Consider the following 72,089-nt stretch of genomic DNA (forward strand, 5'->3'; position numbering starts at 1 on the left):
GTTGAGTTCTGGTAAGAGCCCTCTTCTGGGTTGCAAACTGCCAACATCTCATCATCATACCCTCACATGGAAGAAGGAGAGAGTCCTGTCTGGAGGGTCCTTTTCTAAGGACACTGATCCCATATATGAGAGCACCACCCCTCATGACCTAATTACTGCCTGGAGGCTCCACCCTCTAACATCCATCACATTGAGGGTCAGGATTCCAAAATATGAATTTGAGCGGAGAGGGGCACAAGCATGTCAGTCCTTTGCACACTACTTCTTTCCTCCCCTCTCACCTAAATTTTTAATAGGCTGTCGAATAAAACTCTGACTACAGTTACAGTATGCTTTGGGATTTGAAGTCCAAAAATAAAATCTCTGTATAAATGAAAGTAAAGAATACTTAATGATTTTTAATTAACTAAAAGAAATGAGTAATGCAGAGAACAGAAAGCTGATAGATAAAGATGCCCAATAGTTACCTAGATCATATAAAGAGCCACCGAGAGAAATCCTTTTTCCATCACAGCTGAGACGTACCTGTCTGTTTCTCCTCAGGAAGAACCAGCTGAGGACAAGACTGGGAAGTCCTCAAGGCAAGATATTTTATCTTTGTTTATTTGGTTATAGCTTCATCCCTCCCAAGACAGTGAGTAGAGTAAGATCTCAGCAGACACATTTCAGTATCACTCTCTCCTGTGGTGATTCTTGAAGATCTTACTGTTCAAATGGATGATTCTTTCCAAGTCCTGGCCTCTCATGCCATGACCTCCTCTTCCAACATTCTTACGTACCCCTCGCCTCCGATGCTCATTCCTTTGTTACTACCAATGACAGCCTGTCTCCATAATCTCACTTACAAGTGTCCGTCTCACATCTTTCTAATACATTCTTTCTAGTACCACAACTTCAACACGTCTTTACACTTTTTTGAGGGCTGTACTGCATTGCTCACAGGTTTCAGCTGTCTCTCCAGTAGGTCCTCACTTCCTTTATGCACAGCGTGAGTAACGTGTTCCACTGTAACCACTAACAATAGTGTACTTGCTTTCCCTTTTCTTCTTTTGACGACTTATCTAATCTAATCCTGGTTATGATGGATCTTCTACTAACCCTACCCACACATCTACCAGTAGAGAAAAACCACAACTGACTGGTCTCATTTGAAATTAATGGCGACCAACTCCAGGTGGGTCGTTACGGCTGCCCAGCAATCCCACTGCAGGTCCCTCTTTGCCTCTTTAGTCCACCTTCCCGAGTGACCAGTCCCTGCCTTTGACTTGCTGCACAACTGCCCTCCCTTCTCAACTGAGAAGATAAACACAATTCGAAGAAAATGGTCATGAGCTCCCACATTCAAATTACTGACTATATTTGCATTGACACCTGCATACCCTTCTGGTCCTTTCAAGAATATTTTCCCAGCAGTTCTCCATGCTTCTCTCTACATTATCAAAATCCCCCACTTTACCAGATCATTTCTGTCTGAATATGCTTTATATATCTTCCATAGAAAATACCGAAACAACAAAACAAATACAAAAAGACTTCTTTGACTCCACATACCTCTCCCACAACTACCTCATTTCCTTCCTCCATCTTATAACAAAGATCATTACGAAAGCTTTTATATTTACATCTCTGGTTCTTCTTTTGTTATTCTCTCTTGTAACCACTCCAGGTGGACCATGACATTAACACTCCAGTGAAACATCTCTCGCCAAGATCACCACTAATCTCTACTTTGCTAAACGCAATGGTACATTTTTAGTTCTTGTCTTACTTGCTCATCAGCAGCTTTAGAAATGATTGATCATTCTTTCCTTGATTTTTTTTTTTTTGGCTTCTGGGTCATTATTTGCTCTTGCTGCTCCTTTTGTTTGACTGGCCCTTATCTTTACACTCTTTGATCCTTTTCTTTTGCCTCATAAATTTCATTTACTTTAACTCTTCAGGTGACCTCATAGAGTGTCTATATGTTGTGGACTCAGATTTTTTTCCACCCCTAAACTTCGACATATGAATCTAACTAATGACTTGGCATCTCCACTTGAATTTCCTGACAATGACAAAAGTAAGAATACTTTACAAATCAATAATTGGTAACATTCAGCACTTAGTATGTTCCAGGCAATGTCACATATCATATATGTATCTGTGTGTAAGCATGTGGCACAGTGGTTTGAGACTTGTGTGAGATAATGTTTTGTCAGCCCTTAACATAAGGCTATAATAAAAAAAGAAATCAGCGTGGTTTAGACCAAGAGATATTTATTTCCTACTTATGTTAAATGCTGATATTTATAGGTCAGCTGTCGCTATGACACGAACAAAGCACTGCAAGTCACATGGCAAAGGGTAAGTATATTACTTTTCTATTGCTGCCACAAAAAAATCTGCTGTGAACTTAATGGCTTAAACAATACAAATTTATTCTTGAAAATGTTAGTTTTGCCTGAGCCCTGTGATCCTGGGAAAGCGTGAAAATAAAGAACTCCCTCTCCCTACTTTCGTGCTCTGGGAATGGATTTGCTGCAAGAAACCATCCTTCCCTATAAAACTTAGATAAGACTCAGGGATGTCTGCCCCTACCCCCATGCTTGTTTACCTATGACAAAGACTGATACAGACCCCGCAGATTTCCATTCTCTGCCCCGCACATGATTACACAAACTGTCCTCACGCATCAACTAGAATAAAATGCTTATTAAAGACTATTTAAGATTTGCTCCCTGAACTCTGACCCACCCTCAGCTTGAGCAGCATATGGCCCTCCTTAAATGGTCCTCTAAGAAAGACATCAAGGTAAAACATTCCAAATCTTCTATCCTCTCAGGTCATACTCTTTCATACACTTCCCCACATATCCACTTCTTTTAGCCTGGTTTATTCCTCCCCATAGAAGAAAACGCTTTTTGCCTGGCCCTCGAGAGGCTTGAAGTTTATGCTAAGGGTGGCCTCCCTATGACAATACCTTCTCTCTTGGCAATAGCTCCTTTCACCTCCTCTCCTCACCACCTCTCCTCAAAATCCTTTTGAATACAGTCTCTTCTTACTAAGTCCAGATTTTTTTTTTAATTTGACAGTGTTTATTTTTTAATTAATTAATTAATTAATTAATTTAAATGTTTTAATGGTTCTGGACATCAGAAGTTGGAAATGGCTCTTACTGAGCCAAAATCAAGGTGTTGTTAAAGGCTGTAATTCCTCCTGGGGTTTTAGCGAAGAATCAATATTCTTGTTTTTTGTTGTTGTTTTTCTTTTCTTTTTTCTTTCCTTTCAATTTCAAGATGCTACCTACACTTCTTAGCTCTTTGTATCCCTTCTCGACATTCAAAGCCAGTAAACTTGGGCCTCATCTTTCTTATCCTGCTCTCTCCCTGAATCTCCTTTTGGCTTGCCTTTTCCACTTTTAAGGACGCTTTGATTACAACGAGCCCACTTGGATAACCCAGGTTCATCTCCCCTATTTTAAAGTCAATTGATTTGCAACATCAATTCCATCTGAACCTTATTACTACTCCATCTGATAAGGAAGACTGTATTCCTTCCCATTCCATGCTCCATAGGCAGAACATCTTTCCACCCCCTATTATCAGGCCTGGGCATGTGACTTTGTTAGCCTATGAAGTGTGAGGAAGTATACAGAGCAGAGCAGAACATAATAAAGTGGAGAAAGTGGCCTGACCCACAGCCAGAGAAGTAATGTAAGAAAGAAATATGATGTTTGTGGTTTGTTTACAGCAACGCTGGTAAATACAGGTCCAGAGAGTGATTTTAAGGAAAAAAATAATACAATCTACCAGTCTCTCCCTTTAGCCACAAACATATTTCCTTCCTAAACACAAAATATTCCAAAACCTTCTTTATTCAGCCTTCAGAATGGTTCTCAATGACCCCCACTTTCTGCCATTTATTCCCTTGTATAGCACCTCCCACCATAGATAAATAGGGCTGAACTGTATGAACAATTAAGACGTTGCAGATTGGATGGTGTGTGCCATCTAAGCTGGGCTATGAGAGACACTGCAGATGTTTGCTCCTGGAGAACTGCTTCTAGAGGAAGCCAGCTGTAACATCATGAGAACATTAAGAAGCTCTTCAGAGAAGTCCATGTGATGAAAATGGAGACCTCCTGACAAAGCCAAGATCAGTTTGCTAGCTCTATGTATGAGCCGTCGTCGAGGTGGCTCTTCCAGCCAAACCTTCAGATGACTACGGGTCTAGCTGACTTCTTGACTGCAACCCTGAGGAAGACTGCAAGCCAGAACCACTCAGCTCAGTCACTCTCAAATACAAACTGTGTGAGATAATAAGTGTTTACTGTTGTCTAAGCTGCAAAATTTTAGTGGTGATGGACCCTTCCCAAGGAGGATATTTTACGATTTATACATGCTCATGTCATCAAGCTTAAAGTCCAGGTATCATGATCTACTGGGATTTATACATCATAGCTCTTGATCATGAGACTTTTCAAACAACAACAACAGAGTTATCGTTCCCTCATACTCAACATACAGAGTTTGAGTATTGACAGATTAGGCACAATGAAGACTCTTGGTTGGACAGAGGGAGAATGAAAGGCAGGCGGTGGTCCCTGGGCCACAATAGTTCTGAGCAATCTTACCAGGCAATTCTAGGAGAAGTACACTGCAAAGTTATGGAATATTTCTTGGATGAAAGAAAACATAAATCACAAGACTTGTCTTGAGTGTTTCTCTGTTTCCACATCTACACACTAACTATATTTCCTTTTTACTGACTCAAAGGCCATGAACCTTGTGCTAACTGCCCCAGCTCCCAGTATCCTAAGAATATAAACCAGTCACTGATAATGCGTCAATCAACTCTCTACATAGTCATCAAGAAACAACACTAAAACTGATACCTCAGGCCCTAAGAACAACACGCATAGGAGGAGATGGAAGGCATATTTATGAGTAGGGATGATGTTCAGTTTCATCCTTGATTCTCATTAGTCAGAATAAGCTACATGCTGTAACAAACATGCTCAAAATATCAGTGGCTTTACAGTGAAAACTTATACCCTGTTCACATAAACTATGCAATATTGGACACTGGAGTGAATGCTGTTTCTTCCTTGCAGGGTCCTTTTGGGACAAGGGTTCCTTCCACAGTGTTTGTGTCAGAGTCTACCACTGGCCAGGAAGTAAAGGACAAGAGAGAAGCTATATTGAAGGATTTTATTTGTTTGTTTTTAAGTGACCAAGCTTAAGAAAACTTCAGTTTTATCTACATTCCAATCAGCTACAATTCAGTGAAAAATTCCCATATAATTGTGAGAGAGATCAGGAAAATTAGTTTTCCTATGAAGGTAGGGTTTTAATGAACTCAGAGTCCCTATTCTGCTATAAAATACAACAAATACCAACACCTATATATAAAAGGAGCCCTGTGCTCAGGATGATCCCAGAAGATGATTCTTTGAAAAGATCTATTGACCTAATGGCTGCACAGAGCTTGCACTATGATATATCTGCCAGCGATGTGTCTACCCAACGCTATTTCTGTCATGCCGCAAATTCTCCTGCCCATGCCCTTCCCACTCTCTTATTGGAGGGGAGAAAAGAGAGGAGAAATTCAAGCAGTCACTGAACTATTTCCTTCCTTCCTTCACTTATTCAGTCAGTCATGCTATCATGAATATGAACATTCACACTGTCAGTGAGTCATTCACTGAGCATGAATTAAGCATCCATCATGTGCTATGCGCCATGCTAGTCATCGGTGTTAAAATTCTGGTCCTCCTGTTTTGCTCTGGAATCGAATCTAAGGGACAAAGACCACCCTTTAGCTCTTTTGTAAGGCAATCTGGCTCCTTAAAAGTGGAAAGACAACTGTATCCCCCATCTCAAATGCTAAATCCGGTCAGTCTTCTGCCTGTAGTAATTTAGCAGTAGCAGTGAAGCTTCCATTGGTTACATTAGAAAATTAAAGAGAAGGAAGCATTTGGAATCCAAAGTTGTCCAAAGGAGGTCAGAGAGAATCTGATAAAGACAGCAATTTTAGGATCAGAAGCAGTTTTAGGATTGTTATATCTAACAAAGAAATTATCACTTAATATTATAACATTTATATAATGTTTTAAAATAATTTATCAATTACTTGTATAGTATTTATATCATGTTAATGTTACATTATCTAACAACATTATCTAATCAAGAGCTTATAATTATCTAATAATATCTAAAGAATAATATCTATCCATAAGATCTAAATGGAGTCCCGCTATTCAGATAAGGAATATATTACCGGTTAAAACAACAAAAGTCACAACTAGCAATTTTTCCACTTTGGATAAACACTGGACATACTTCTTTTTTTATTATTATTTTATTTATTTATTCATGAGAGACACACAGAGAGAGAGAGAGAGAGAGAGAGAGAGGCAGAGACACAGGCAGAGGGAGAAGTAGGCTCCATGAAGGGAGCCCGACGTGGGACTCAATCCCGGGTCTCCAGGATCACGCCTTGGGCCGAAGATGGCACGAAACCACTGAGCTACCCGGGCTGCCCTGGACATACTTTTTAAAGCCAACAAAAAAGCATAGGGAATGGGAAAGGAAGGTGTATGAGCCTGGGCTCTCAGAGAAATAGACCCAATTGAATATTAAAAAGATAATTATCATGAAGAATTGGCTCATGTGATAACTACATGTTTGGACACTTCTCCCTCTAAGCCAAGTGAACAACTAGGGGCACTGTATGATGTTATGCCCATTAGGGGAATTTTCCTTCACTATCATCCTGCAGGGATGTCCCAGAAGGGGTCTGTAGTACTGTCCACTCTCAGGTGGTGCCTACACATCACGTAGAATCATCTGTAAATCAGGCCCAAGTCCTCTCCTTTCTCTGTCTCCTGATCATAGAAAATAAAACCCATAAAATCCCATGCCTATGAATACAGGCATAGGCTGGGAGAGAGAAGGCAGTTTGGCAGGAGTGGGGACCAGGGGCATGTAGGGCATTTTTTTCAGTAATTAACTTGTGCCTTCAGAGCCAGCTCTGGTCTAATCACGTCTATGCCACTTCTATCTCATGATAGTGTCTTGCTGTGAATGCTCAGGTTTATGGTTTGGTGAGACAGATAGAACCCCATTCATGAGAGGCCTGCTCAGGATGCATGGTAACTTTGTGGCCCACGGTAAGCATTCAGTCTCTATTAAAACCCAGCAGTGGGCCAAGAGTTGATTCTCAAAAGATTAGTTATCTCTGGGTGATGGCAGGGCCTTGCCCAAACTTCTAAAGAACTGTGCTGCAATTCATGGGTAAGAACCTGCCAAAGACTCCAAGCAGCATCTCTATCTTCCATTAACATTGAAGCACCATTGGATCTTCTAAAGAATGGAAAAGAAGGGAAAGGAAGGGAGGTAGAGGGAAAGGAAGAGAAGAGAAGGGAAGACATGGAGAGGAAGAAGAGAAGAATTTTATCTCATGGCTACTATGCTTCTGTTGTAGACTTTGTATTTCAGGCTGCATTCACTTCCTCAGGCTTCCAGTGGAACTACCCTAGGCCTAAGGTCTGCTAGACTCAGTGGTTAGATTATTCATTTTTATTCTTTAAATTGCACCACTCTAAAACAAAATGCACCCACCATTTTTCGTCATAAGGAATAAGGTGCAAGCATCCTGGCATTTTCCACTAGCAGTGAATCATCTTTCTCACAAGGGTCAATCTTAAATCCTGTGACACATGAGTATCACATTCTCCCTGTTTCATTCATGCTTTATAACACATGTGTTATATTATCTTACTAACATTGTGTTGCTGCCTATTTTCTTTTCAGAGAAGTATTTATTTTTTGGTTGTGTGCCTAACACAGTGATAAATCTTGGAGAGGGACATGATATACACAGCAAGAGCTCACGCTTCATGAGATCAGATATGAGGTTGAATCCACATGTATAGGTTGCTTTTCATTTAATCAGAATCATAATTTCTAAAGATCGAAAGAAACAAAATTCAGATGTTTTCTGTGTGCACAGATACAGTCTAAACAGCCTATAATTGTATTAAATGGAAAGGTTGATGTGAATCATCTGCAAAATAGACAACACATATTTTTGAGAGTGACTGACACATCTTTTCTAGAATAAATTAACATCCCCATTCCATCTGGCTTATTTGGATCGACTCATTTCACTGAGCAAGGCCACAGTTAAATGTGCTTAGAGAAAAAAAGATGTACAAGAAGAAGTCATTAGGACACGTAAGATATAATACCACACCTATGTGCAATTTTTTTTTTTCGGTAACAAGAGAACTAAAGCTTAGCAAGTATCTTTGGTGAGAGGAGGACCAGGATAAAAGTCTGACCGAGAAATATGGGTTATGTTAAATACATACTTTTATACTTGATTGGTTTTAACCATATACCTATACTATCATATATGTGCCATGTACACATGCATATGTATACATACTATGTCACTGATTTCTAACTGCATGTGTGCATGATACTATAGAAAAGAAGGTTGGAGGAATGGAGACTTTTTAGTGCACGGAAGTATTATCTTCCACAGGCACTTAGAAAGATCATGAAATGGTGATTATTTTTCACAAGTCAACTAAATATGAGGAGAAACCAGATGGGCATTTTGAGCATCTAAAATATTTCCGCTTAGATGATAGTGTCCATAAGTAAATGCCATTTTGGCTGGGATCAAAATGTTTTATTCATGCCAGATTCCAGGTACCCAACAGAGTATATAATATATAGTAGAATCTAAATAAATGTTAAAGGAATAAATGAATGAATATAAATGGGAATATGGTTTTGAGGATTAGATTTGACTCCTAGACAGAGTTTAAGTAAATATTTATTAAGTAAGTAAGCCCTTCTTCTTACTAACTGTGTAACCTTTGGCAAGTTATTTAAAACCATTATTGTTGTTCCATTTTTTTTTTTTTCTGTGAAGTAGACACAATAACGGTATTTATTGCAGAGGGTCTTCATGAAGACTAAAGGAGTTAATTTGTTTAAAGCATTCGAAAAAATGCCAGGTGTTTAGCAAGTTGTCAATAATTGTTTCCCCATGTTATTTTTACATTCTTCTTGTCCCCCTTCCCCCTTCATCTAAGATATTGGTGAAAAGAGAGAATGTGGCTAAGAAGGTAAGAAAAGCACAGCTTTATCTCCAAAAATGAGTACAGGATAACAGGCTGGCTCACACATTTGGTCAGGTGATTTATTCACTGATTAATACTTTGGTCTTTGGAGATAGCTTAGAAACAATTATAAGTTAATTCTTCTTTCTCAAGTTAATTAGGATTTTTTTTTTTTACTGGAAAATAAGTTGTCAATGTGTGTCTCTCCTCAAATCAAGAGTCCTTAGGTGCCAGAATAAAATGCTTTGTATATAAAATACCACTGTGAGAACCAACTAAGGCTGCCACAGAGGAGATGTTCTTCAGACTAGCACCAAGTGGGGCTACATTGGTACAGGAACAGACTCAGCCTTAGTTGAGAGGAATCACGAGAGCATGAAAACTGTTAGGACTGTTTCTTGTCAGGGGAGGGCAATCGGGTTTGTGATCTGATGTCCCCAGTGCCAGGATCTATGATTCACGGCCCCAATTCTTGCCCCTTATCTTGGAAGAAAACAAAGACCATCATGGTCTGAAATAACGGGAGGGGTCAGAGAGCTAACTGGCACACGAATAATGGCATGATCAAAATGTATTTCAAAGGCATGCACACACACACACCTTTTACTACAGAAAAAAATGAACAAGTGATTTTCAGATGTTGGTCCTCCTCTAAGATGGTAAGGTGAGCACTCAAATTGCATTGGATGGAGACAGGCATTATCTTAAAGGATGAGATGAATCAGCTTACCTCTGCCAGTTTTGCCCTCAATGCAGAAATATGCATATTTTTCCTTATTAAGAGATGGATGTCTTATAACATTTTATGCATGAGATCTAAAGGATTGGCAATGTTCAGAGGTAACGGTTTGCTTGAGAAGTACTTAGAATTATATGGATTCTGCCCAATTAAATTCTAAGACATTATGAATAAAGATCTGGAGCATACAACCACTGTTGTAGCCCGTGTATCATTTGTTCCTCGTTCATATGCTGATAGCCCCGAATGACCTTTTCAGAAGTATCAATCCATTTATTAGTTTGGAACATATTAGTGTCAGGCACTACTCTAGGTACGTGGATAAAATAAAAAACAAAACAAAACAAAAAAACCCTCCTAGTGGAGTTTACATTCCAGTGGCGTGTGTCGGAACATGGACAGACTAGGACATTTGAGGTATGCAGTGCACCCATGGTGACATGTGCTATGGAGAACAGAACAAGAAAGGTGGGGGAGACTGGTGTTGTAGGTTTACAGGGTTGGGGGAGCCCCTCCTGAACTCTTGGTGTTTGATTAAGGACCTGAAAGAGGTGAAGGAACAAAACACTGTCGTATATGACTCCAAGTTGTGCCAAAGATATTGTAAACCACATGAATTGTTCTCCCTGGCGTGGGGTCCAAATGGAGCAAAACTGCTGTCAATAATAAGGCATTTGCTAAAAGCGAGGGCATAAACTCGAACCCTTGGTTAAGTGTCTTGACTAACATTTTGGAAGAATGTACCTAAAAATGAAAACACGACAGGAAATCAGAATCAAGCTCAAGGCCCTGAACCCAGTCATGGCTTTAGAAATTTGTTGAAGTTCTTCCTTTTATTTTCCCTTTTTTCAGAGAGAGAGAGGAAACATGAGCAGAGGCATGGGCCAGGGGAGGGTCACCGGGAGAGGGAGGGAGAGAATCCCAAGCAGACTGTACTGAGCGTGGAGCCTGACACAGGGCTCAGTCCCATGGCCCTGAGATCATGACCTGAGCCGAAATCTAGAGTCTGACACTTAACTGAACCCCCCAGGTGCCCCTTAAACTTCTTTTCACACCAGTTTGAACTAAGTTTCTGTCACATACAAGTAGAAGAGTCACATCTTATATGTAGTACTACTAGCTAGATCTACTTATTAAAGGAAGTATAATATCATGATATATATCTATATCTAGATAGATGATAGATAGATGATAGATAGATAGATAGATAGAGACATCACATTTTCCTTTTCCATTTATTTGTCAATGGACACTTAGGTGTTGCTTCCATATTTTGGCTACTGTGAATTGGGCTACGGTGAATGTCAGAGTACAGATAGCTCTTCAAGATACTGATTTCATTTCTGTTGGGTATTTACCCAGAAGTGACATTGTCGGATCATATGTCAGCTCTATTTTTAATTTTTTGAGGAATTTCCATTCTGTTTTTCATAATGGCTGTACCAATTTCCATTCTCACCATTGGAAATTTGCTAAAAGAGTAGATCTTAAGTGCTCATACCGCACACACAGATAACTATAAAGAAAATGTAAAATAGAAGATGCTAATATTGCCTAATTTGAAGAACCTATAACTGCAGGCCTCTGATTCTTAAGAAGAGAACATAAATTCATTTGCGTAATTCTGAGTGAATTCCACTCTAACACATTGTATCTGATGGCTTCTACTATTTGACCCTATTATCTTGCTGCCACACTAATTTTCATGCCATTAATATCTTGTAGGAAGGAGTCTACACTCTCTACCATATAACACTGAAGCCAAGTAAATGGAAATCATGACTGGATGGTGGAAATAGCAAGGGGTGGATGAGCATGCTCCATCTCAGAGGCAGCCTGCTCCAACTCAAAAACACCCATTATTATCTGCAACACTCTACTCATTCTGAAGACAATCAATCTTAAAGCAGCTCAGGCTAGATGTCTGCAGGTGATAATGACTGAAAATGCCAGGTCTGGTGATGAGTGCAGGGGAGGGAGCTGACGTGCCTTTGGATAGGGGTCTTTACTGGAGAGAATGGATCACAGAATAGACAAACTGATGGAGGATAAGGACAGGGATGACTCAGAGCATGAAGCAACAGAACAGTTCTACACATGGGAGAAAAGTCCAATGGACTTATTTAAAGAAAGAAAATTAAATAAGAAAGGAGTGATACAGGAGGGGGATGGGGTGAAACTCACCAGTTTCTCCTACAATCAGTGTTGGATATGATTTAGTATTTAAAAAGAGTTAAAGGCATACTTAAAATTATCCTGACTACTGGAGATGTGAAGGATTTTCCACTTCCTTTTTGTTGTTGTAACTGAAATATTTCTCTTGAACATAAAACAGAAAAGGAGAAAAAAAAAAGAATCCTAAATAGAAAAAGAGAGAAGAGTCAAAATTTAGATATTACATTTTCCCTCTTAATTTATAGAACAGAAATCTAAGTTCCTTTTGCTTTAGCTCAGAGCACAGGCTGCTCTCCCTCAGCGGGGTTTGTATCTTCAGATCAGCAATTCCTCCTATTAAGTAATCATCCCATTAAATTTCATCAGAAAGTTGGTTGCTTTGCCCAGCTGCCTTGTCCATATTCAATTATAGCAGCTATCACTCTCTTATGGGGAGATGCATGTAACTTTTCAACCTGCCTTAAATTCTTCTCCTGTAATATTGACATAGTTTATGGGATTTTCCTAGGTTGCTGACAGTAGGTACTAAAGCTCTGCCTCTTTATTCTCTTTCTCATTTTAGAAATCAGGGTCATTTCCACCTATATCAACAGGAGATGTTAAGAAAGGAGGTCTCAGAGATGGCAGGTGGTTATAATTTTATTTCTATTTGTCAATCTGATATGTAATAAAGCATTTGATGACTGAATTAAATGTCAAACTTCCCAAACACACACATCAACCAACTGAAAGATTAGATGTTTCTTGTTTATAAGGGTAAAAACCTCTGAGGTTAAAAAAATAATAATTAAGCATCAATCAGCCTTAGTTTTTTAGTTAGGCTTTTAAAAATAATGGTTATAATAAAGATGGTAGGAAACTAAGAAATTTTAGTAAATTATTTAGTCTAATGTCTAATAAATGAAGAAGATGAAGTAGTTTGCCCAAAATGGTATAATTAGACCAGGAGTATAACTTGTTTTTCTTATATGTATTCATCACCCTATACTTTCTTTAAAAAGTTCATAGAGTCGCCAACTTCCCACATACATTCTTTTATTCCTATCTTTCTTTCTCTTGGCCTTAGCTGTTGATACATATATAAATGAGGTTTTTTGGGGGTGTAGATTTTTTAATTACATATATTTTTATAGAAACCTTTATTTAAAGAGCAATTTTCTCATTTGCATAAACAAAGATTTATCCATTTGTTTCTTCACTGAAATATAAGTTTCTTGAGAGTAGAAAGTCTGGATTTTATCTAGGTGGTTCCAGATCCTAGAGAAATGTGGGCAATAACAGGAATTTGATGAATAGTTGTTAAATGAATGGATCCATCTCGTTTCCACCTTTTCATGAGGCCTGAACATCATGGCAGCCATTCACTGCTTTTTCTTTGGCAAAACTCCATCAACTCCTTTCAATTTTCATTCTCCTTTATGGTTTTAATAATGAATTTCATTCACTTGAGCCTCTGGATATTACAAAAATACAAATCTTTTTCATCTCTTCTTCCTATTTATAAGTGGATCACATCAGATGATGGACAATTCAGAAAATACTACCTATTATACCCATTTTTCTAGATTCCTAAACCATGTTAGCATACTAAATTATTTGAGAATTGCCTTCTCTCATATTTGGTGTAACCCAGAATGTACTCATCCATTTAAACAACTATTTATTCACTACCTTCTATAAACTATGGGGAATTTTAGGAACTAGGAATAAACAGTAAACAGATCTGATATGACCTCTGACCTCATAGAACTTATATTCTAGAGAGGGGAGGAAGATAGAAAAAAATGGGGGAAAAAACCCACCTAAACAATAACAAAACTATTAAAAACTGAAAATTGAAATAATTGCTAAGGAAATAAAAACTTCTTTGTATCCACTTTTTCATTTTTTGGAACATGTCTCATAGCACGCTTTATATACATACTTTGGAAAATGTCAGATTACAAGCCTACTTATTAGTCAGTGATACACATCTATTCATCTTCCGTCCATGGATATCTGGAAAGTTTGTTCTAAATGCCTTTGTGAAAAAATAAAACTTAATAACATATGATCGAACTGGCAAATTTTTTTCAGAATACAAATGAATTCTATTTTGGCTTGATTTCTCTCATTTTATTAAAAATATTAGTAAGCGCTACCTATCACCAAGGCACTGCTAAGTAGTATGGTTTCAGTGGTAAACAAAAGGAACTGGGCTTTGATGTAGAAAATTTTTACCATGCATCCAAAATGCTGATGGTTTATGAGAATTTTTATAATTTATCATAGATTGCTGCCTAATATCTTCAAAAATTTGGAAGTTTATGGCCCGAAGTAGAAATTTATAACCAGGCCAATGCAGATGTATGTAACTGTGCATCATGAGGAATGCATTTTATGGTAAAAATATGGACTCTTGAGTACTGGTGTAGCCTCTAAGCCAAACAAATGGTGCAAAAGACAGTGAATCCAAGGCTCTGATGTCCTTAAGAAGCATTTTCCCCACTGCCCTGACCACTGATTTTCAGGTGCACCTCTGAGGACCCAAAGAGGCACTGGGGAACAACACATCTATTCCTATCCTTAACACATGGATTTCCTTTGTACCGTTTCTTATTTCAGTAATAAATTGAAGTCAAAGCAACCTTGAGCTGAATCCAAATCATCATTCTCATTTAGGAAGTATATTAGGTTTTCTGATCTAGCCAACACATCAGAATCTTCCATGTTTCTTTTTGTAAAACGTAAACAACATCTGCCTAATGGATTTCTCCATTTTAGGGATTCTAGCGCATGGATTCTTAGCATACTCAATGATGTCTCAGATGTAGCAATTTTTTCCCCAACACGAGGCATTGAAGGTTTAAAAGCATAAGAGGTTTAGGGTGCTAAAAGTATTCAACATGTAGGTAGCAAAATCATGCAGGAAGATGACGAGTCATAGTGAGGTGGGCTGAGGCAGCTCTCACTGTCTTACGTACGTGAGAAAGAGCAGGAATGAAAGGGAAATCAAGGGATGGCAATTCAAAGAGGAATAGAGGGAAATTCCCTAGAAAAATACCTGGGATTTAAATAACTCACGTATAAAAATCTAGCGACAGTTCAATCTTAGGACTTCAGAGGTGATCCCAAGGGCTGGGAAATGCCTTCTAGATGCATACCAATCTAGAAGCAAAATCTTGCATTGTTATGCCATAGTTACTAATTAAATCTGTCCAGACTGATGGGAAAAGGAAAAACACTCTGGACAGCTTTTTGAAATCAAGCTAAGTTGCCCTGCTAAATACTTTAGGAAAAAAAAAAATTACAGCCTATTTTGCATGAATTGTTAACTTCTAAAAAGAAATGGATGGCGATAAAAATAACTCAACAGGGATTGTTCTCTTTTAAAGAACTCAAGAGAAAAATAAAATGGGAAGGAGCGAACAGAGAATGGATGTAGGCAATAGAACTGTGTCTCTGACAAGAGTCTGTGTTATAACTATTTATTTATTGGCAGCCTGGGTGGGATCATAGCGGAATACAGCTTCAGATAGCACATAATTTATAACAGGATTTAATTTCTACCTCCCTCAAGACTGTGGGGTTTTTATCTCTGGAAAATCAGCAATAAGAAGATTCATATTAACTAGACCAGTAGCTACTGCTGGTCCCCGATTTCAAGGGCTCTAGACAACGCCTTATATGTCAAGCCTCTGGGTCCGCATGCCGACGTCCTAATATGATATTTGTCATTAGTTGTTTCCCATGAATTAAATATATGGGAGGTCACTACCCTTCCCCGTTTGGAGATGAAACTACATTTTATGCTACAAAATGCTATCTTCTGCAATGATTAAGGAAATCTGGATTAACCTGTCAGATCTTCAAGACTCAAAACTTGAGTTTGGTATGAATATATGCTTCACGTATATTCTCAACAAGCAGAGAGAAATGCAGAAGAAAGGGCAAGGAGTTCCTTTCGGATCGACCACCAGTGATGCAGTTCTTATGCACCTCAGTCTGTGAAGGGATATCTCGTCATGAAATCACTGGAGGACTATGCTCCTCTGTTTCAGGTCCTCTGGAGCATCTTCAGGTCCCACGGTCCTATTGGGTTCTAGGATCCAGTGCCTCCTTCCTCCCTCTGTGGCCAGCACTCTAGTCCACGTCATCCTAATTCCTTGCCCAGATGGAAGTGGTCATGCCTTGCTTAGTCCCACCGCTTTCTTTCTTGTTCTCCCTGTTTCTTTTCTTTATTTTTTATTATATATGTATTTTTTATTATATATATATATTTTTTATTGAAGTTCAATTTGCCAACATACAGTATAGCATTCCCCCTAATGTCCCTTTTCTATAGACAGCTAAGGTGGGTTCTTTTAAAGAGTAGAGCAGATCATATCACTCATCTGCTCAACCCTCTACGGTTTCACTTTGCATTCCTAATAAAATCCAGGATTTTGCCTGGTTCACAACATTCTATTCAACCTGGCCTTGGGTCACTCCTCTGGGGTCACTGTCCTACCTCAGTCACTGTAATCACTGTAATCAGTCAAACCGGGCTTCTGCCCACAAACGAGTTCTTGCTCAGAGTCACAGTGCTTACTCTTGACTCTGCCTAGCACGTTCGTTCTCAGAAACTCCAAGAGCTTCCTCTACGGCCTCCTTCAGATTTCTTCTCAGATGTCAACCTCTCAGACCAACTGGTCTAAAATAGAGACCTCCTGCTTGCCACCTGCCTGGTGTCTCTTCACAGCTCTTATCACTTGCTGCATCCAGGTAATAATCTATCTTCCCATCCCTTGAAAGGCAGCATATTGGTGCTGTATTTCTAGTGCTTAGAACACTTCCTGATGCTTAAAAGACATTTGGAAAAATACTTGATTAAAGAATCAAAGGGGAAGAAAGGGAGAGAAGGAGGGAAGAAAGGAGGGAGAGAGGAAGGAGAGAAAAAAAGGGAAGAAGATCTTAAATTCTAAAAAAAGCAATTCAGAGATTATCTTCTTTTATACATTTCTTTATAAGAAATTTTTTATAAATTTCTTCCTCATGTCCAAGAGGGAGACATGAAGAGCTTTAACGTATATCAAAAAAGCACAGATAAAACTCCGACTTCTGAAAAAGCTCAGACCAAAAGCCCCCTTCTTTTCCCCCAACGGAAGAAGCAAACATTTGTGGCTGTGTGGTAATGATGAGGAAAAGAAGTTCTAGGAGTTGTTTGCTTTTGTTTCATTTTAGGCGATTAACAATTTACTGACAAACAAGCAAACAACACACACACACACACACACACACACACACAGAATAAAGACCACCTCCCCCCAGACAAACAAACATACAAAGACAAAGAGAACTGCAAGTGTTCAATCGATACTTGAACTTGTTCAATTGAGTTGTCCCTCAAATCTTGTAATTTGACATCAGTTGCATCAACCCACATGGGTGTTCGGCTCCAGCCCACGGGGCTCACGCTGATTGTTAGGTGGCAGCTTCCCACCCCAACCCTCGTATCCACGCTGCTCATTTGCCTAATTTGCTCATCCAGTGTAAAAACCCACAAACAGCAATAAACACCTGAGCTTCGCTTTGTGGATGATTTCCTCCCAGTTTGGACATGGGAGAAAAAATACTAATTTGAGCAGATATTTTGCTTTACCTCAACTCCCCACCAAGAGGCACAGTGGGAAAGTGCAGGCTTCCCATCTGGAATACGTCGCCCAGTGCCCACAAGCCCGTGTTTCAGCGTTTCTGGGCCCTGCAGCAGCGGGAGAAGGGTCTGGGCCTCCAGCTGCGTCCTGGGTGCCGTGCTCCACGGTCTGCACGGAGGCCGTGGCCTGGTGCCCGTGTCTGCTGCCCGCGCCCCGGGGACTGCACTGAGATGACCGTCACCGCTCTGTGTGGCCCAAGGGACAGGAAGCAGCTTGACAGCAGCCGGGCACGGGGCCGAGGGCTGGGCTGAATGTGCCAGGCCTCGCCCCCCACATCACAGGCCTCGTAGCCAATCTACACCGAGGCAAGGATGGTTTTGCCTCCTGAGAAATCAGCCAGAGCTTTGAACAACCAACAGATAGTTATCACATCATCTTAGTGGGTTTCAAGTTCCAGAACGACAGCACCTGGGCCCACACAGTGCTAAGCCAGTGTAGCCCAGGGGTAGTTCTCGGGTGTGGGTCCACGGAGTGACCCCAACCATCAGATTGGCACCCCTCCAAGAACAGACACTTGGAAGAGCCAACAAGTAATGACCGAGTTCTGCTCTCCAAGGGAGCCACCTGTACTAAGCAAGGAATAGACGCCTAGGCCCCATGTGTGGGTTACAGTAACGGGACCCACGAGACGCTGAATGCCTGATGTAATCGGACATAAAGTCACATTGCAGACAATTGGGGACATTTGATGTGAGGATGGAATAACACGTGGAGAAAAGCTGAACTCAAGAGTATGAATTTGTTTGTGTGTTTTGGGAGACCTCAGGGCTGCTCATAATATTCCAATTCTCAATCTTTAGGGCATGGACCATGTTTGGCATATCCTGTGCTTTGACTCAGGTGTGACCGTGTGTCTTCCTTTAGTAAACAGAACCTGAAAGAAAGCTCTGGGCTTCACTTTTGAGAGGCAGGCAGGTAAGAGGTAGCGCCCAGCCTGCCCGACTGCCACGACCACCAGTGAGGCTCTTGACCAAGGTGGAGGCCCTCGGCCTGGGCCTGGGCCCGGGCCCCTGATGAGAACCACCATGGCCAACATGGACACCAGGTACTGGTGAGAAATCAACGTATGTTGTTTTGAACTACTGACGTTTGGAGATAGTTTGAACTTCATTGAAAACAGCCTTCCCTGAAAAAAAAAAAAAAAAAAAAAGTCAATCTAATCTGACACAATTTAAGGCAGAGAATCCTGAATGCGCCCATTTCAGGTCAACCCGAGGATTGGAAATAATTCCATCAGTAATCATTCGGTGCCGTGAGCCATTCACGTTGCCTCATGGACTCCTCTTTACCTGATTATCCCCTCCGACGTAGCTGCCAGTGAGGACGTTTCCTACCGTGTAGCCTGCAGGGACGTGATACACTAATTGGCTGTTAGGAAACATCTGCGTTGCCTGTCAGTTCTACTCCTTCATTGTCAAACTAACTCCTTGGCACCCCAAATTATCCATCAGATTTCTGTTAGTTCGGTCAATGGAGCGCTGGCCAAGAGACTGACCACATGAGCATAGGCCCCATGGGCTAAAGCAGGGTTGGGGAGTCACACTACTGTTTCTGAGATGAGGAGACAAGGAGGTGGGGAGGCGGTGAGGGAGACATGACGGGGACAGGGAGGGAAAGGTCGGGCTATTTTGAACAAGATTCTTGTTTAAATTCTGCTCTCACGACGTGACCAACCGCCCCTTAGTCCTTCCAACTCAGATGAAGTTGAACTATGTTTACACTTTTCTAACCAGTGCTCTTCAGACCTTTAATTCTGGGTGAGAGGGCAGGTGGGGAAAAGTGAAAACAGGGGTGCCCCTGCTATCCCTATTGGACTTCCAGATTGCCTCATGTGCTTGGATATTTGTTGAGCAAATAACCTCCTCCATCAAACTGACAGGTCTTTTTGGTTAACTTGTTTCCATAATAAATGTTCCATCACCTACATCTATTTGTATTAAACAAGGTGTGGTGAGGCCGGAGGGAAGATTTTATAGTCAGTGGGCACTTCTATCTCCAGCAGCTATTGTATTTTTAATTTACGTTTTTACATCACATTAGAACAACATGTCCCAGATTATGGATGTCAGGCTTGTAATAAGATTGTGTCCTTTGGTCGCCAGGTTTCGTAGGAATTCACGGACGGGTTACACCACTTGAGACCAACAAGTACTTGACAGCACCTGACTTATAAATTACTCAAGTTTCTTCAGCTGTTGATTGATTTCTAGACATAAATAACAAAGGAAATGCCAGAGTAATAATTCATCCATCCTTCTTGGTCCTGACTGTGTTTCAGAAACATTGCTTATTTTGCTTGGTTTCTGGCTGGACTTTCAATGTATTTCCTCTCTCTCACGTTGCCTTTGCTTTTGCTCTTTCAGATTATCATCCCGAGGAAAGAACAGCAAAAGTCTTAAATCCGTGTGACGAAAGCCAAACTTTTACACACCCACAACCACCGATTCTGAACTGAGTTTGCTAGAAAGAGGCCGACGCACAACCTTGAAAAGAAAACGACATTCATTACACCCGTCTGCCTATTGAATTGACGTTAGAGCTGCAGCCTGGTATTTGAGACTGTTCACGGTGTTGCTCTCACTTGTTCATTGCTTCCCTCCTTCCCTTCCATCATTCTTTCCTCCTTCCCTGTCACTCACTCCTCCCTTCCCTACTTTCTCTCCTCAATAAAATATTTATTAGTGTCTAAAACGTGCTTCTTAAGCTCAACTGGACTAGTTATCATACCCCGGTCATATTTCATTTGTTTCAACCTCTGTGCCCTTGCTCACATTGTCTTTACCCAAAACACTCTCTAATTCTAAAGCCATCTGATGTATTTACTCTCCCACCGAGCCCTTGGCAAACACTTGAGTCTGTATGCGACCTTTGTACCTCTTTCTTACGGCATTTACCTAAGTCTTTATTATTTTAGAATTCTTTGTATTTAGAATTCTTTGTATTTTGGAATTCTTACCTTTTTAATCCTTCTAGACTGTTAACATGCTGTTCATGGGAGGAGACTTTGTCTAATTTTGTCTGATGCACCTGCAATGCCTCGCATAGAATCTATGAAAAAAAAAAAACCCTAAACAAAACTGAAATAATGACAATAAATATTAACAGAAAGAACACAACACTAGAGGGCAAACACATCGGAGTTCGAGACTTCTCTCTAATTTACAGAGTTGAAATTGTGAAGAACCCTTTGCATCTCAATTGCCTTGTGCATAAAGTGTAAATAACTACAGCCTTTTCTTTTTCCCTCCCCTTGGAACATTTACAACTTCAAAATTTATGACTCCAATACAGGCCTTCTGTTAAATGATTCAACATCAGATAAATCAGAGGATCTCCCTCTCATAGGCAGAGGCTCTAAAACATGCAAAGACAATTTTACAGACTCTCTGGATGAAAGATTTAACATATCAAACCTCTTTGATGTAATAATAGCGATATTGAGCTCTTTTTTATTGAGCTCTCATGAGCAGCATGTACTGGGCCAGGTATTTTAGATGATGTGCTCTATTCCTCCCCAGAACAAATAAACAAAATCACGAGATGGTGGATTCTTATTGTACCCACGTTACTCATGAGGAAACTGGAGCATAGTTAGGTTAAGGCATTTGATCCACCCAGAGTCAGAATATCAATCATGTCTGATGGTAAAGCCCATGACGTTTCTACCAAATAAATTAAAACCTTTACATATTCTATCTACATACATTCATTGATCTCAATAGATACCATATTACTGTGCATTTGTCTATTGGGTTCCCCGTGTTTTTCTTTTAATAAGTTCTTAGTATATTCTAGATATAAATGTTTATAAGTTTATTTCATCTCCTCCCCCATCTATTACCTTTTAACTTTCTTCACATTTCCCTAACATAACAAAATTCTTAATTTGGGGTTTAATCAAATCAATACAGTATTTTGCCACAGTTTGCTCTTTTGTACCATTATTTTTATTGTCAAAAGCCTTTCCCAGAGTTAGATCATGAACTCATGCGCGTTTTCTAATAGATAAAACAAAACAAAGCAGGATTTAATCTTGGGTTAAATATGACTTGGTTAAATTTGCCTTAATAGTCTTTACTCAGTAAAATTCTAATCATTTTGGTTATCTATATTCTTCCAAAAGTGGCTGTGCTACTTTGCATTCCTAGCAGCCATGAGTGAGGGCTCTTGTTCCACATCCTAATCAGCATTTGCTGTTTCCAGTGTTTCCGGTTCTGGCCGCCCTAAGAGCTGCACAGTGGTATCTCACTGTTGTTTTAGTTTGCAGCCCCCTAATGACATAGGACATTGAACATCTTTGCATATACTTATTTGCCATCTGTATATATATTTTTGATGAGATGTCTGTTCAGGTCTTCTACCCACTTATATATATATTTTTAACCAGGTTGCTGGTTTTCTTCTTGTTGAGTTTTAAGAGTTCTTTGGATATTTTGGATGATACTCGTTTATCAGTTTTCCTTCGCAAATACGTCTTCCCCATCTGTGGCTTGTCTTTCCACTGTCTTGACTTTTGCAGAGTAGAGGCATTTAATTTTAACAAAGTTCAGCTTGTCAATTATCTCTCTCAGATTTATCACATTTGAAGAGTCATCATGACACCCAAGGCCACCCAGGTTTTCTTCTGTTATCGTCTAAGAATTTAAAGTTTTGCGTTCCATGTTTAGGTTTGTGTGATCCAGCCTGAGCTGATTTTTGTGATCAGAATAATGTCTGTGTCTAGATTTGTGTGTGTGTGTAGATGTTCAGTTGTTCTAGCACCATTTGTTGGGAAGACTATCTTGTAAACGGTATTGTGTTTTAAGATGCAAATTCCAATCATTCATTGAAAATACATCGAAAAATGACCGACTTTTTAATTTTAAACTTCTATTCTGCAACCTTGTTGTTTTCTGAGCTTTGCAGGGAAGCTTGGAGGTTTTCACCTTTTGAGTACGATGTGTGCTGTAGGGCTTTTGGAATGTTCCTTATCAGGTTGAGGAAGTCCCCTCTCTTCCTAGTTTACTGGGAATTTTTTTAGGAATGGGTGTAGACCTAACTCTGGGAAACTGAACTAGGGGTGGTAGAAAGGGAGGTGGGCGGGGGGTGGGGGTTACTGGGTGATGGGCACTGAGGGGGGCACTTGGTGGGATGAGCACTGGGTGTTGTGCTATAGCTGGCAAATTGAACTCCAATAAAAATATTTAAAAAAAGAAAATAAAAGAAAAATGAAAAAAAAAGGAATGGGTGTTGATTTCTGTCGAATATTGTTTTCTTTATCTTGTGATAAGATCCTGTGATTTTCTTCTTTAGTCTGTTGATGTGATGGACTAACTTTAATTGATTTTCAAATGTTGAACCAGCTTTGCATACTTGGGATAAATTCCACTTGATTGTGGTTTATAATTATTTTTATTGATTTCTGGGTTTTATTTGCTAGTAATTTGTTGAAGTTTTTTTTTTTTTCTTTGTCTACATTCATGAAAGATATTGGTCTGTAGTTGTTTTTTAGATTTTATTTATTTATTTAGGAGGCAGAGAGGGAGAAGCAGACCCCCCTACTGAGCTGAGAGCCTGACGTGGGGCTCAATCCCAGGACCCCGAGATCATGACCTGAGCTGAAGGCAGACACTTAACTGAGCCCCGCAGGCACCTCAGTCTAAAGATTTTTTATGTCTTCCTCTAGTTTTGGTGGTGAGTAATGTTGGCTTCGTAGGATGAGTTACAAAGTATTCCTTTTCCTTCCAGTCTGTGAAAAAGATTTTAAAGAATTAGCGTAATTTTTTCCTTCAATGTTTGGTAGAATTCACCAGTGAATGCGTCTGGGTCTCCTACTTTCTGTTTTGGAAGATTATTATTATTTTTAAAGATTTTATTTATTCATTCATGAGACACAGAGAGGCAGAGACACAGGCAGAGGGAGAAGCAGGCTCCATGCAGGGAGCCCAATGCGGAACTCGATCCCAGGACCCCCGGGGTCACGACCTGGGCTGAAGGCAGATGCTCAACTGCTGAGCCACCCAGGTGTCCCGGAAGATTATTAATTATTGATTCAAATTTTAAAATAGATATAAACCTATTCAAATTGCCTACTACTTGTGTGAGTTTTGCCAGATTATGTTTTTCAGAGAAATGACCCATTTCATCTAGGTTATAACATTTATGGGCATAGATAGATTCATAATATAACTTTATCATCCTTTCAATGGATATGTAATGATTTATTCTCTTTTTTTTCCCCCTGTTATTAGTAATCCAGATGCTCTCTTTTTTCTTTAGATAGCCTGGCTCGAGGTTTATCAATTTCATTGATCTAAAAAAACAAAACAAAACAAAACAAAACAAAAATGCAACCAGGGCACCTGTTTGGCTCAGTTGGTTGGATAGTCAACTCTTGGTTCTGGCTCAGGTCATGATCTCGGGGTCCTAAGATCAGACCCCACACCACGCTCCTCATTCAGTGGGGAGTCTGCCTAAGATTCTCTCTCCCTCTCTCTCTGACTCTCTGCCCCTCCTTCCACTTGCACATGCTCTCTCTCTCTAAAAAAAAAATAACAATAATAAATAAATCTTAAAAAAAAGAAACTCTGCTTTTGGTTTTATTGATTCAGACTGATTTCCTATTTTCAGTTATATTGGTTTCTGCTCTAGTATTTCTTCTGTGTACTTTGGATTTAATTTGTTCTTTTTTTTCTAGTTTCCTAAGGTGAGAGATTATATTACTGATTGTGGATGTTTTTCCTTACCAATATAGTCATTCAATGCTATGAATTTCCCTCTAAGCACTGTCTTTGCTTCATGCCACACGATTTGCTTCAATATTTAGTTAGTTCCAAATCTTTTCTTATATTTCTCTTGTGATTTCTCCTTGAACCCCTTCTGTTATTTAGAAATGTGTTATTTAATCTCCAACTATTTTGGAGTCTTCCAGATATCTTTTTGTTAATGATTTCTAGTTTAATCCCATGGTGATCTAACAGCAGACATTGTATGAGCTCTATGCTCTTATGTTTGTTAAGGTGTGTCGTGGCGCCTCGAATATAACCTTTGTTGATGGTTATTCCACATGAGCTTGAGAAGAACATGCATCCTGTTCTTGTTGGATGACGCAGTTTATAGATGTTCATGACAAACGATGGACTGATGGTGTGTTACAGAGCTTCAGCTATGTTCTTACCTTGTTCTGCCATTTTTTACAGAGGAGCGTTGAATTCTCCAGTTATAATGGTGGATTCATGTATCTCTCCTTGCAGTTCAATCAGTTTATGTCTTACGTTTTATGACACCCTGATGTTAGGCCAGACACATCAGTAATTGTTGTAGCTTCTTGGAGAACTGACTCCATCATTACGGAATGCCCCTCTTTATTCCGGATGACTTTCATCGTTCTGCACCAACATTAATACAGCTTCCCCCACTTCCTTTTTTTTTTTTTTTTAATTATTTTATTTTATTTATTTATGATAGGCACACAGTGAGAGAGAGAGGCAGAGACATAGGCAGAGGGAGAAGCAGGCTCCATACACTGGGAGCCCGACGTGGGATTCGATCCCGGGTCTCCAGGATCACGCCCTGGGCCAAAGGCAGGCGCTAAACCGCTGCGCCACCCAGGGATCCCCCCCACTTCCTTTTGATTAGTGTTAGTTCACAGTCACCCTGTCACATTTAATCTTATGTGTATTTACATCCAAAGGGGATTTCTTGTAGACAGCATATGCTTGGGTCTTGTTTTTGATTCCCTCTGACAACCTCTGGGTTTTAAAGGTATAATTAGACCACTGACCTTTAAAGTGATTATTGGTATAGCTGAATATCTACCATGTTTATTAATGATTTCTATTTGTTGCCCTGTTCTTTGTTCCTATTTTTGTTTCCCACTCCCCTTCTGCCTTTTTTGTCTTAACTGAGCATTTTATATGATTGCATTTGCTCCCCTTTCTTAGTATGTCAGTTATACTTCTTTATTCAGTGGTTGCTCTAAATTTTGCGATATACCTTTACAACTAATCTGAATCCAATTTCAGATTTTTAAATTAATTAATTTTTAAAATATTTTATTTAAATTCAATTTGCCAACATATAGTGTAACACCCAGTGCTCATCCCATCAAGTGCCTTCCTCAGTCCTGTCACCCAGTCACCCCATTCCCCTGCCCACCTCCCCTTCTGCAAGCCTTGGTTTCCAAAAGTTACAAGTCTCTTATGGTTTGCCTTCCTAATTTTTCCCCATTCAGTTTCCCTCCTTTCCCTTATGGTCCCTTTCACTACTTTTTATATTCCACATATGAGTGAAACCATATGATGGTTGTCCTTCTCTGACTGATTTATTTCACTCAGTATAATACCCTCCAGTTCCATCCATGTCAAAGTAAATGGTATGTACTGAATCCAATTTCAAATAACATTATACCACTTCACGAGTAGTGCAATTATCTTATAATAATAAAATAAACCTGATTCCTCCTTCTTTTCCATTATTGTTGTCATTTACTTCACTAATAAATAAGCATACCTGAGCTTATATAAACACATATGTATGTATACATATATATGTGTGTGCGTGTGTATAATTGAATATATCATTGCTATTATTATTTTGATTAAGAATAAGAAAAATAAAATATTTTTTAAAAATATTTTTTATTTACTCCTTCTTTGATGCTCTTTTTTATGTATATTTGAGTTTCTGACCTATATCACTTTCCTTCTCTCTGAAGAACTTAGTTAACATTTCTTGCAGGAATGTCTACTGGCAACAAAATCCCTCAATTTTTGTTTGTCAGAGAAAGCTTTTATTTTGCCTGTATTTTGTAAGGATAATATCACAGGGTACAGAGTTCTACGTTGTTGGATTTTTTTCTCAACATTTTAAATATTTCATTCCACTCTCCCTGCTTACATAGATTTCTGAGGAGAAAAAAAAACAAAAACAAAAACAACAACAACAAAAAGCAAAAACAAAAACAAAACAAAACAAAAACAAAACAAAAAGAAAGATTTCTGAGGAGAGGTCAGCAGTAATTCTTTCCTTTGTCTATATATAGGTAAGGTGTTATTTTCCTCTGTCTTATTTCAGGATATTTTTTTTTTATTTCAGGATATTTATCTTTTATTTACTGCAGTTTGAATAAGATATGCCTGGGTGTAGATTTTTGGGACACTTATCCTGCTTGATATTCTCTGAACTTCTTGGATCTATATTTGACAGTAATTTGGGAAAATTCTCAGTAATTTCAAATATGTCTTCTGTTAATTTATCATTTTTCTTTTCCTCTAGTATTCCTATCACATACATGTCCCACAGTTTTTGAACATTGTCTTCCTTTTTTGTCTTTGCTATTTTGTTCTGGAAGTTTCTGTTGACCTATCCTCAACTTACAGATTCTTTTCTCAGCCACTTCTCGTGTAATGAGCCCATTGAAGGTATTCTTCATATCTGATGCAGTGGGTTTGTTTTTTATCTCTAGTATTTTTTATTCTTAGAATTTTGATATCTTTGCTTGCATTGCCCATCTTTACCTACATGCTGCCTACTTACCTATTAGAACCTTTAGCATATTAATCATAGCTGTTTTAAATTAATGGTCTGATAATTTCAACCTCCTTGCCATATCTGAGTCTGGTTCTTATGCTTGTTTTATCTCTTCAAACTGTGATTTTTGGCTTTAGAAAGCTTTGTAATATTTTCTTGATAGCTTGATATTATATACTGGGTTAAAGACTGCTGTAAATAGGCCCTTAGTAATATGGCAGTAAGGTATAGGGGGAATGGATGCATTCTATTGTCTATGATTAGGTCTTAGTTTTTAAGACCTACTTTGCCCTTGGGCTGTGAACTTGACAAGAACTTTTCAGCCCCTCTCTCCCTTCAACGGGACAAAATAGCTGGAGTGGGGCATAAGTTGGATATTCCCCTTCCCCCAGATTGGTTAGGCTCTGATAAAACTCCAATAGTTTAAGCTATGATAAAATTGTTTCTTCTGAGACTAAGCCTTTAAACAAGCAAACACACACAGAATGATCTGGTGCATTTATAAATGATTACTTTCCTCCTCTCTATGAAAAAGGCACAAAGGGATTTTTTTTTCTCTAGTATTTGCTATAATAATCTGATCCAGCTCCTGGAGATAAAATTCAAAAAAGTGTGGAGGCCCTCCTATAACTGGGATGCTCTGGAATTTTTTACTCCCAGACTTGTCCACATTGAGCCTCAAGAAATGCGCCACTTATAGTTGATGTGTTCCTGTCCTGCCCCTGGTTCTCACAGAGATGTCTGCTCCTGAGTTTCTGCTCCAGTAAATTGTGATTATCTGTATTTTTCTCTGTCTCTCCAATTCTGAAGCCATTGGTTTGCCATGTAATCTCACTTTTTCTAAAAGATCTAAATAGAGTTGTTGATTTTTCACTTTGTTCAGCTTTTTACTTACTATTAGGATAGATGCTACTGAGCTCCTTGCATAATGGACTTAAAACCATAAATTCTGATGTATTTTTAATAAACATCTTAGTTTAGGATAGATTTAGATTTAAAGAATTGTCACAAAAATAGTACGTAGAATTCTCATACCCTTCATGTCCAGTTTCCCCTTTCACTAACATCTTACATTAATATGGTAGGTTAGTCCAAAGTAATGAGTCAATATTGACACATTATTATTAAATGAAGTCCATACTTTATTCAGATTCCCTTAGTTTTTACCTAATTTCCTTTTTCTGATCCAGGATCCTATCCAGAATACCACATCACATTTAATCATCAAGTCTCTTTAGTTCTCTTGGCTGTGATAATAACTACCATACTTTTTACGACTGATTTGTCCATTTTTGCTTAATTTATGAATATTCTCCCTTATGTCCCTGCATATACTTTTTAAAATTAATTTAAATCATTGCTTTCTTTTTTAAAAAATTCATGTAATAGATAATGCTCTCTCTAATGTTTTCTTTTAATGTTGTATTTCCCAAGCATCTAGTTATTTTGGTGAAGGTCTCTAAAAATTCTGGGTGGATTGGGTACAGAGAAGTAGCTGAAGCAAAGGTTCAAGTAGTCTGGGTTCTTCCTGTGAATTTAGAGTTGAGAGGGGATGTACCTCAGAGTTGCTGTCATCCACCTCCTTTGCTGCCTTTCCACTAGACAGATAATATGATCATGGGATCTCATTTAAATCCTTTGAACATCAAGCTAGCTAAAGGAAGAAATATTCTCTTTAGATGGGGAGGGGATTTGGAAGGGGGAGGAGTGTTAGGGTGAGTAAAACTGTCCATATAATCCCATCAGGTTGAGCTTGGCTTCAGCATCACTGACACCAAGTAGCCCAAGCAACAGCTCCTGACTATTGACTCTCTGAGGGATCAGGAAAGCCAGAAATCCTTCAAGCTGGGGAGGAGGGGAGCAAAAAGACCTTTAATAATCTCCACAACCTCTCTGTTCTTGGTACATCATCCCTAGTGCTGCAAGGTTGCCACTTGCCACACATCAGTTCATATAAATGCTTGGTATCCTCAGGGATTTTGCACAAAAACTCTTAGATCCAAACTTTCTTCCCTGACCTGTTGTTTCTCTGACATTGTTTGGAAGAAGGAATCCATAGTCTGTGCTAGTTTTCTGTATTTTCAGGAAGCAATGGAGGCTCAGAAATTCTAAGGTCCTGAAGCTAGTGAGAAACAGATATAGGATACAGACTAATATCAAAGGATGCAAAAGCCTATATGTTTTCCACTTTCCAAACAGCTTTTTATGCCTACAGGCCCAGGATGTCAAACATAACACAGATCCCTGGAGTACAGAGACTACGGTGAAAACCAATAAAGTCTTGTGGGTGCACCATGTATCTGAAACGGAATTTTGATGGACAACCCTCCTGGCAGGGTATCTCCCAAATTTAACAGCAATTTAAAGAGGATAAAGAGGAATAACTATTGTACCTCTTTTTGTTATCACCCATGTATTCACTCATTAACTTAGTCATTTATTATAAACTTACTAAGAACTCTACATATTAAATATAAAAGAATGAGAAAAAACAGACAAATTACTTACTTTTATGGATAATTTTCTATTTTCTAGTAGGAGTAGTCAGATATAATTTTCACATTAAACATACCCATCCATTAAAAGTATATGGTTGATACTCAGTTGTACCTATGAGAGCTACAGATCTAGGTAGTCTAATACAAGAAGTGTGTAATGATGATCTCCAGTATTCTCCAGAACTCTCTCCTCTGTTTCTACCAATAATTGATCCATGCTCTTTTCTTACTCCTATTGATTGCACGTTGCTCTGCAAAATTGTTATTAAGTCAAGACAGACAATCTGGATTTGATTAATTTTCAAAAAAACATTTGCCAAAGAAATAAATCTCTAAGTTGAACATTAGAAGAATATTGGGGGTAAGATGAGGTCAAAGCTTTTGCAGTTCCCAGAAATTATGTACATCAAAGACCAAGCCAGCAAGCTTATCTTGCAAAGAAATAGAAGTAGATCCAAACAAACGGACAAAAATCTTCCTGATTTTTCTTCGCTATGGAATTATAAACTATTGACTAAAGGGAACAAACTCCTTAGAAATGGATGCCAGCAGATAAGAAAATAAAATCACTCCTAACAATGGGCTCTAGGATTATGTGCTTAAAAGATTTCTCTCTCACTAGCTTATCAGGCAACCAAAAAATTAAAAGCAATTTGCACTGGAAACAGAGAGACACTCTGATGGTTACACTCCACGCAGCACTCCAGAAAAGCCAATAAAACCAATTACTGGGCAGTTGTGTTGCTCATTAGATGATCAGCATAAGCAAATAACATGGTCCAGAATCAATCACCTCCTTCTCCTAGAAGTACAGGGAGGGTGGTACAAGGATGAGGAGGGGCCACCCCAGGGTAGGCCTGGCTCTTCTGGGTCAGCTTTTGAAAGCAGCTGCTATTTGGGACACCTGAGTGGCTCAGTGGTTGAGCGTTTGCCTTTGGCTCAGGGTGTGATCCTGAGATCTGGGATCGAGTCCCACATCAGGCTCCCTGCATGGAGCCTGCCTCTCCCTCTGCCTGTCTCTGCCTCTCTCTCTGTGTCTCTCATGAATAAATAAAAAAATATTTTAAAAAATGAAAGCAACTGCTATTTGACACGATGCATGCACAAAAATGTGTTCCTGTGAGAGGCCATCAAGTTCCCTCACTAACACACTGAGAGGTACAAGGAGGGAAAAGAGAAGAGCCCCACCTACAAACCTGTCATAACAACTTCCACAATACAGTAAGCACAGGCAACTGATGGTTCTAAGAGCCGAAAAAAGTTAGAAGAAATAAAGGAATTCTTATTCTTGAAAAAGAGTGGAAAAAAAAGGAACAAGAGGCTTAGCTCTCCAGTTTAGATGCTTATTGTGGTCAGCCAAAGCACCCTCGATGAGGGGCTCGGAAATTATGTCACCCCAATCACATTTGAAAATTCTGGGTGTATTGGGTGCACGTGCATGCACACACGTTATCAAAGCTTCTCCTTCCCAGCATAATATCCAAGAGCCTTCAAGGGGAAAATGACGTAACGGTCTTAAATATGATCTAATCCATTCTATCAGTATTTCTCCACTGGTGTGATTTTTGTCGACCACCTCATGGGACCATGTCACAATATCTGGAGATCTTACTGGCTATCACAGCCGAGGAGGATGTTATTGGCATCTAGTGGGTAAAAGCCGAGGATGTTGGTGAACATTGTACGATGCACAGAACAGTTCTCCTCTAATAAAAAATTATCTAGTCCAAGATATTACCAGGGCCAAAGTTGAGAATACATGCAATATATGACAGTAGACAAAACCCAGTTATTTGTGAAATATGGGTCACTGTTTTATTTCATCACACTATATTTATTTCAAACTTTCATTAATAGGTATTAGAAATAAATCTTAAGATGTCATAGCTCGGGTAAAGATCCAACACTGGCAAAGGGGCCTGGTTAGATTGTGTCCCCTCTCAACTTCACAGAATAATGCTGTCCCACAATCACGAACATCTCTATTTTAACAAAGGAAAAGAAAACTATTCCTTTTCATCCAGTTGGGGAATATGCTGCAGAGAAGTCAAATTTATCTTACCATTGAGATCTTTGCCCTTCTTCCTCTGGAGCTGAACACTTTAATACTTCAATAATCAGGAGTATAACATTGTTGGTGCAAGTTAAAGGCACCCATACACACTTCTTTCTTTTCTTTTCTTTTTTTTTTTTATGATAGTCACATAAAAAAAAGAGAGAGAGAGAGAGAAGCAGAGACACAGGGAGAGGGAGAAGCAGGCTCCATGCACCGGGAGCCCGACGTGGGATTCGATCCCGGGTCTCCAGGATCGTGCCCTGGAGGCAGGCACTAAACCGCTGCACTACCCAGGGATCCCTACACTTCTTTCTTTTCTATAAAGTAAGTGATGTCTTCCATCAAGATAGTTGGTACAGAACTAAAATGGTCCATAGACCTTCTGATTCAGTCTCTCAGGATAGAAACTCACCTACTACATACCAGACACTTTGCTAGGAACTGAAGCATTGATATGAAGACAAATACCATTCTCTTCCTCCCCAAACTTACACTTATGTGATCTGCATGAGAGACAGTGTTCATGGATAAGTAAACACAATTATTGCGGTAGGAAGAATATTCTCCCCTCCTCTAATAAAAGTTCACTCCCTAATCCCCAGAACCTATGAGTATTTTTCTTACATGGTAAAATAGAATTTAAATGGCAGGAAGAATTAAAGTTGCTAATCAGCTGACCTCACAATAGGATTAGATTGTCCACATAGGCCTACATGTAATCAGGAGGATCTTAACTGGAAGAGAGAAGTAGAAGAGGAAGAAACAAGAGTAAGAAGATGTGAGAAGGATCTGACCTGCCATCACTGGGCCCAAGGAACGAAGGCAGACTCTAGAAGTTGGAAAGGGCAAGGAAATGGATTCTCTCCTGGAATCTCAAGAAGGAATACAATCCGGCCAACACCTTGGTTTTAGTCCAATGAGAGCCATGTTAGAATCTTGCCCTCCAGAAATGAAGGATAATCAGCATCTGCTATATTGAACCAGCACATGTGCCGTGATCTGTACCAAGAGGAAGCTAATGCAAATGCCAGTTGCTTTGAGGTAGAAATACAGAGATGCACCCAAGCAAGCAGACATAGGAGGCATGTATGTGTGCGTGTGTGTGTGTGTGTGTGTGTGTGTGTGTGGTGGGGCCTGGGTGGGGGTATCATTCAGAAAAAAACCTTCCCAACTAATTAAATTTTGAGTTGGATCCTCAAGGATACATGTATGTTACCTTTGGTGAAGAGTAGAATTGTGTTCTAGGCAGAAGGAATAGAAGTAAAGGCTTAGGAGTAAATGAGGTTGTGCTTCTGGTGAACCCTGTCAAGTCGCTCATGTGCTAGAGAAAAAAGAAATGCAAATGATGAGAGAGAAAGCAGGAAAGATGCTCAGATGGCTGAGCACTGTAGATCAAGTTTGCTTCAAAGAAAAACAGTCAATAATGAATTTTAAATAAATATCATAGTCTAATATTGGGCGGGGAGAGGGAGGTATGTGCTCTGGCTGCAGAATGAAGAATGAATTGAAGAGAAACAAAAATAGAAGTGCGGAGACCAGTGTGAGGTAATTACAGCAATCCCGGGACAAGGCCAGGGCATTGGAAATAGACAGATATAGATATGTTACGAAAGGTAGAATCATTAGGAATTGGTTAAAACATCTAGAGAAACAACTAGGTATTGATGAGGATGGGGGGGCGGGGGCAAGGGTGAGACCTAGGTGTCTAGCTCAAAAACTGAGTGGATGGGAGGATTTTTCTCAGAACAGAAGAACATGAATTTTGGGGGATTTTATGCAGAAAATAAGAAACATTGGTTTTAATTATGTTTGTGTTGTAAGGTCTGAAGACTATATGGGGAGACTGTATGGGGCTCTATAATTCTTCATTTCCGATTCCTATGGGACACTGTGCTAGTGGGCAGAGCTCCATTAGTACCAGGAAGGTGGTCAAGGTCACATGAGTTCCTTGATGACTCACCTCTGAGCCTGGCAGTAGGTTTCTTGTAATCTTGAAATTGGCCTTAGGAGCATAAGAAACGTTATTAATATAACACAGAAATAAGAAGGGAAACGGAATCCATCGTTTAATGATATTCTGAATCAAAAACTTCTCTAAAAATCACAAGCTGTAGAATCATTATACTAATTTTGGCCATCTTACTCACATACAGAAATGGGTATCAAAGTTTGATTAAGACTTGTGTGAAAATAAGATATGGGGCCAGGGGGAGGGGGGGAGAGGGAATCCTTTCTCCTAAGACAGTTGAATAGAGAAAAAGATTCATTTTCCTAAAAATTACTTAATTAAAGCATACCCTTACAATGGCTCTGAATAGTCTGGGTTCTGATGCACGAGGCACACATTTCCAACTTCTTAGTGATTTGCACACATTGCCCACCTGCGGCTAGATTTATGAGCCACAGAAAACATTTATACACGAATCATTTGCGAATACCAGCAGACCCCGGCGAGCCACAGGACCAGCCCCACCTCTTTGCATCCTTCCAGGGTGGGCTGCAGATGTTCTGCTTCATTTTTCGTAACACATATTCATAAATACATACCTATGCAGGGACTTGAAAATTTGAAACCCGTTTTATCATTCAAAACTTATTCAATGTTCCTCTAACCCTTGTCTCTACCCAACATCCCTCTTTTTACTCCTGCCTTTTCTTCACATCCATGTCATCAGCCTGCCTCCATCCTTTCCCCACCTGATCTTGTCTATATCGAGCCGAGGAAAGTTTAACCTGTACGGACTCCACAATCTTGCTCGTTCTCCTTTTTTTTCCACCTAATTTGTATGCTGACACGGTATTTATTTCTTATCAAACTTTAGGAGGATGGGAAGAACATATCAGATGTAAATGCAGTTTCCTTCACTTCCTACCCACGTGCCATTGGCAAAGTCATATAACTCCTGGAACCTCGGTGTCTTGATTTGCACCGCGGGGGTAACCCAACCCACCCCGTAGGTTTGTTGTGCAGGTTTACAACATACCCTTTCTTGTTTTACAAAGGATTGAAGCAAAGAGTTAGTTCTCCTCCTTTTATTCTTAGTTCTGGAGTGATTTTGCTTCTGAGAATATAGCTGAATATGGAAATGTGTGCCATGGAGCAGACTATCCAGCGTGGATGCGCTCCACGATGATAACCGCTGCACAGATACGAGAAGTATACAGAGAAGAAAAAAAAAAAACACATAGTTTTGCTTCACATCTTTTCCTTTTTATATAATTCCAGATATGCAAATGCAAGAACCTGCTCCTTACAGGCCAAAAATCTTCTACTGATTGTCCTGATGCTCTTAGAAACTCAAGCAAACACCAAAACCCATTTCCGCAGAAAGTCTTAATGGAAATAACTTGGATTTCGCCCGTGTGTTTATGTGGGGGGTGCTATCACCTCTGGGATATATTCCTGACACGGTCTTTTAAAATCGCTAACAGGGAGGACATCTGTCCCATCAAATTTCATTAGCTCGCATCCTCATCTGTGTTAACCTGAAAACTCGGTAGGGGAGACGACCTAATGCGGCCTGTCCTCTGAGCTTCCTCTCACACCTTCCCAGGTTCATGTGCAACTCTGGGATCTGGGGGCTGCCTTCTTTCTCAACCCCTTCCTGAAACTCAGCAGAGTCCCAAAGTTCTTCCGGGCTAGCCCTTCAGGAAAATAAGAATTTGGGGTACCTAGTGAATAATTTCTCTTCCAAGACTCAATCACTCTCCATGGAAACTTTTACCGTAAAGGCCTGGTTAGCACATGTCTCAGGGTTAGAAGGCTGCACAGTCCTTGTAGCATCTACTCGTCTCTGCTGTCGTAGCACAAAAGCATCTACAAATAAAATGAAAACAAACGGCCGTGGTTGTGTTCAAATAAGATTCATTCCCAAAACAGAGAGCCAGGTTTAGACTGTGGGCCATGGTTTTCCAACCCCTACTCTCGACTACATGGAGTGAATTTCTATGTTCTGACAGTTTTCCTTCTAGCAGGTTGTGATTAAGACGCAATATAGCAACATGTCAAGCTCCAAATGCAGTTAAGGAAGATGTCCAGTGAGATGAGGGAAATTAGGAACCAGAGTGGGGGGGGACGATACGCAAAATTCTGGCTGCAACTGTAAAATGAATGTCTATAGGCTAAGCACCCTGTATGGGAAACCCTGGGGTCTTGCTCAGATTACCTCTGGTGGAGAATCAATCCTTTTTCAATCCATTATGTATTAGAATACACAAAATCATGTACTTCATAGCAAACTGTTTTGTTTTTGTTTTTGTTTTTGTTTTTGTTTTATTTTGTTTTTTGTTTTTTTTTCTTTTGTTTTGTTTTTGTTTTTTAAATCTTAAGGATTTCATTTCATTTCCTGCATCTGTCTCAGTAGGAACCAGTAGGGAACAGAACTGGCAAAGGTCCACCGACCACACTCTCAGGATGGAAGATGCTGGGCACGAAGGAAAGTTTCTGCCTGGATACGTTTCTGCTGCAAAGTCTTCATTGCACTTGTTCACAGGTGATCTCTGCACGCCTTGGCATGGAGACACATGTTACCCTCGCACCCAGGGTCTGCGGCGATCTGGCCCCACTGACCGTCTTGGCTGTGCCCTGCTCTGCAGCCACACGGGATGACCTCTTGTGCCCAGAGCACCCGTGTGCCCGTGCTTGGGCAGGCTCCCTCAGAACTCCTCCACGATGCCACGATTCCCCTCCCCGGGCTGCAGCCTGGCCTCCACAGGACAGCCAGAAAACACCGCCTGCTTTTCCTCAAACTAGTCCTGCTTTAGATGATGCTGGAATACTCCCTGGGAGCGCTGTTATCCTAAGGCTGGATAGCGAGTTTTTAGAACTTGAGCTATATTTTATATAGAGGACTCAGAGTACCCAACCCGGTATCTTTTATAAAAAAAAAAAAAAAAAAAATAAGGGTTCCTTACAAATTAGTCCAGAAATGAATGCCACTGAACTGACACCCAAAATATCTTCTCTTATGGATCCCTCTCTGAGTGTTTTTTTTAGAATCTCTCCTCCGTACGTCTGTCCTTTCTGTCTTCCACTGAGGACAAGGAGGCTTATCAGCAAGAGATATTGGGCATCTAAAACCACAGGACGCAGCAATCTAGGCCATCAAAAGCAAACTAAATAGATGCATGACTCATTTACAGAATTTTCAGAATGGAGCCTAGAGAATGAAAATGTAATTTATGGCTCATTTATACTATTCTGAATGTCACTGGAAGACAACATTTCATGGATAAGGAAGCCAGCCATGATTAGCATTCAGTTCATCCACAGCCCATGACAACTGTTTGTTTCCACTGTGATCTAGAAGACTTTGCTTTAGGATGAAAACTTAATTGGATCTATTGAGGGAGAGAGCTGCCATTGGTAAGCGAGTAAAATTTTATCATCTCCATCAAAGTTACATACTTGCAGAATTATGAAGCCAAGTTGGTATTTACCCTGCAAATAAATATAATTCTGGATGAAAAGAAAAACTGACAAATGTAAGCTGTGTTAGTGACATATGGGGAAAAAAATATAGCCAAGGATTCACTTGCATGTTATTATTATTATTATTATTATTATTATTATTATTACATATGAAACAAATTAAGAGTTTTATGACCGCGCTGCATTTTATTGGCTTGCCTTTATATTTAATATTTCTCACGAATGTATTTTTTGTGTATGTTTCAAATTGATTTCATCAATATGAAACTATTTTGGGCAAGGATGTTGATCATAAAAGCCAGAAACTGTGACTACGCCTTGTCTCTCCTAGTCTGCCCCCCTGACGTCCACGATATTAAGGAAAAAGCCGAGGAAAGGCAGACATTCTAGAAGACAGGCTTCTTGCTAGCCATGCACGCTGCTTCTTCTAACGAGCCCGCCCATGACAGCATCTAGAAGGAGCAGACCGACGTGCTGCTTTCTTGGCCTCTTTCATGTCACCACGGATTACGCGATTAGTTTCTAGAAATTAAAATAATCCTTTCTTTTGATTATTTTAGCTATAAGAATGGGACTGTCTAGGGGCATCTGGGAGCCTCAGCGCTTGAGGGTCTGCTTTCAGCTCAGGGCGTCGACCCCAGGGTCCTGGGGTCGAGTCCCGCGTCGGGCTCCCCACAGGGAGGCTGCTTCTCCCTCTGCCTGTGTCTCTGCCTCACTCTGTGTGTCTTTCATGAATAAATAAATAAAATCTTTCAAAAAAAAAAAAAAAAAAGACTGTCTACATGTGGGAAGCTAAGCAAAGGGTCCAGCTAGTTAAGAGCCAGGAGTCATGTAACTGTGCTCTTTATATCTCAACTTGGCTCTAAGCTACAGGCCAAATTACTCCACCAAAGTGATCTAGTTGGTGCTAGAAAGGTATTTAGTAGATGTGATTAAAGTCCCAAATCAGTAGACCTTAAATAAGGGAGTTATCCTGGATGATCTGGGCGGGCCTGATTCAATCCACTGAGAGGCCTTCAGAGCCAAACTGCGGACTGCAGCCTCGGCCCACCCCTCCGCAGCGACCGCGCTATACATTGCTGACTTGCCCACCCAGGCCCCACCACCACGTCGGCTGGTTCCAGGCAGTACATGTCTCCATACGTTATCGCTTAGTGCTTCTATTTCTCTGGGTGAAGGCTGACCCGTAGAGACAAACCAAAGGACTGAGGATTGCATTGCAACACGTGGAGCAGACACCTGGCGAGCAGGAGAAACCAGTGTCTAGAGAGCAGCGCCAGCAGCCCCAGCAGCAGCAGCAAGCAGAGCATTTGTTGAGCCCAACAGAAACCCCACTCACATCCTACTCACTCTCACAGTGCCTGTGCATCCCAGTCCCATTCCATCCCCTTGAGATTATGGCTGTGTCCTTGAATTCTTTTTTTTTTTTTTAAGATTCTATTTTATTCATTCATGAGAGACAGAGAGGCAAAGACACAGGCAGAGGGAAAAACAGGCTTCCCACATGGAGCTCGATGTGGGAGCTCGATCCCAGGACCTCGGGATCACACTCTGAGCCGAAGGCAGATGCTCAGCCTCTGAGCCCCTCAGGTGCCCCTCCTTGAATTCTTCATTGTGTTGCTTGCATGTGTTTGTTGTAACCAAATGGGCTCTATAAAAGCAATTTTTATGTGCTTGGTACATTGTAGAAATGGGCAAAATTGATGTGTTTCTGGAGACATTTATATTTTTTTTCTATTAAGTCAACACATTTATTATCTATAATTCATAAGATACACTGCCATGGGTATAGTGAAGACGCAAAGATGAATCTGTATGTACAGCTCACTTTCACAAGTTTATGACCTGCCATGGAAATGTCTGTCAATAATTACCCCCATTTGACTAGTACAGGTGGCCCCTGGAGGGGGCAGGGCCAATACCTAGAGACATGGGAGTTCTGGGGTGGCTGAGAAGATCAAGAAAAGGCCATTGGGGAGCAGGGCATTTTATCCCTCCCACCCTAACATTGTCAGGCCGGGGGCAAGAATACAAAAGGAGAGCCACGTAGGTCTACATCTCGTTAACAAATGGAATTAAACCACCTTGTCCTTACTTTTTGTCCCTATACTTTTGCCACAACATGCAAAGTAACCAAATGATTGACTCCTGGGGCTTCATGCTCCTTTTCTTCTTATCCGTAATTCTGACTTGCAGCAAGAAGGGCCCCGCATGTACGCGTGTGGACACCCCCACCTGCCCATCCACGCCCATCCTGCCTCCTGCAAACAGCAGTCTCATGGCCACCCCTTGAACACAGGGTGCCCACGTCGGCAGTGAAACCCACCCTGGGAGATCCCTGGGTGGCGCAGCGGTTTGGCGCCTGCCTTTGGCCCAGGGCGCGATCCTGGAGACCCGGGATCGAATCCCACATCAGGCTCCCGGTGCATGGAGCCTGCTTCTCCCTCTGCCTGTGTCTCTGCCTCTCTCTCTCTCTCTGTGACTATCATAAATAAATAAAAATTAAAAAAAAATTAAAAAAAGAAACCCACCCTGGGGAGGTCCCGCTTGGGAAAAGGGCCACTGAGGTGGTGAGTGTAGGGCACTTTGGAATCAGACCTGGGTGACTCTCTTCCTCACCCCAACTGGCTCTGCCTCTCTCACCTACCAAAGGAGGTGTCAGAATGGGGCTCCCTAAGCTTAGGGAGGCCCCACAAATCAGAGGCCCCACTTCCTGAACTCTCAGTGTTGAACTCTTTAGGGCAGTTATTTCAAATCCCCCCTCAATTATTAAGTACTTTCTTCAAAAAGTATGTGGTTTACAGTGAAAGGATGCTTTCACTTTGCTTCAAGCATATATTCTGGAGAAGAGAAAATAACTCATTATCCTTTCTGTGCATCCAGCCTACAGCTGCTTTGTGACTATCTGACTATTTGTGCAGTCCTAGCCTACTGTTTTAAATGCATAAGATCCATCCAGGGGGTGCTAGGGGCAGGGGGAGGAGTCCACGAAGAGGGGGCATTAGTAACAAAACAAAGGAATAGGAAGTAGTTCAGCATGGAAAGAGGGGCAACTCTAGGAGAAGGGGAAATGGGTAATAATTTTGAAAAGCAGGCAGAGGCAATACTACAGGGGACTTGGAAACACTGAAGAGGATTAGCCTACATCCTCTGTTCTATTTTTTCCTCAAATGAAAGAAGGACAGAGGGAGGAAGGGAGGGAGGGAAGGAAGGAGGGAGGAAGGGAAAAAAAACCTGTTTCCACCTTGTACCTACCAAATGGTATTTGGCAAAGACAACTTTTGAAGTTTGCTCTGTGTGTCCAATTACATTTTCCGTTGGGAAAGTGATTAACCCACTGTTAGAGAAAAGAAAAATCTGGCCTTCAATTGCTATGTGAAATACAAGAGCACTTTGTTTCCTTTCAAGCAGGGTCTTCATTTAACATTTACACACACACACACACACACACACACACAGGGTCAAGAGTGAGGCACAATAAATGGAAATGCTGTCTAACCTCCTGGGCAGCAGCAAAAATCCACAGCACCCATTAACTGCTCTACAGACTCATAAAGCGAAGGCAGGACTGTCCCACGGGACAGCTGAGCAGACTTAAGGATCTGAGACCTTTCCTCTAACCTCCGTGCTGTGTGTGTGTGTGTGTGTGTGTGTGTGTACATGTCCACTTGTGAGCATATGGGTGAAAACCTGTGTTTTCTCAGAAAGAAATTAAAACTGATAATAGATGCTGAGTTCAGAAACTTAAAAGTTAACACTCATGTTAATGTGGTTCATTTATCCATGAGAAGTGCTGAAACAAATGCTTTGGGTCACCCTGCTGTCTCTGTCCAGAGAGAAAGTGACTTAACTGTAGATTAAAAAATAATAATAATAAAATAAAAATAAAAAATAAATAAAAATAAAAAATTTAAAATTTTAAAAATAAAAATTAAAATTAAAAATATTTTTTTTTAAAAGGTAGATCCTCACTATCTAAAAAAAAATAGTTTGCTCAAATCCAGGCAGCACAGTGTGTGTTTACGAGAGGGAGAATCAATCTGCATGAGCGTGGTGCAGAGAGCTTGCAAACTGCATTAAAACACATGCTATTTTATAAGGATGAGTAAGAGTAAAATACAGCAGCTCTGCTTTGTTGAGCAGTTACTAGGTGCCATAAATTGTGCTGAGAATGTTATATGCCTTATCATTTTGAATACTAAGAACAAGTCTATGTAGGAGGTTGTATCGTTATCTTAGTATCACCCAGTAAGGAAACTGGGGTTGGTAAAATTGTAATAACTCGCCCAAGGTCACAGGGCACATAAGTGAGGGAGTTACGATAAAGACAAAACTAAGTGTAACAGGTGTGCCTGTTTCTAGATGTCCAGTCTTGAAATTCCCTCATATGTAATCCCATGCAGTTATGGGGAAGTTCATGCGCTGGGTAGAAAGATGCATGACATGGGAGGAGGAACACCTAGGTTCTAGATTAACATTTCTCCTAATGAGGTATTTGAGTTCTTTCAGTCATGTACAGCCTAGGAGAGGATCTCCAATTTTCTTTAAAGCAGGTCAGCTCACTCTTTCCAGGAAATTTTAATTTTTCTTTAAATTTATGTTATTGTTATACCTGGAATATTTGCATTCCATACTCTTTCTAGATACCAGCTGCCCACTTTTGGCTTTTAATCAAATGTTAAGTTATGAGAAACACTATTGATGTATCAATGAATGTTAAGGATTTTCTATCTGTCTTCTATGTATTCCAGACATTTTTCCTAGATTAAGCAAGGCTACCTGAAGTGTTTGAATTCAAGCACTTTTTTCACCTCAAAGAATTATGCCTTAGCTTGCATTTAGAAAGGCTTTTTAGGTTGCAATAACACAGTGATTATGGGAATTTTACTGAAGATGCTCGGTTCATCACCGAAGTTCCATTTTGCATAGCCAATGGAGAAATTTGTCTCTAACATTAACCCAGGAAAAGCTTTAATATTGTTAAGCAACCGATGCTTACTGATCATATAGGTGGGGAACCCATCAACTGTAGCCCTCAAGCCAAATGGAAACACCATCATTTCCATTCATTTATCTCTTGTCCATGGCTGCTCTCACTCTACAACAGTAGAGGCGAAGAGTTAATGACAGAGAAGACTGGCACACACAGCTGAAAAAAAGAAAAAAACAAAAAAACCCCCAAAAAACTACTTTCTGGGCTTTTACAGAAAAAGTTTGCCAATCCCTAAAGACAATGTAAATCTTAAAATGATTACATATTCCTTGTGCTTTAGTTGCAGGAAAACTCAGTCAAATATTCTTGTCAATGTTAGTTGTAGAGAGGCTTGTAATACATATTCCTCTCTTCTATTTTCAATTTCCCTTTATTCTTTGTTTTTAATTTCCTTCTTTATATTTTATTTTATTTTATTTAGGTGTAGGAACTCTAGTGTGGTATTATTATAGCTGTTCTAGTTTGGACATCCAGAAAAATTTATGGCCCCACACCCCACAAACTCATCTGTGGATCTGTGGCCATATTGCTAATGCTGGCTAACCAAACGTGAACAGAGATTATGGGTTCATGGGGGAGCCAATTACATGATTCCCTATTCTTTCTGTCCTCCCAACCTGTGATAGCCCAGATAGCAGTCTCAATCACTCTGGCTCATTGAATACAGGCCACCCAGAAGCTATCACCTTCCCCACATGGTCATGGAGACTGAGTATGAAATGAACCTTTGTTATTTGAAGTTACTGGCATATGGGAGGCACTGTCCAGCCCAGCCTAACTGATGCATACAGGAAATGTATCCAAATTATTTTTGCAATTAGGTAGATTGTTAATAATGGTATTAAGAATTATAATAATATGAATGAATGTTCAAGGGTCTTGAATATTGTACAGGTCATGAACCCTGATGAAAAATTGATCAAAGCTAAAAACTCTTCTCTCCAGTGAGAATGTAAAATAAATAAATAAATAAATATATCTCCTAAATAATATATACATTTATATATATATGTGTATATATATATATAAAGAGCATGGGTTTTGGAGATCAAATAAATAGATAACCTAAACATGCACACCTTCAAACCCTGGCTCTGCTTCCAACAAAGTAGGTTTGCTCATTCAACTGACATGAACTTTGAATCTCAATTCCCTCATCTGTAAATGGTGATATTAATATCTACTTTGCTTTGAAATTGTGAGGTACAAACGTGATGACATGCAGTTGCCCGTCGCAGTAGTTAACATAGTACGTGGTCAATAAGTGCTCATTCCCTTCATCCTATAATAACAGTGACAGCAGTGTAGTAAGACAATCTCAAGTTAAACCAAATCCAAGCTGGCACAGGATAAAAGGAGATAAGAATGCTCCCATTTGTGAAATAATGGTTTCAATCTGATGAAGTCTATTACTCTTTTCAGCTATACAATTCTATCATTAGACAAAGGCCCTCTTAAAAGCAAATAGGTATTATTGGAATAACTCAATAAAGGCAGCTTTGCCTCATTGATTTTTAGGCTTAGAAGTTCAGCTGCCACAGAAATATAGCTTCTATAATGGATGTGTATGTAGTGTTAAACTTAGAAAAGCAGGTTAACTCAAAGTTCTTCCCCTTGGGAAATTTTAAGATTGATATCATCATGTAAATCAAGGCCTTCATGGCAAAAATACATTAGGAAGACATGGTGTATGAATCTGTAGGTTTCTGCCTATCTTAAATATTTTCTAAAATATGTGTCTCTGGTACATATAAGGCCAGTTTAGAGGTTATTGAAACAGAATCATGCAATCACGAATGGTTGGAAGAGGAGGGATCTAACTGTCCATCCAGACTTAAACCTCATTATTTTACAGACGAGAAAAATAACACCCCAGCAATACTAAGTGACTTAACCAAACACAGTGACCTGTGCATAAAGAGTAGGAATAGAAATAGTACCTTGAAATGTAGGCATTCCGCTACTCCTTTTCAGTGCTCCTCTATTATAATATATTAATTAATCAGACCCATGATAGTTGAGTATAATCTACATTCTGTGACATTGCTGAGCTATCTTCTGTGAGCCCCCTGGGTTCCATTAGGCACCAATGGCACGGAAATGTCAGAGACACACCAGAAACCCCTGCTATAGTGATCCCCTTTCTTAGGCTCAAAATGGAATGGCAGCCTTGAGGTGATTACATGGATGCCTTGTCCCATGCAGATCACCACCATGTTTGGTAGAGACCTCTTGGGGAGGCCTTAGCAAGGACACACTCAGATGGATAAGACCATGCAATCCATCATTAACTAACAGCAGTGAAAAACCTGGTCAGTGCTATTCTGTTTACCTGAAGCAAACTCAGTGAGAAAGCAAGAGTGACACCAAAATAGAGAGAGAGAGAAAGAAAGAAAGAGAGAGAGAAAAAAAAAAAAATCCCAAGGCTCAGGAGAACTTGGACCTATGCAGGAATTTCACTCTGACCATCAGAACTGCCACACTGCTCTACCATCACCATTTGTTGAGCATTAATATGTAAAAAAAAAATTAATAATTTAGCACTATACTAAATATATTACGTGCACTATGTATTTTAATATTTTATGACACTTCGAAGCTTTTAATTATACATTTATTTAATTATTATGAATATTTGGCTTTATGAATATTGTCTAGCTCACCAGGCAATATACTCCACGAGACAAGCAATTTTCTCTCTCTCTCTTTTATTTCATTTTTTTATGTATTATTCCTCATTGTACCTTCCACACAGTGACTAGTGAATCAATAAGTATTAATGCTTAATAAATATTTGTAAAATGAATAAGAAACCCTTCCATAAAGTAGACATTGTAATTATTTGCATTTTCTGGATGAAGAATTTTAAGCCTAGAGTACCTTAACCATTTCCCCTAAAATGTCTGCACTAATACTTGTCTCCAAATTCTTCCTGTTCTGAATGTCTACCCACTAGATGAAATTAATGCTCACACTTATTGCACAGTGAAGATCTCTTTGCTCTCTTTCTCTGAGACTTCACTTAGGGAGACACAGATTTACATACTGTTTCCGGTTTCTAAGTCAAACTTTTCTACCTTCTAGTTCATGAAGTACATCATACTCCAGAAATAAGCTATTATATCAGCATGTTAGAGGACATCATTCTCATGACTGACTTCACCAAATTTTGATTTCTGATAGATTAACTAAAAATGAAGATATGATCACCTGGACAATCTTTCATATTGGTCATTGCATCAGTTAGCTTTTGCCATGTAACATAGAACCATGGAATCTCAATAATATACAAGAATAAGCATTTACTTCTTGCTCATGTATCTAGAGGTCATGGTTGTGTTACTTTTAGGGGGAGGTTTTTTAAATTTATTTTTTTAAGTTTTTATGTATTTATTTGAGAGAGAGAGAGAGAGAGAGAATATGAGTATGAGTAGAGGGGAGGAGGCAGAGAGGAAGGGAGAGCAAACAGGACCCTGAGATCATGAACTGAACTGAAGGCAGACACTTAACCGAGGGAGCCACCCAGATGCCCCTAGGGTGAAGATTAATCCAGGCTCAGTTTAGCGTAGAGATTGGTTCATTCTGCTTTTGTTCATCCTGGGACCAGCTCAAGGGGTAGTGGTTACCCTGGATGTAGGAGGGGGCAGTTTCTTCTCAGGGAAAAATCACTGAAATCTAAGATAGTAGAACCCACGCTGCAAGCTTGCAGCATGACTGCTTATATCCCATGGGCTTAAGAAAGACAAATGATGGAGCCAGACATCAGTGGACCAATAGACACGGAAATGTACTCCTTTCATGAACATGGGAGAAAGAAAGAGAATCGCTTGCTGATGATGATTTGATCTTCCCTAGTCCTATCATCACATTATGTAATCTTGGTCCCTTTCTTTCAACAGTTAGGCTAAAAATCAAGTGTGAAGTGAATTAAAATCCTTCTTTTACTTTCATTATTAAACTGCTCTAGAGTTTAATCACGCTCCTGCCCCTTCTAGCAGTCCACTGAGATTTGTTCTCGATATGCTTATCTCTGTTTTACTGCATACCCCCCAGGTTCACATGTATTTTGCAGATACAACCAGGACAACTATGGTACAGTAAAGATGGTGTTGTCCATATTGAAATCATTAGTCGGGAAGGAAAATCATTAGGCTATGGCAAGTGGCAAATGTGGCCACCATAAGGGCATGTGGCATCGGTATAATGTTAGGCAGGTTACTGAGCCTTAGATTCCACCTTCATAAAATGGAATTAATAAATAAAAGTATCTATTCTATAGACTTGTGGAAAATAAATGAGGGGATGTTTATAAAATACTTAATATAGGGATAACAGGTGGTCATACACTTAAAAGTGATCAATAAGAATGTAATTAGGGCTATTTTTAAAGCAGCGTGAGTTTATATACTCAGATATGCAAAGCATACAAATACATTTTTTTTCTTTTTTATACCAAAAAATATAATACAATGGAATTTTATTTTCTAGATTTCACTTGCAGGGTTGAAGCTGACTTTGTGTTCACAATCCTCTTCCATGGTTGAACCACAGCTCTAAACAGGTAGTTGAGGTGATTTGGTCCCGGTCATTGGTTACTCATTTATCACTGAGACATGTGCTATGACTCTTTAGTCTGCTCTCTGCAAAGTCCAGATCATTCTTGAGTGTATTGAACTCTTTTCAAGGCTGTTGCTTTTCCCACAACCTACATATCCTAAGTGGCCATTGACTCTCTGAGGTCTCACTGACAACCCCACCACCCCCACTACCACCATCACTACCCTGAAGCAGGGGCTCTCTGCTTTCCCTCTTCTTCCTCTTTCTGAATAAAATGGGGCATTTTCTTGTCCCCCATTTCTATCTAAAACATTTTTTTTAATCTGTATCTAAGAGTCTTCTCTCCTCTCTGGTTCTTGGTTTTTAAAACGAAAGGTGCAAATATTGCTATTTTCAGCACATTAGGTAAAAGCACAGGAGGTGCTCCCTGATGGAATAGGGGTAAAGGAAAGAAATTCAAGAAGAGTAAAACTAACACATCATAGTATTTTTGCTATCTCAGAACATTATGCTACCATCATTGTGCTTATCGTTACCCTCATCCTCTTATCCTCATCCTTACAGTTATTATTGATACAATCATTGGAATCTTTGAGTCCTTGTTAACACTTCTTCTCAGAATCCTCAGCCTGAAGCAATACTTTATAAATGTTGTCAGTTTGTTAAAAACCAATTGCACAGCTTTGGAACTCAAACAGATAGGGGTTCAAGTCCCCACTCCACTGTTCACTAGCCTTGGGTAAATATCCTTACCATCTCCGCTAGGTCTGAGTTTCCTCATCTCTAAAATGGGGATGAGAATGATTCGGTTCCAGTTTTGTGATGAGGGGCAAAGACCATTTATGCAAAGCACCTAACACAATTCCAGCAATTATTTAATAAATTCTGGGTAGCTACTGTCAAAGAAGAAAAGATTCCTCCCAGATTTCCCTACAGGCCTCTAATTTCCACATGCTCTCTCTTCAGAAGACTCTGGTTCGGGAAGCTGGAGCGCCTTGCTGATCTGGGTTATTCTTCGTGCGCAGTCCCTTAAAGCAGCTGTAGTCAATGCCCCCTGGCCTTATAGCTTTATTTAATATAATATATCTCTCACAGAGAACCGCATGCATAGTAAACGCCAGAGGCTCCAGGGTCAAGAATTAATTATAGGAACAGCAAACCCAGGAAACTAGTTGGCAGGAGGTGCCCCTGTAAAATGGCAATTTGTCGGCCACTGTTGGGGAAATGAAGACGGTAAGCCCAACAGCCACTTCCTTTCCCTTTGGCTTGGAGCACCTGGCTTTAATTTATGAGGCCGTCGGGTTCAATTAAGCCTCTGCATAACAAGTTGTCAGTCACCATCAAGGCACCTCCTGGATACATGTCAGAACAGCCTCCTCCTTGTCACTTCAATCTCGTTCTGGAAACCGGCGAGCAGGATTTCAAGGAGTTGAGTTGGTGCAGATTGTATAATGCTCTGTTTTCCTCCCTTCTTCTCCCCACCCCTGCTGTTTTTCCAGAGGCTTCTGCCATTGCAGCTCAGACTTGGGGGGAGCCAAGGGGTTGAAGGCTTAGGAGTCTTCAGGGAGTGCCCATCCTGCTGAGCTTTGACAAGGACATCATTCTGGTAGACCCAGCAGCAGCTTGACCAGAGTGAGCAGCCCAGAGCCACGGCTTTGCTGAGGGCAAAGATGAAAGGCAGGGACGCTAATCCCAAAAAAGCAAAGAGAAGTAGTAAAAAAGACTTGTTGGGTGTAGGCTGAGTGCTGAGAGGTTGACTCCACTAGCCACCGTTTAGATCCGGAGTGCTTCATTCTTTTTCTCCATCAGACACACCTGACAGATGATGCCTGTATCGGGGGCGCTCATTTGCAATTTCCCAAATTAGCTCAAACATCACCCTTTGCAACTACTCAAGAAAGTATAACTGAATGCAGATGAGGGAGGGAGAGGCTTTCAGGTAGATAACCTTGAATCTGCTTCCTTTAAAATAATGCATGACAGTCATAAATTTTACTACTTCAACTGTCAGCAGGAAGGAGTTGTCTGGACACACTTCCCAAGAGTTCAAGGCAAGTAAAGAGGTTCTTCTTTCCATCTAATTTAGTAAAACACTACAGAGTGAGGCTTACGCAAGGAGAATCGAGCTGGGGCTGCCCCTGCATTCCTGATCTTATCAGACACCCTCGAAGCTCTGGGAGAGGCACAGCTGTTCTTCTGAGACAGGAGTGATGCACCTGGCGCCAGGAGACGGGATTCTGCAGCCCTCCTCCTGCACTCTGTGACTGCGGACGTGTTGCGGAACTTGAACCACCTATGACTATCAGTTTCCTCATCTGTAGAGAAGACGGGTCCACTTAGCTCAAAGGTGATGTGGGGATTGAAAGAAAGTTGCTACCCCATAGGATAAGGGCTCTACATGGATTCCCCTGTTATCCACTATATGTTTAGCATTCCCTTTATATAGATCAGGAAACACAGGCTTGGAGACCTTATGACGATGTGTCTGCGCCTGGATTCCAGCCACACAGCCTGACTCTGGAGAGAGATGCTGAATCCTTCTGCAATACCTTCTCCATCTGCTTAAGTGAGCAACCTCACTGGCCATTCCCTACAACTAGCAGGAGGTGTACTAATGGCGAGAGGACTTCCAGGAATAATCAAGCAAAAAGAAAAAAAATAGAGACATTCCTTATAAAATGATATATAAATGACCATGAATGATTGTCACATTTTTGCACTAATTAAGGAATTGTAGAATTTTAATGTTGGAAGAAACTTCAGAGACTGCTTATTCCAGCTATTTCCAATGAGCACATCAGTAAAGTCCACTTTTAGTTTTTGAGCTCTCCGAGAATGTTTTTAAGAGGTTTGCCCACCCAAATTAGGTGGAATTCACAATTCACTTCTCTAACTTAAAAAAGTAGGTATATATGTGTGTATATATATATTCATACATAACACCTAATGTATCAATAAGTGTATAGAAATATCATCCAGGCTGATCAATAACAGATCAAGGTTTTCCTTAACTTTTCTTTTTAATAAGGTCTTGATTTAAATAAATTATTTCAGAAAAGTTTTGCCTGACTTGTAGCCTAGGTTGGGTTCTCTTGTTTCACTATAGTTTCTTTCTCTGAACACCCACAAATCCATTCTTGTTCTTCCTTTTTTTTGCCTACCTATACTCAACATTAGCCTGTACGCTCCTTGAGAGTGGGGCTTGTGGAAACGGTTTTCCAAGGTGTCCATATAATCCGATGGCAGATACCTAATCCAGGAAGGCTTTCTTCAGGAACATCTCTGTGTCCTTCCATTACATTTTAGTTAAAAATAAAATCACACATTCTCCAAGATCAAGATGGAAAAAAGGAAGGCATCATTGTGCCCTCGATGCTTTGACTATGGTATTTTCACCACTAAATATTATATCCCCCCTCTCTTCTTAACTTGGATTTTTTAAAGACTAGTTCAAACATCACCATTTTTCTCCCAGATGGACTTAGCTGGAATCTTTTCTGGGTCTCCTCAGCTGTTTGGTTCCTATTTTAGAGCTAGTCTGGAGCAATGGAAAAGTTTCCATGTTTTCTTGGACTATAGAAAAGAGAGAGGGCTAGATCACCTCTGTCTTGCTTTGCTCTTTTATTTGCTTCTCCAGGCCATCAGCAACTCTTTTTGCAAGCAAATGGGACTTGCAAGGTATACTTTGAGTTATAGTTACTGAGAAGAGGAACTGGAAGTCCTTATTCAACTCTTCCCCTCTCAACCTCAACATACATGTTGTAATATACAGTCTTAAGGATTCCAGGCATTTTAAGGTGACTCCAGATCACTGTATCAATCGATCTTCTCTGGGAAGTTTTTATGAAAAAACTCTTTCAAGAAAGGTGAAGAGAATTAGAAAAGATGTACACTGTACCTATACTTCTGACCATAAAATGATTCATAATTTCTCTGAGAATTGACTTGACTGAGAGCATCAAGCAGGAGAAAGGTGCTTATGTGGGGAGGGACAAATGTATACATTTGTCAGTAAATATAGTGCATGTCATGGATTAAAAACTCTTGCTCTCTGATACTTGAATTGATATCTCCTATATGCCATAATTCAGGGAGGTAGAAATCGCTCCCTTTTTGACAGATGAGGAAAAGAATAACAGTAATAAGAAGAATAGCAATAGCTGCTAACATTCATTGAGCACTTTTATGTTTTTTAACTGGATCTCACACATTAACTTTTTACACATTAACTAATTTGCTCCTCACGGTAACAGGTGAGGTAAGTATTCTTATCATCTACATTTTATAAATGAGGAAACTATAAGGTTCAATAATCTATCTGAGGTCACACAGTTGGTAAAAGGTAGAGATGGCATTTGAAACTTGTGGTCCAGCTCCAGAACCCATGCTTGGGAAACTAAGGCTCAGAGACACTGTGTAAAATACACAAAACCACCTTCCTTGATCTAGGATTCTGTGTTTAGAATTCAGGTATGTTTAATTGTAGTCTTGTAAATTTTGTTATTGATGTCATTTATTTTGTTTTTCCACTTACCATGATAGATACTATTATTTTCTGCTTGGCATGCTAGATATTATTTTAAAAGAGGGGTGAGAAAGAAATAGAATTAAACAGATTTAATTTATAATACTCAAGAGAAAAATTGGCCTGCATGGCCTGGATAATAATCTTAGGCTCATATTTTCCTTAGAACCCTCTGTGTGACCTTAACAATGCATTTCCTCTTGTTCTTTTGATCAAAGGCAATAGTCAGGAACTAGCTAAAGGAGGGCTGTCTCATCCTTCTCAGAGTTCTGTTCCAGCAAACCCAAAGCCTCCATTTCTTCTATGTTCAGTGTAACTGCCATGGGCTAAAGTTTATTTTTCATGCTGCCCATTCTCACAGCCTACTCTTCCCAAGTAAGTCCCTTATAATGGAAATAAGTACACTGGATTAACAAGAGAGCAGCTTCAGGGCCCCTGACATTTCATCAAGCAACAACAGTTCTTCTGTTTTGCTTTTTGCAGTTCTGTTTCCCCACAGGCAAAAATAAACAGGAGAAAGGGGTGCTTACCTTAAAGATGCTTGATTAGCACTTTCATTGTAAGCCCCGTGTTTAGACAGACAAATCCAATTCAGCTTAGTCTTGTTGAGTGACATTAAGCTGCCTTTCAGAAACTTTTGTGGACTTAATTATATGCCATTAAATGATGCCACCTTCCCAGAAATCGTGGCCAGAGGACTTGTGAGCAGCATTTATATTGGGACCACTCGGATTTTCATGTAGGAGTTCCCTGCCACCGTTCCATATGAGAAAAATGCTTCAACATGCTAAATGAAAAAGATAGTCTTGAGTTTGCCATATTTATTAGAATGCTGATTACATTCTACTTCCGTGTTGTGTTTACCCAAGGTTTAAAAAGTGCCAAATTAATTGAAATCAGTTGAGATACCTGCCGTCCAAATGACCTGCAGTCTTAAGAGTCAAGTCCAATATGATCAATCAATTAAATATTAATAAAGACTCTTTGGGGTAGGTGGGCTTTTTGTATTTTGCTCTAGCTTTCAAGGACATTAAGTGACCTATATCAGGTTCTAATTGAAATGTTAGCTGGTTGAGCATACAAGTAACACACGTTAATTATCAGGTGGTAGCTGAATAATTACCTAGCAATTGGCATCTTAGATTAGTGTTATAATTATTTTGGCCCTCTTCACCAAAACACAGATTGTCCTTGATAATTACTTATGGATTCACTGAGCACTATTAAGAAGAGGCCTTTAAAGGCTGAAATCAAATGGTAATCATAGCCCTAAAATCAAAAGAAATAAAAGGAAGTCCAACTAACTGCCACCAAATTTAGTGAGGGCTTTGATAAGGATATATTATATGTTGTTTTATTTTACACAACATGTTGGAAAGTACTAAGACCAAATAAGGACTTGAAAAAATATTTTAGAGAAAAGCAGAGATGATAAGTACTGACAGACAGCATAAAGTCCAAACGTAAGAATTGAAAGGATAGAAGGAAGGGTTGTTAAAAGAAATTAATAAAAAATAGTCATGTGGTAGAAATGAAAGATATCCTCCCCTAATAGATACCAACCCTAATAGATACCAACATCTTACTCCTTGGAACATGTGAGTGCTGCTTGTACGGCTAAAAAGGACTTTGCAGAAATATGTTAAGGATTTGGAGATAGGGAGATTGTTGTTGAGTATCAGTGGGGTCAGAAATGCTATTACAAGTATCTTTATTAGACAGAGATACAGGGAAATTTGGCACAGAGGGGTAGAAGAAAGTAAGGTGACCATGGAGGCAGAGAATGGAATGATTTGGCTACAAGCAAAGAAGGTCAGCAGCCACAAGAGAATGAAAAGAACAAAGAATACATTTTTCTCTAAAGCCCCAGATTAAGCATGGTCCTGCTTATATATCAATTGGGGATTGGTGATATGGATTTTGGTCATCTGGCCTATAGAGCGCTAATAGAATACATTTGTGTTGGTGCATCTGGGTGACTCAGTCAGTTAAATATTGACTGTTGGTTTGGGCTAAGGTCATGATCTCAGGGTCATGAGATCGAGCCTTGTGTGGGCTCCATTCTCAGTGCAAAGTCTGCTTGTCTTTCTCCCTCTGCTTCTCCCCACCGTCCTCTTTTTCTCTCTCATAAATAAAATCTTAAAAAAAAAAAAAAAAGGTAAGGAAACAATTGTGTTACTGTAAGCCATCAAGTCTGTGGTAATTTGTTATAGTGGCATTTAGAAACTAATACAGTCATTTAGCCACTTGCAGTTTTTATTTATTACTAATAAGTATCAGGTGTTGCTCTGACTGCCAGGAAATAAAAGAGATGCCATGTGGAGAGAACGATAAGCCAACTTGAACAAACATATAAGTAAAACAAGAGTAGTTCAGATAGTGATACTTCTCATGAGCTACATAAACAGGGAAATTAGAGATAAGAGTAAAGGAGAAGGGGCAACATGAGGTAAGGTCAGGGAAGGCTCTACGGAGAGGGGATTTTGAGCTAGTCAGGTGAGGATATAACATTTTCTAACTTCTTTGAAATCATCAAAGTCGATGATTTTGTTTTGTATTCTCAAAACAACCTTTCAAAATAGTATGAGTAATTCATATTTTACTGAGGCTTCCAGGGCTAAAATATCTCATCCAAGGTTACTGTGTTATGAGGGATAGAAACCAGATTCAGGTGATCCCGGGAGGCTCAGCAGTTTGGTGCCTGCCTTAGGCCCAGGGCGTGATCCTGGAGTCCCGGGATCAAGTCCCACATCGGGCTCTCCTTGCATGGAGCCTGCTTCTCCCTCTGCCTGTGTCTCTGCCTCTCCCTCTCTCTCTCTCTGTGTCTCTCATGAATAAATGAATAAAAAATCTTTAAAAAAAAAAGAAAGAAACCAGATTTAATCTCAGGTTGGTTTATGCTAAATCTTAAACTTTGCCCATGTGATGATGGGCAGGTAAAAAGAGTAATTGTATAGCACCAATTAAGATGTCGCAAAAAGTTTTCCCTACTATCCCTAGGGAAGGCATTCGATTTTCCCTTTATTCCTACAAAATCTGACACTTCATGTTTTTAGGTCACAATGTACCAGTTCTAGATGGCATCAACAATGGCCGGTTTAGACAGGATACATCATGATTTTAAGAGCAAAACCCGCTACCTCCCTAGGTAAATGAGACTCCATCTTGACTATCATCATCCCCAACACTCATCTTCTTTCCCTTCAGTTTGACTCAGCTCTTCCCAAAGAGTCTTCCTGACACTTAAGTAAAAATATCATATGCAGATCAATGTGACAGGCAGGTTAATGCCCTAGAGTGAGCAGAGAAAAATAAGTTCTCCTGCTGAAGGCCTGAAGAATCCTAATTTGATAGTTAGGGCCTCTGGCTTGATTAGGCTATGGCAAGAGAGAGGTGTTCCGTTCTTTCATGTCAGTTTGCAGACTCCGGGGAATGCTGGCTGTGAGGCAAGGGCCTGTCTGACTTATAACCAGCAGGCGAGAGCCAACACACAGCACTCTCGCGGTGATCGTTAATGGTGGGTCCAGGCTGGCTGCAGAGACTCCCGGGGGAAACCTACGAGCCTGTCAGTGCTTGTCAGTGTCACTGTGACAACTGGACACTCAGAAAGGAGCTGTGCAAAAGAAGAGCTGCAGATAACAAGGCCACCTTGAGAACTTCTATGTTTTGAGCACCTGGGAATATCACGAAGGAAAGTTGGAGGATGTGGGTCATATCCCTAACATTCGTCCACAGGAATATAATGAGTTTTGATCCCACACTTGAAACATGTACATGAATAACACTTCTAACTAGAGCCAAAGATGGTTTTAGAAAAAGAGATTTAAAAAAAAAAAAGAAAAAGAAAATGAGACTTTTAGCATAGCCTATGTTGCCTTAGAAAAAAATAAACAACAGCAGCAACACTGGCCAAAAATAAAAGCTAGCATTCATTCTATAATTCTATCTGCTAGGCTCTGTCCTAAGTGTTTTAGGCGTATTAATTCATTTGATTCTCACAACAGCCCTGTGCAGTATTTATTATTGTTGTTGTTGTTGCTGGTGTTGTTACCTGCTTGTATACTTCAGGAGAATGCAAATGTGACAGTATCCTGAATGTGTCATTAACTTCAAGAGGATGAATTCATGGGTGAAGCCAAGGAATACACCATCACCTACAATGTGGTGCAGTGTATTTTTTGGAGAACGATCACAGGCAGTGAGTCCAGCTAACCTGAATCGGAACCCTGGTCCCAACATACATTAGTTGGATAACCTTGAGCAAAATAATTCATCTTGCCTCATCTATAAAATGGAGGTATCAGTTTGGCATGATTGCTTGAAAGATTTGTAAAATGAGATAGGTAAGGTCCTCAGAATAATTTTTGGTAAATAAGTTTCCCAAAAAATAGTCACTAAAGCCATTGCATTAGAGATGCCCAGGCATAGTCTTGCTACCAAGGCCAACCTTCTCTCAGTCTGTTTGCTCACTTATAAAATGAGGCCATTTAAGCCTGCATTGTAGACTATGCAAAAGAGTTGTAGTTGATCATTTATATTAAAGCACATTGTAAAATAGCAGGCCCTGTTGAAGTGTCAGAAAACCTCTCTGATAATAATTCCATCATCTTTAAAATGGGAGTAAGAGTGCTTAGTTGTGAGGTCAAGGTTATGAAGACTGGATGTATTGTAACATGCAACGCACCTTACACCTAGTATGGCAACAGGAACACAGTCTCCACTGAATTAATACCAGTTCTCATTTTCAATGGGTTATGATTACTAAATAATCGGTGCTTTGGAATATGTACCGTACCTTAATCTCCATCAGAGATTTCTTTTTTTTAATTTTTGGCTCAAAGAAACATATAATTGCACCAGCCATCAAAAAAAAAAAAAAAAAAAAAGCCTTGTTAACGATCTTCTTGCAACTACAAGTTAGGAAGGCAATATTTGCTCAAGATCTAGCTCTCTGGTCAATTTCCCCAGAGCACAAAATAATGAAATTAAAAAAAAAAATAAGGCTATCCTTGGAGGATATTATTATACAAAATTGTTGAACCTGTTCATCCTCTGACTTCTCCTAGGAAGGGAGCACGGCAAGTCACAGCTGAAGAAAAAGACGCAGGGTGGTGGTGCGTGTGCTTTTTTGTAAATAATTAATTCATGGACCACTCATTCCCCTGTGCTGCAGATAATTTGAGATGATTGGGAGAAGGTTGCTTTGAGTTGTTAAGAAATACAAAAACACCCTCTTCCAGCTGACTGAGTCTGCCACAAGCTAGGTCATCTTGATGTTCAACTGAAGAAAGGCATCCAGTGCTGTCTGCTTGCTACTTGTTTGGTTGGTAATCCCCAGATGCAGCTTTTACAAAAATCGATCATCACATATAATGGTCTTTGGTATCCCAACCTGCTCTTCAAAACCAGCTAATGGTCTGAGTGCCTATGATGTGGATAAAGTTAGAAACAGCTCATTACTGGAAGAGGTCATGTTGTGAAGTCTTGGACGCTGGCTCTTTATGACGGCAGCTCAAGGGACTCTCTTCCCAAGCTTGTTGAAATGCTGCATAATATACAATTCCACTAGTTCTGATAATAAAGGACTAATTAAACCAAGGAAGAACAGAATACCTATGATATAAATGACTGCTTTTCACAAAACCAGAACCTCAGTTATTCTACACAAGCTGGAGGCTCTGGCTTTGAGGATATCATAGTTGAGTAAGGGATGTGGATTGCATAATAGCAGAAAAGAGGTGTTTTCTGTTTGTTTGCTGATTGAAATAGAATCTTAACCACCATAAAAATTCCAGTAACTTTCTTCTCTTCAGTTCCCTTTATTCACGTATACATTTTAAAGAGGAAGAAACTGAGGCCAGAAACAGGAGCTACTGGCCCAGATTCATGTAGCTAGTGAATAACAGAGCTTGGACGTGAATGGATCAGACCCTCAGAATCAAAGCCCTCTTGCTCTTTCCACTCCAGCAAGTGTGCTAACTCCTTAGTAATCACTTAGTAAGTCACATGGCTTATTTTACACATGTTCAAACATGGACCTAAAGGGTTTAAATGACTTCCCTGCAGTCTGTAAGTTGTTAGAAAAGGCTTTCTGGCATGCCTTGGGCAGCTGGTATTTTACAGTCTGCCTTCACTATCCTCCTTCTGAAACAGTTCTCCAAACACCATGTTTACCAAACCACCTCCAACACACCAAGATTCCTTCCAAGACTCCATGAGTCACTTCAGACTCAGATGGTTCCCTATTCATAAGAACGAATGAGACAAATTGTAAGCTGGAGAAAATACAGCAGAAAGAGCATGTTTAGTTCTAGCTACTACCCAATAAAATAAACTGGAGTGTGCCCAGAAGTCTGCCAGGAGAGGGGAGGGTGACTCGGAGAGTGCCAATATGTGAGCACCAAGTTGTAGGAATTAGGGAAATTCTTACCCTGGAGAACACTTAACAGAAACCCTGAGCAAAGTAAATACCAGTCTTCTCAAAGAGGGATTAACCTCATTCTTTATGTCTCTACATGTTTAGGAATCAGTGGACCACGAAGGTTTCAGAGAGATAAATTTGGGCTCATTATAAGGAAAAATGTCCTAAGAGTCAGGGTCAGCTAGAGATGCCTCAAGAGTGACGACAGAGGTACAGCAAAGAAACCACTGAACCCAGAAACCAGGATCAACCACTAATGAATATGTGGCCATAGGCTGCTCATTCATCCTTCCTTGGCCTTGGTTTTCTTCTGAAAAAGTGTGGCATTAGCATAGGTTTTTAGGTTTACTCCATGATCTAAAATTTCAATAATAATTGAGGAGTTTGCACAGAAGATAGACTGCTGCATGTTGGAGGTGAAACACCAAATGTGAAGTAGAATTAAATTTACTTTGGGATTTTTTTTCTAACTCTACAATTCAATTGATTGAACCCAAACTAGATTCTTAACCCCTTCTTTTTTTTTTTTAAGATTTTATTTATTTATTTATTCACGAGAGATACACAGAGAGAGAGAGGCAGAGACACAGGCAGAGGGAGACGCAGGCTCCATGCAGGGACCCCCATGTGGGACTCAGTCCCAGGTCTCTGGGATCACACCCTGGACTGAAGGCAGTGCTAAACTGCTGAGCCACCCAGGGATCCCCTCTTAACCCCTTCTTTAATGAGTCACTGACAAAGGCATAATCGACCATTTCACATTTACCATCTAATTCTTTTTTTTTTTTTTTTACCATCTAATTCTTAACAAAAATATAGTTGAAATGTTTTATGAAAGAGAGAGGAGGACGGAGGAATAGGAGATAAAGAAGCGGGAATTTCACTCTTTGTATTTTTCAGATGCAATTATTTTCATGCTCTAGAGTACTTTGGCATTCTGTCACCTGGAGTCCATTAAGGTAATCTGCATGACATGTAGCATATAACTTGGGAGAAGAACCATGAAGAATGACTACCATTATGCTAGACTTATAGTGACGCCATAAGGAAAATCCTAATGAGCATAGGCACCCCAACAAAATCTCAGCACAGGCTACTGGACTCCACCACTAGAAATTCTACAGTTACTTCATCTGGAACTGTCACAGAGAGGCTACCTTGGCTGTCCTTGGTCACCTGGACTGACTCTGTATTCTTTGCTGGTTTGTATCACTGATTCTGATTCAAGGCCTAGTGCTGATACAGGTGAAAATTTAGAAGTTGGACATGTTTTTGCTTCCTAGCTGCCACGAGAGCTGATAAAATGAATGTCTGGCATTTTCAGTTTCCAAAATGGAAGAAGGGCACTATCTCCAAAAGGGAGACTTCTCCAAACAGAGGAAGAAGATCCAGTTATCACCCAGCCAAGAAGAATGATGAATATCATTGGGACCCTGGAAGCCAAACACAGCAAATGTTTTAAGAAAAATGAAAGGGTCAGTGTTTGGTCAAACACCGCAGAGAGAAGCTAAAGCAAATGAGAACTGAGATGATGCTTTTGAATTGTGCAAATAGGGAGTTCTTAAAACCCATCATAAGAGCTCTTTCAGCAGAGTGCTGGATCAGAGGCTAGATATTGCAGGTTTAGAAATGGATGCAACCAGAGGAAGTACCATAAATAGTGAATACACAGTCTCCCTGACTATTGATTAAATTTTCGAGTGGGAAGATATCATATTTCACTTTCATCAACCCTCAGGCAATTGGCCCTATTGCCCAGAAGTGATTGCTATGCTCAGGATCTCTGGGGAAAAGATCAGTGATGGGAATGGATCTCTAGTGCTCTAACTATGAGTAACGCCCGCCACCTTATTGTGCACTAATCAACTGTGCTTTGTGGGCCTTTTATTTTATTCTAATTACATTTTAAATTGTACAGCCTCAGCCATCTTGGCAATGGCTCACTCTCTCTGCCATCATACAAAACAAAGAAAGAGGGTTACATGGCATATAAGGACACTGGGAAACTATAAGAGCTGTGGAATTTGCTGCTTTTGCCTAAATTCATTTCCACATTAGCAGTTATTATTCTTCCGCCAGCTACTAACACTCTCTCTGCACACCTTACCATCATGAAATAATTTCAGAATCTTTTCCTTTTTTTTTTCCTGTTCTATTTTAGTGATTTTTCAAGTAGCTCATTGTCTTATTCTCTTTCCACTTCTTCAATCTTAGACAGTTAAATTCACTCTCAACAAGGGTTCAGATATAATTACTTTTGCTTCTAGGGGCACCTGGGTGGCTCAGTTGGTTAAGAAGCCAACTCTTGGTTTTGACTCAGGTCATGATCTCAGGGTCATGAGATCTCCATACATCAGGTTGTGTGCTCTGTGCAGAGTCTGCTTTGGATTCTCTCTCCCTTCCTTTCTCTCCTTCTTTCACATTCTCTCTCTCAGATAAAATAAAATAAAAGATAAGATAAGATGATAAGATAAATGAAATAAAATAAAATAATAAAATAAAATAAAATAATTCCCTTTGCTCCTTAGTCCTGAACCAGAGGGAAGTGGTACCCATTCTCTTATCACTGCCAGTAACCAATGTCCCTGAACTGATGGATTTCTGGATTTCTCCCATGAGAAGTTCAAGCAAACTCTTGACAAGGTGTGCAATTATTCAATATTTATGTCACTATTGTGTTCACTCATTTATTCATTTAATAATGTTTTTAGGGTACCTACTATGTTATTCCTGTTGAAAATTCCCACTTTTTGTACTTTTCATGCTATATCACAAGGGGGCTCAGAAAGTATTTGCTGAAGGAATAAATAGATATAAATTAAGGGGACATATGCAACACAAATATTTTATATATATGGACACCTTGGAAAAGTAATCTAATATTACAGGACAAGTAATGTTGCAGCATAAGTAATTATGTGAAATTAATTTGGCTCGTCAAACATTGCCTGCAAAGATGTATTTAATAGACACATTAACACATTAATGATACAGAGAGAGACATTCTTGCATGCTTCGCATGATGCTATCAGTGAAGATGAAATTCAGGCTTGTGGCAGCCACTAAAATTCTCACAAAATTGTAGATGTCAGGAAGTGAAATGTCTGATGTCAAGCAAAAAAGGAAGTGTCTATCAGAGCATTCCGATGAGGGCTGGATATCTGCTACTGGCAATAATAATGAGCTCAGCAGGGTCTCAAAGGTCAGAGTTCCAGAAGGAGAAACATCACTTGGGGAAAAAAAAAAAACGTATTTAATGATAAGGAATTACAATCAGTAAGTTATCAGAATGCCAAGTATTTATTCTGTGGGAAAAACAGGCAAAGAAGCAGAGTTATAGAACAGAACCGGTGAGATAGGAGATAGAAAACAGTAAAGTCTAGTTGTGCATATTAACATCCCGTAGCTGAAGCATACAGTGAAATCATGGTGACTGCTAACTGTAAATTTGCATCTTGAGCTGTGATAGGAAATTTTGCAGCAAAGAGAAAAATCAGAAGTGAAAGAATTTAGATCAATTTAATATTAAAGATCCATAGTATGGTGTTAACTGTCAAAGTTACAGACAGTGTATAAAACGCTAACATCAAAAAAAGAAATAGTATAAATTTGGGGCTCTTCCATCGTTTTCAACCTATCTCTTTCTTCTATGATTTAGAAGATATGTGGAGCAAGGATTATGTATGCTGAAATCCTCAAAGAAAACCTGTGAATGCTTTGCAATAGAACAACCAAAATGACAACTTCAAATCTATGATCACTTTTAGCATATTGCCAAAGCAGGACAAATTAGTCATTTAGAGCCTGAGTTTTAGAAAGTAATAGACCTGTGTGGGAGGCCTGGTTCCACCCTTACAGATAGTTGGCTCTTCGGGTCCCCCAGTGTAAATGGAGATCACTGTAGGACTGGCTTCACAGGTGGTTGGATGATTGAATGAGCACCTGCATTTAAGGCACTTCTCCTCATACCTCAAAACACTGCTATTCAGTAAATGCTGTTAGTCCTAAGTTGCTATATTAGGTTATCCTGCTCTTTTAAAGCTGCTTAACTGCTCTTTGCCTCAGTTTGTTCACCCATAAAATCAGGGCATAAATCCTGATTGTTCACCCATAAATCCTACCCCATTGGATTGATACAAAGTTTAAATACTCATTAATAAATGATGCTAGGATAATTTGGTATCCATACAGAAAAAAAAAATGAAATTTGACCTATATATCAAACCGTATGCACACTCTATAAGTGTTAGCTACTTGGATGTAAAACACAAAAATTCAATGTACTCCCCCTATTCCCTATCCCCTCTAAATGCCTTTTGATATCCCTTTAACCCTTCAACTTCTAGTCTTCAACCTACCATCTTCTCTCCCTTGAAAAATTGGGCAGTAGCCTCCTAACTGTCCTTCCTACATTTAACTTGGTTTTTATTTATTTTAAAGATTTTATTTATTCATTCAAGACAAAGAGAGGGAGAGAGAGTGAGCAAGCAATGAGCAGAAGGGAGAGGCAGAAACAGAGGGAGAAGCAGTCTCCCTACTGCGCTGGGAGCCCAACGTGGGGCTCAATCCAGGGACATGGGATCATGAACTGAGCCTAAGGCAGATGCTTAATCTGAGCCACCCAGGTGCCCCTAATTTGCATTTTAATATGAAATAAAAATGTCAATTACACACTATCACATACACAGAGAAAAACGCTCATCTACACCACACCATGTTATCACACACGGCACACACAGTCAGTACCCAGTCAAAAAACCCCCACCAGCATTCCATCAGCCACTTCCCTCTCACCCCACCCCAATCAGAGCTCCTCACTATGCACGCAACTAAAACTACTATCTTGGCATCTAAAGTAATTGATCTTTGCTCCTTATTTTGTTATACCACATGTTTATGTATCCTTAAAGACTACAGGTTAGTTCTTTCTCATTGGACTTTATTTAATAAAAAACTATCCAGTAGGAATTGCTGCATGTTTGAATTTTTGATCAGCAATGTTTGGGAAATCCATCCACATTGTCACGTGACTTATGTTTTATTCATTTTAGTTTCTGTCTAGGATTCAACTGTATGAACATAATCACAGTGTATCTGTCCATTCTATTTCTTTTTTTTTAAATAATAAATTTATTTTTTATTGGCGTTCAATTTGCCAACATACAGAATAACACCCAGTGCTCATCCCATCAAGTGCACCCCTCAGTGCCCGCCACCCATTCACCCCCACCCCCCGCCCTCCTCCCCTTCCACCACCCCTAGTTCATTTCCCAGAGTTAGGAGTCTTCCATGTTCTGTCTCCCTTTCTGATATTTCCTACCCATTTCTTCTCCCTTCCCCTCTATTCCCTTTCACTATTATTTATATTCCCCAAATGAATGAGATCATATAATGTTTGTCCTTCTCCGATTGACTTATTTCACTCAGCATAATACCCTCCAGTTCCATCCACGTCGAAGCAAATGGTGGCTATTTGTCATTTCTAATAGCTGAGGAATATTCCATTGTATACATAAACCACATTCTATTTCTGATGGACATTTGGATTGTTTCCATTTGGGGGCTATTGTAAAGGATGATAACTGAGTACTTTTGAACTTAACCCTTGGGGCCCACCAGCAAACATTTCTGTAAGTCATATACATTGATGTGGAATTCCAGGATGTATATTTAAACTTTCTAGATAATTTTAAAGGATTTAAAACTTACTAGGTAATGCCAATTTATAATTTTTTAAGTTCCTTTTCCTCTCTCTCTGTGTCTCTCATGAATAAGTAAATAAAATATTAAAATAAAAAAGAAAACTCTAAAGACTCCATTAAAAGAAAGTTCCAAGACTAAGCTAGTAAGAAATAGAAAAGTCTGAACAGACCTCTAAGTAAGTAGTATGGAGATTGAATCAGTAATCAAACCCGCTCAACCCAAAGAAGCCCAGGACCAAATGGCTTCATTAATTAACTCTACCAAATATTTTTTTAAAATATTCTATTTAAATTCAATTTGCCAACATATAGTATAATCCCCAGCGCTCATCCCATCACATGCCCTCCTCCGTGCCCATCACCCAGTTACCCCATCCTCCCACCCACCTCCCTTTCCACAACCCTTTTTGTTTCCCAGAATTAAGAGTCTCTCACAGTTTGTCTTCCTCAATTTTACCAGATATTTAAAGAAAAATTAACGACTCTAATGCCTCTCAACCTTTGAGAAAGTTGAAGCAGAGGGACAACTTCCCTATCCATTTTATAAGGCCAGCATTACACTGAAACCAAAGCCAGTTCAAGAAAACTATAGGCCAATATCCTTGATGTACATAGATGCAGAATCCTCGAGAAAATACTAGCAAACTGAAACCAACAGCATAGTAAAAGGATCATACACGACGATCAAACCAGATTTACCCCTGGGATACAAGGATGGTTCAACATACAAAAATCAATTAATGTGCTACTGTGCATTAACAGAATGAAGGATGAAAACTATATTATCATCTCAACAGACGCAAAAAAAAATTCATTTGGCAAAATTCAATATCCTTTAGTGATTAAAAACTCCCAGTGAGCAATAATTTAGGTATAGAAGGAATGTGTCTCAGCACAATAAAAGCCACATACGAAAAACCCACAGCAAACATCATGCTCAATGTTTGCTCAAACATTATACAGTTTTTTCCTCTAAGCTCAGGAACAAGGCAAAGATACTCACTCTTGACACTATTCAACATAGTACTTAAAATTCTAGCCAGAACAATTAGATAAGGAAAAGAACTAAAAACCACCCAAATTGGAAAGAAAGAAGTAAAACTTTTCCTGTTTACAGATGATATGATCTAATGTATAGAAAACTCTAGGGCAGCCCGGCTGGCTCAGTGGTTTAGTGCCACCTTCAGCCCAGGACATGATCCTGGAGACCTGGGATCGAGTCCCACGTCAGGCTCCCTGCATGGAGCCTGCTTCTCCCTCTGCCTGTGTCTCTGCCTCTCTCTCTCTGTGTCTCTCATGAATAAGTAAATAAAATCTTAAAAAAAAAAAACTCGAAAGACTCCATTAAAAAAACTATTAGAATTAATAAATTCAGTAAAGTTGCAGGATACAAAATCTATGTAAAAAAATCAGTTACATTTTTAGACTCTATCAACAAACTACCCTAAAAGTAAATTAGGAAAACCTTCCTCTATGGTGGCACTGAGAATAAAATATTTAGAAATAAACTTACTTAAGGAGGTGAAAAAAAAACTTGTATATTGAACACTATACAACACTGATGAAAAAATTAAAGAAGATACAAACAAATGGAAACATATCTTGTGTTCTTGGATTGGAAGACAATATTGTTAAAATGCTCATATTACCCAAAGCAATCTAAAGACTCCGTGCAATCTCTTTCGAAATACCAATGGCCTGTTTTTTTTCACAGAAATAGCAAAATCAATTCTAAAATTCATATAGGACCACATATGCACACATACAGCCAAACATTAATCAATAGTCAAATGATTCTTAAGAACAAGGCTATAGGTATCACATTTTCTGATTTCAAAATATATCACAAAGCTGCAGTAATCAAAACAGTATTTTACTGGCATAAAGACAGACATATAAATGAATGGAACAATGGAAATCCCATAAATAAATCCATGCATATACTGTCAAGTGATAATCAACAAAGTGTTACAAATATACAACAGGGAAAGGACAATCTCTCCAACAAATGGTGTTGAGATGAACAAGTCTCTCTAGAGAAATAAAACAAAACACAACTTACCAAAACTTACGGGAAAAGCAGCATTAAGAAGAAAGTTTATATCAATAAACATCCAGCTTATAAAAGAAAAAAATCTCAAGTTAAAAACCTCAAGGAACTATAAAAAAAATAGTAAACTAGACCCAAAGCTAGCAGAACAAAAGGAAATAATAAAGATCGGAACAGAAATAATCAAATAGAAAATAGAAAAATAGAGAATTAAAAAAAAAAACTAAGAGTTGTTTTTTTGAAAAAAAAAAATATGACATCCAGCAACCCTTACTTGGAAAAAGAAAAAGAGAGGAGACAACTCAAATTAATAAAATCAGAAATGAAAGATGAGGCATTATCAAGGATGCCTTAAAAAGAACTATTATAAACAATTTATATGTAAGTAAATTGGATAACACATAAAGGTCATTTATGAAAAGCCCAGGGCTAGCATCATAATCAATGGGGAAAAAACTGAAAACTCTTGTAAGATTTGCTACAAGGCAAGGAAGTCCACCCTCATGACTTCTATTCAATATTCACTGTAGTACCAAAGTATAAGAAAGAGCAAGCAGACACAAGAAGAGAAATAAAGGGCATCCGAATTGGAAACAAAGAAGTAAAATTATCTATGTTTGCAGAGGACATAATCCTGTACGTAGAAAACCCTCAAGATCTCACACACACACACACACACACACACACACACCTGTTAGAAGCAATTAACAAATTCAGTAAAGTTGCAAGGTACAAAATAAATGTTCAAGAATCGTTTGCATTAGAAAAAGAATCATTTGCATTTCTTTACACCAACAATGGTCTGTCCATAAAGGAACTCAGGAAACCTGTCTCATTTATGATAACATAAAAAATAAGTTACTTAGGAATAAATTTAATCGGGGAGGTAAAAGTTCGATACTCTGAAAACTATAAAAAACACAGATAAAAAAAAAAAACACAGATGAAAGAATGTTGAAGAAGCTAACGTGCCAAGGATGGATCGACAGATATCATAAAGAAACCCTGGGAGTGATGGAAATGGTCTGTATATTGATTAATTATAATAGTGGCTACATTGTCACAGCCCTGAAAACATGGGCATTTATTTTGTATAGATTATATCTCAGAACTGTTCAAATTGTCAGTATTTTCCCCAGTATTATTGATACATTTTTACCTCTTTGCAGTCACCATAGATGTACCTGCCATCTAGTCGACCTTAGAGGGATCAATCATTTTGAAATGCAAATTAGACCTTGTCCCATCCATACCTAAAAACACTTCGAAGGGTTGTCTGTCATTGCATTTAGGATTAAGCGTTAAATTCTCTACCTGGTCCAGAGCACCCATGTGTTCAGGCTCCAAACTACTTTTTCGGTTTCACCTAAGGCAGCTCTGTACGTTCGTTAGCTGTTTCGTACCTTCTATATTTTCAATGTTCCTTACTCTTGTCATGGGGGCCTTCTGTTCATCTGCCTGGAATGGTCTTCCCCATCTCTACCCTCCCTTTGGCTGCTCCCCTCTCAATATTCTTACAGATGTCATTTCAATTACACTTTCCTTAGAAAGCCTCCCATGACCTCTTAGATCACGTCCACTCCGTGAATCGTACACCTTCAGAGAACTGTCCGAAAAAAGCGCATTCTATTAAGTTGGTGAGTTGACTGTAACAAAGAATCATCACCCTCTACCAGGTTTTATTCCCTTTACTACGGAGCTAGAGTCTCCTCAAAGCCCTTTTACTTCCAACATGCTATAATTTCACAAATTGGGTTACTTTTACTTGAATTCCTTGAGAGCCTTGCAAGTAAAAATACCAAATTCCAAAAAAAAAATTTTTTTTTTTACTCAAACTCCTTATCTACTGCAAGCATCATGTGCAGTATGTAGTTGCTTCTCTCATTCAGAGGAAGAGCCTCACCTGTCACCTGTGAAGTGCTCATCCTACCCACCCTGTATCGTGGCTGGTTTCAAGTTCAAAGCTCTCATTGTCTCAGTATCCTCTTGAGGCAGCCCCGTAGCCCTGGGATGGGCCAGGCTCCTACACAGCCTCCACCATCCGCTGTGCTGAAGTACGGAGCTAGCTCATGGATTATAGCTTCCGTTTCCCATATATGTCAAATAGGAAACATATGACCTCCATCCTTGGCAATCTACTACCTCTAACATGGCTAATGTCCTAACATTTCTTTTTTTCTTTTAAGATTTTATTTATTTGCTCATGAGAAACAGAGAGACAGAGAGGCAGAGACACAGGCGGAGGGAGAAGCAGGGTCCATGCACGGAGCCTAACACGGATCCTGGGTCTCCAGGATCAGGCCCTGGGCTGAAGGCAGGGCTAAACCGCCAAGCCACCCGGGCTGCCCTGTTGTAACATTTCTAACATATATTAGAATAAACGTGAAGGACTGATACACAGTGGGCATTCACTCAATAAACAGTAATCACGAAAGAATCCAACAATGGAGCAAAGGTGTTTTTTGCTGTTGTTATTTTTTTTTTCTCCTCCCATTTGCTGAAGACTAAAGTGTCAGTTGGGAGAATCAATACAAGCCACTTCCTTAGGTCTTGAGGCATAATTGAGTTAAAACACTTCTGTCCCCATCTGCAATTCTATTAATAGATGCCAAGCACTTTAATCAATGCGTGTCAGGCTTGCCTGCCTGCACAAGCACACGCCTCCTCGAAGCAGAGGCACCTACGTTTGTAAGAGGAGCCAGAGGTTATCACAGTGCTGACAGGACTAAACGGTGACTACTCTGGGGCTGGACTCGAGCTGAGTTAATACAACAGTCATTCCTGGGGCATCTGGATGGCTGGGGCCACTGAGAGACCTCTTGATTTCAGCTCAAGTCATGATCTCAGGGTTGTGAGGCCCAGCCCTGCGTGGGGCTTCGTGCTCGGCGGTTGGGGGGGGGTAGTCTGCTTGAGATTCTCTCTCTCCCTCTCCCTCGGCTCCTCCTCCCACCCGTGCACATCCTGGGCCCACCCATTCTCTCTCTAAAATAAATAAATAAAATCTTAAAAAAATACTGCAGTATTTCTCTTTTAGACCAATTAAAGCAAGTCCATTTCTATTTCTTTCTCTTTTTTTTTTTTAGTCTGTTTCTATTTCTATCTCCTTTTTCCCAAATAGACATATTACCATCCCAAGTTTGTCACATACTCTTGCCTCGATAGTTTCCACTCCAAATTGAAAAAATTCAGAATTATTCACGTTTTTTTCCTGGGCCAAAGTTTGAAAGTCCATTTTAAAAGGTCCAAATTGTGGGGATCCCTGGGTGGCTCAGCAGTTTAGGCTCCCTGCATGGAGCCTGCTTCTCCCTCTGCCTGTGTCTCTGCCTCTCTCTCTCTCTGTGTGTGTGTGTCTCTCATGAATAAATAAATAAAATCTTTTTTAAAAAGTCCAATTGTGGAGAAATCATTACATTTAAAAATCTTATTTTTTATTTATCATCATTAACAAATATTCCTTTTATTTTTACAAGACTTCTGTTGGCCCGACTGTAAATGATTTTTATAATCAGTTCTCAATCTGCAAAGTACAACTAATACATTGAGAAGGTCAGGTTTCCTCCCCCGAACAACTAAACAGAACCAAAGTTACCCATACTCCTCACTTTCTCTGCAGAAGGCGTTAAGGGTTGATAAGAATGTCAACTTGAGGCCAACTTGGGAAGGGAAGGAGGAAGTGGAGAAAGGAGGATGAGAGGGAAAAGGAGCAGCACTGTTAGTGAAACTTTATTCTTATGGCTACTCCTGAAAGAAATGACTCGTGCCTATCCTGTCCCCGACTTATACAGGTGTATATTCAGACAATATCACCGGTGCAAGTGCCCAGGAACTCCGAGATAAAGATTAGAATCCAGGTCTAGGTTAGCAGTCAGCATTAGGTTTGTATTAGGGACTGCTCTTGGTGTCGACATCTGGAGGGAAATGAAAAACAAGCAGGGCTGAAGAGAAGGAGAAGCAGGCTCCAGTACAGTATCCAGGCCCCAGCCAATCCAACCAGAAGCTTTGGAGTCAGGATAGTCCTTTAGAGTTGTCACAGGTTAGATTGCGAGGTCCCGGCTTTATCACCCGGCCACAATCAGTAATTGTTTATGAGATACCCTGCAAAGGGGTCTGACTTGGGGTTAGTCAACCTTTTTTACCCGAGAACTTAAAATTTTCAGCCAGCAACCTAATTAGCAGTTGGGGGACTCTTATCAGACCTAAAAGATACAGCACTTATTACAGTCTCCCCTTTATGCCATTTAAATCCACTTGGACCATATCAACTCAAGGCCTTGATGCCATGATATGGAACATATCAACTCAATGCCTTGATGGGCCTCTTCTACTGGGGAAAAAACTCACAAAAAGGAGATGGTAGGATGAACTGCAGTCCCCACTGTTATAACTGGTCCCAACAGATGATCCTTATCTTCATCCATTACTACCCATTCTAGAGTCCCTCGCTCAGAGCTAACGTCTCTGCTGGTCTTGGTGGCTCACTACGTGGGGTGAATGAGACCTTCAGTCCTGAGTCATCTGTATTTCTGCTTCCCATATAATTTGGAAGCACTTATCCATGTATGATCAATATTGGGCTAGCGAGCACTTAGAGATAACCAAGTGGGTTCCTAACATATTTCTGCGTGTTTCCACTGTGTGACAGCACTCCTTAATGGTCCAGGCCAAGTCTCCCCACTAGGACTCTGGCATTTATTCTTCCCTATTGGTTCCGTGGCCAGAAGACCATCTTATATGTGAGTGGTAGTCTTAGCTCAAAGTTCAGTGGCTCTTTGGCTGGATGCCTGGTGGAAGCATTTCCCTCTTTGGGAAACAAAACTTGTAATCCAGAAAAGCGCAGAGTCAAGGGGGGTATGGATCACAAATTCCTGAAGTGGATCATTGGAACCAACGGAAGGCGCAGTGCAGTCCTTCTGGCCCCCAGCTATTGTTTCTTGGTCCCATATGTTTTCTCTACTGGAGATGTGGCACCACATAATGGATGTGTAGCATGTGATGTCCTAAAGGACCACACTCCAGCCTCACAGGGTGTTACCTCCAGGTTGGTGCCCCATCTGTGTCTTCAGCAGCTCAGTCTGCCACTCTACTGGGCCAGTTTCTGGGTGGTGTGGTGCATGAAGGCACAAGTGGATTCCATACACTTTCACTCAACCTTTGCTAGAAAGTGGGTCCCTTGATGTTACGATGCTGATACATAAAACATTGTGTAGTCGCTTAGACAGTAGTTCTGGCAAACAAGTGTGTGGATTCCAATCATTCCAAAATTCAGTACGACTAACACTCAAAACCATGCTATCAGCCTCCACCCCCGCCTATCTTAATTCCTTTACAAAGCACAAGTGAGAAGAGGCATAAGGTTATACTGGAACAAAGGAGATGGAGCTGAAAATCTGAGAAATACACAGTGAAATGAGAGCTCACTCCCACTCTAGATATGAAGGGAGGCATAGAAAGTTCCCATCCCCTTCCCATACACCTATAAATAAGCACAGGCAATATTTAGTGAAAGCTTAGTTCGTGTCAGTCACTGTTCCATGTACATGACTTTAGCTTTTTTAAACTCAGTGACCTCATGAAGTAGATGCTAGGACTATACCATTTTTTTTTTTTAACTGAGGATACATGCTCAATTCCTCTAGTTAATACCATATGAATCATGGATCCTACCGCGTATAGTCTGGCTTCAGAAACTCTACACCAAAGGCTGTACTGCATTGCTTCTGAAAGTAGGAGAAGATTGCTTCTCGGCCTTTTGGCTAAGATCAAGTGAAAATAGAAGAGGAGAAAAAAGAGACTCAGGATCGCTTTTTCTTTTTTTTAATTGCCATAACCACTGAACATCTTGATTGTTCACCAACCAGTCATATTAATCTCCAGGACCAGATTATAATGGAGAAGAAGAAGAAAAAAAGGATGTTTCTTTTTCTAAAGATTTTATTTATTTATGAGAGACACAGAGAAAGGCAGAGACACAGGCAGAGGGAGAAGCAGCTCCATGCAGGGAGCCCGATGGGGGACTCGATCCCAGGACCCCGGGATCACGCCCTGAGCCAAAGGCAGATACTCAACCACTGAACCACCCGGGTGCCCCAGGATCTGTTTCTAGCAAAGTAGCAAGGGCATCAGTTTCAGATTTGAACCTTGATTCAGCCGATTCTGGTTGAGACCACAGAAATTCTTAGCCTTTTGGGCTTCAGTTTCTACTAAAGGAAGATTAGATGACTTCTCAGGTCCCTTGGCTATTTCATAATCAGGAAATAGTAACATCATGGATTGTGCTGAACCACCTGGAATTTGGTAGAATGGGTTCATTTTCCTGCATAAATGGAACGTCAGCTGCTCACATGAGAATGTCTTTACCATGAACATCAAGATGCATCTTTTAACCCTTAGCTCTAGTGAGACACATTTGAGTGAAAGGTACAAACGTATCTTAGAGGCTGAAACCTGGTGACAGAGGGGCAGACAGTCAGGGTCCCCGTGAAGGGTCATTCCTCACTTGAACGCCAGCTGCCAGAGTGCTAGGCTATGTGACAAGAAGGTGAGCTCTAAGAGGACCTGAGGAATTGGTGAATCCGTTAGCATTGGTCATCCTGATTGCAAATCAATGACTCATTTTGGCACTCTCCTGACAGCTGCTGAATCGTT

The 72,089-nt window shown here is 39.9% G+C and overlaps 2 long non-coding RNA genes across 2 annotated transcripts; one reads left to right on the forward strand and one right to left on the reverse strand.

Moving 5' to 3' along the window:
• Positions 1-15,451: 15,451 nt before the first annotated feature.
• On the reverse strand, positions 15,452-32,396 carry LOC140612926 (uncharacterized). The gene is made up of 3 exons (XR_012014049.1): positions 32,178-32,396; positions 20,658-20,749; positions 15,452-18,827 (listed from the first exon to the last, which is right to left on the reverse strand). It is a non-coding gene; the product is annotated as an uncharacterized lncRNA (long non-coding RNA).
• A 72-nt stretch (positions 32,397-32,468) lies between these two features.
• LOC140612927 (uncharacterized) lies at positions 32,469-36,724 on the forward strand. The gene is made up of 2 exons (XR_012014050.1): positions 32,469-32,806; positions 36,130-36,724. It is a non-coding gene; the product is annotated as an uncharacterized lncRNA (long non-coding RNA).
• Positions 36,725-72,089: the final 35,365 nt, after the last annotated feature.

Source organism: Canis lupus, chromosome 21 (assembly GCF_048164855.1).
Source record: "Canis lupus baileyi chromosome 21, mCanLup2.hap1, whole genome shotgun sequence".
Taxonomy (NCBI): Eukaryota; Metazoa; Chordata; class Mammalia; order Carnivora; family Canidae; genus Canis; species Canis lupus.